This window comes from Chiloscyllium plagiosum, unplaced genomic scaffold (genome assembly GCF_037043375.1).
Source record: "Chiloscyllium plagiosum isolate Xiang-an unplaced genomic scaffold, Cpla_swu_hap1 HiC_scaffold_40, whole genome shotgun sequence".
Taxonomy (NCBI): domain Eukaryota; kingdom Metazoa; phylum Chordata; class Chondrichthyes; order Orectolobiformes; family Hemiscylliidae; genus Chiloscyllium; species Chiloscyllium plagiosum.
Window position 1 is genome coordinate 19,346,551 of NW_028270178.1, and position 72,089 is coordinate 19,418,639.

General features: G+C 41.5%; 1 protein-coding gene across 1 annotated transcript; it reads left to right on the top strand.

The window, feature by feature from the left end:
* The first annotated feature begins 6,574 nt into the window (after positions 1 to 6,574).
* On the top strand, positions 6,575 to 55,609 carry LOC122544088 (NACHT, LRR and PYD domains-containing protein 12-like). Its single transcript, XM_087981518.1, has 9 exons — positions 6,575 to 6,634; positions 10,258 to 10,314; positions 13,225 to 13,290; positions 16,895 to 16,960; positions 19,951 to 20,016; positions 22,673 to 22,738; positions 42,009 to 42,065; positions 46,261 to 47,983; positions 54,349 to 55,609. Coding segments are annotated over exons 6-9 (1,830 nt in total). The 5' UTR covers positions 6,575 to 6,634; positions 10,258 to 10,314; positions 13,225 to 13,290; positions 16,895 to 16,960; positions 19,951 to 20,016; positions 22,673 to 22,737; the 3' UTR covers positions 54,398 to 55,609.
* Positions 55,610 to 72,089: the final 16,480 nt, after the last annotated feature.

The following is a 72,089-nucleotide window of genomic DNA, read 5'->3' on the forward strand; positions in this document are numbered from 1 at the left end:
CATGTTTTCAAAGTTTCTTGTTTCACAAATATATTAGACAGTCTTTGAGGACAAGGTGAAATACAATTGTAGTATGCAAAATGGAGACTGATACTCCTTCACCCACTGTTGGAACTTGGGAACAAAGAACCTCATTGAGCCTGTTGAGAATATGATTAAGCTGTGAAGTTATAATTTTATAAGTTGTGCATTTTTTCAGACACTCAGTAATGTTACAAACATCTATTTCAACAGCTTCTGATGTGAGCACTCAAACATCTTGTGATTGGACTGCAGACAGACGAGATATTTCGAATGGTAAGTGTAAAATATAAATTGCAGATCATCTATTGGAATATGTAAACAAATAGACTTCAATTACATCATTTCTTAAAAAAAACATAATAACAGTCAGGTCATTACTTTCTGTAAAAATATTAGTGATTAGAGTGCTGGCATTGTCATGTAAAATATCATCATTTGCTGAATTTATTGCTCACAATTATTTCAGAAACCTTTCAAAATGTTAACTTTTAAGGTATTGTTTACTCAATCTGTTGAGGAGTGATGACAAATTTTGGAGAAATGCGAGTAATGACTTCAGGGAAGCATTTAGATTGTCATTCAGTTCCTTCGAGATCGTTTTACAATTTCTTACCTGGGAGTAAGAGCAGGAAGTGCAACCTTGTAAAGGAAATCAATATCAAAAATTTGTCACCCCCCGCAAAAACATCAAAGATCCTGATGATTAGTAAAATATTAAAAAAGGACCAGCAAATGGCGCCACAAAGCAGCACGTGGTTGTTAAAGGGAACATATCAGGAAAAGTGTCAGGGACAGAAAATGATAAGCAACTGTATCCTGAAATAAAGCGAGCTGAGGAGCAATAATGGCAGAACAGTTGACATTCATTTCTCACAATATTCACAGTTGACAATGTATTTTTTTAAAATATTAATTGCCTTCCTTCCTCGTTTTATCATTCACGAAGTCAAAGAGAGATCAAAACATTCTACACCAAGAGGAAGTTGTACATGCACATACAATGACAACTTTTGAAAGACAATAAGAGAATAACAAGAGTACAAAAGCTTCAGAGAGATATGAGTGAACAAGCAAAGGGGGATGGTTTAAATTGAAATGTAGCTTGGACCAAAGTTTCTATTCTTTGCTGTGTGGCTCTATGAGCCTCGGGGTTAATCGAAGGTCAGGACTGCATTGCATTGAATTTCTTCCACTCTAATGGGATGTAAAATGGTGTCAAAGAGATTACCTCTCATGATACAATGAATGTAAACTTAAGTAAACCTTCAGTATGGTCTGAACGAGTAATAAAGTCCTGAAATGTAAGGCTGAGAGGAAATTGATACGAAATATCATAAAAAACTTATCTGAGGGATAGAAAGGGAAGGATAGCATGTAAAGAATGCTTCTTTCTGAACAATATTGTTCTATTTTATGGCAATCAATTTTTATTTCCACTTTTTCGAGTCATTAAGGTGGTGGTGAAACGTCTGGACGAAATTCAAAAAATTGGAAACAGTTATGATAGTTGATACTGAATGAGAAAGATTTTTGTCTGCTGGATTTTTGTGAGACATCTCAATGGAACAGTGCCAAATGTCGCAGAGCCAGAATTGTTTTTTGATAATTAGATTAGATTACTTACAATGTGGAAACAGGCCCTTCATCCCAACGAGTCCACACCGACCCTTTGAAGAGCAACCCTCCCAGACCTAATCCCCTACATTTATCCCTTCACCTAACACTATGGGCAATTAAGCATAGCCAATCACCTAACCTGCACATTTGTGGACTGTGGGAGGAAACCGTAGCACCCAAATGAAACCGATGCTGACACGGGGAGAATGTGCAAACTCCACACAGACAGTTGACTGAGGCGGAAATTGGGCCCGGGTCTCCACTGCTGTGAGGCAGCAGTGCGAACCACTGTGCCACCGTGCCGTAACAGATTGAGGAATATTTTAAAGGGTGGTGCAATTATCAGTAAGTGACTGACTTATGAAAGGATTACAAGATTGTAGCATTCTCAAGGTAAAGACAAATTCAACATAGACATACGCTTTCAGTTGAGAGCTTTGACCAGTGGCAGTTTGACCAGATGGGTCACTACATCTCAGGTTAGTGGAATGGTTGGGAAACAGAACCCTGTAAGATAACCTGAGTTGGTGTAAGGATTGAATGATGGTCTCATTAAGTGATTTACAATGCAACTGTGCTAAGTTTGTACGTCATGCATTCAGTTGATGCATAGGTTAGCTGGTCAAAAAAAAATAAATTGTTTGAAAACCTCAGAATTTTTGATAGCGTCTGTGGAGAGAGAACATACGTAACGTTTCGATTGAATAATCCTCCCACAGCACGGAAAGAACACACGACTTTGACATCCGAAGAAATGAACATAAGGTGCGCAGCTTCATGTTAAAATTGTAACAAGTACAGATGCACCATTGTGATCTTCTTTCCGTAAGGTGGAAGTGTGTGATTCTCTAGGATAGGGAGACAATATGTATATTGGATAGACAACAAGCGGGACTGGTTTAGCTTGTAATATAGATTGGAATGAAGTATCTGTTTCTGCACTGCATGACTCAATGAGTTAATGGAAGTTCAGGTCTGTGTAACATTCAATTCTTCCCCTCTAATGCGAATAAGGTAGTGTCAGTGATGTTACATGTCATTAGACAGTGAATATAAGTTTTAGGAAAGCGTCGGTGTGATCTGGACCAGTATCAAAACCTGAAATGTTAGGACCAACTGACCACAGTCGTGCGCTCTCAGGTGAGAGCTTTCACTAGTGGTAGTTTGAGCAGATGGGTCACTACATCACCGGCAGGTATAGTGATTAAGAAACAGAACCCTGCAATGCTAACCTGAGCTCGTGCAAGGATTGAATGGTGGCATCATTAAATGATCTTCAATCGACTCTTCCAACTGTGTGCATCACACATTCAGATAGGTCAGATGGTCGCAAATTCAAAGAGAATATATGATGAAAAAAAAAGAAATTGCTAGAATTGCTCAGCATTTCTGATAGCCTGTGTGGAGAGAAAACACTGGAAACGTATCGAGTTGAGTGATCCTTCCTGAGAACTGCACGAACACATGGCTTTGGCATCTGAAGCAAAAAATAAAAGGTGTGCAGGTTCTTGTGGAAATCACGGATGCACCGTTGTGATCTACTTTCCCTTAATGTGAAAGCATGTGACTCGATAGGACAGGGTGACTGCATATATATTTTACAGACAGCAGAATATTTTTCATGAAAGCAGAAACACAGTCTTTATTCAGTTCGATGTTCACTTCCTTGTACTGCACGATGACATGATAACGAAATACAGTGCCTTCAAATCTATGAAAGAACCATATATTGGGAAAAAGAGGGAAATGCATCAACTTTGAGTGGTTCAAGTACCTACATAAAATTTATTCTGAATTGTAAATTTACAAATATAAACTACTAATTACCTTCTCAACATGCAGAACAGTTGAACTTATTTTTAACTGAATACGACGTTAATTAAATAAAAACAAAGTCAGCACAGAACGACTGGAAAAATACAGTGTGATGAGTGCACTCGAATCGGAAGACAAAAGGAAAATGTAATAAACAGCAGTACTCTTTGCAAATGCTTCAGTAAAGGAATTGAAATCATACATTTGTAACAAAATGTTAATGAGATTATTTGACATGCCATCATTCATTTTCAATACATATATATATGTGTATATATATATATATATATATATATATATATATATATATGTAACTGTGGGAACATAAATAATCTGCAGTTCAACTCTTCTGTATTGATTCGCCACTTTCAAACCAGAGGATGAATTCAAGCAAAATAAGATACAGTACGATAACAATACGTGCTGTTGTACATAAGCACGTTTTCAAAGTTTCTTGTTTCACAAATATAATAGACAGTCCTTTGAGGACAAGCTGAAATACAATTGTAGTATGCAAAATGGAGACTGACACTCCTTCACCCACTGTTGGAACTTGGGAACAAAGAACTTCATTAAGCCTGTTGAGAACATGATTAATCTGTGAAGTTGTAATTTTATAAGTTGTGCGTTTTTTTCAGCCACCCAGTAATGTTACAAACATCTATCTTAACAGCTTCCGATGCCAGCACTCAAACATCTTGGCGTGATTCGACTGCAGACAGACGAGATCGGTCAAATGGTAAGTGTAAAGTATAAATTGCAAACACATAGACTCCAATTACAGCGTTTTCTTTTCAAAGATGACAGGACATTACTTTCTGTGCAAAAAAAAAATGTGATTAGAGTGATTGCATTGAAATGCAAAATTTAAATAGTTGCTTGATATAATGCACACAAGTATTTCGGAAACACTTTGCCTTCTTAATTTTTAACTTGTTGTTGACTCAATTGATTGCGTGGGATGACTAATTTAGGTCAATGTAAGCAATGACTGCAGAGAAGCACATAATTTGTCACTCAATTCCTTTGAGATTGTTTTCCAATTTCTTGCTTGAGAATCACGGCAAAAAGGCATATTTTGTAAGGGAAACCAATTTCAGTAGTTTATTCGACCAATGCAAAAACAGTATCGATCCTGATGATTGGGGGGAAAAAAAGCCGAGCAAACAGCGCCACGAAGCCAAGTCTGCTCGTGAAAGGGATCATTTTAGGAAGCATGTCAAGTTCGTCAAATTACAAGAAATTTCATCGTGACATAAAGCAATGTTATGCGTAATGATGGCACATTAAAGACTCAAAATGTGGTATTTCCGATGACTTTGGAGAAACGACAGACCTTTTAAAATTACTTTCTCCCAGTAAATACAGTTGGAAATATCATTCTGTGTACCTTTACTTCCCTTCCTCCCTCATTTTATCATTCAGAAAGTCAAAGATAGTTCAAATCAATCAACACCAGGACAAAGTTGTAAATGCAGGTAGAGTTCCGCCATTTGAAAGATATTTGGAGAGCTACAAGAGTACGGAACATTCAGAGAGATCGGGGCGAAACGCATGCAAACGGGACTGGTTTAGATTGTAATATAGATTGGATTAAATTGTCAGTTTCTGGGCTGCATGACTCAGTGAGTTAATGGAAGGTCAGGGCTGCGTAACATTCAATTCGTCCCCTCTAATGCAAATAAGATAAAGTCAGTGATGTTAGATGTCATTACACAGTGAATATAAATTTTAGTAAAGCCTCAGTACGGTCTGAACCAGTATCAAAACCTGAAGTGTAAGGACAAATTGACTACAGACGTGAGGTGCGTGATTTAACCAGTGGTAGTTAGAGCAGATGGGTCACTACATCGTCAGCAGGTAGAGTGGTTGAGAAACAGAACTCTGCAATGTTAACCTGAGCTGGTGGAAGGATTGAATGGTGGCGTCATTAAGAGATATGCAATCCACTGTGCTAACTGTGTGCATCACACATTCAACTGATGGTTAGGTCAGGGGGACAGAAAGTCGAAGAGAATATATTATCAACAAAAATAGAAATTGCTCGAAACGCTCGGTATTTCTGATAGCCTGTGTGGAGCGAAAACACTGGGAACTCAACACTGGGATTGAGTGATTATTCCTCAGAACTGCACTGTGTCTTTAATACCTGAAGCAAAGAACAAAAGTAGTGCAGGTTCGTGTTAAATTGTGGAAAGCACTGATGCACAGTTGTGATCGACTTTCCCTTAATGTGGAAACATGTGACTCTCTAGGACAGGGTTACGACATGTATATTTGACAGACAGCAGAATGTTATGAATAAAAACAGAAGGACAGTATTCATTCAGTTCGAAGGTAACTGTTTTATATTGCACGATAATATGATGACGAAATAGAGTGTGTTCAAAACTACCAAACCCCAGAGTTTGGGACAAAGTAGGAAATGAATCAACTTTGTGTGATTCAAAAACCCGCAGAAAACATGTTTTGAAAGGTAAGCGTGCAAATAAATTACTCAGTACCTTCTCAAAATGCACAAAAGTTTAACTAATTGTTGCTGTTATTATACAAAAACAAGAGTCAGCACAGAATGTTGTGTAAATATACTGTGTGTTGGGTATGTCCGAATCCGATGGCAAAGGGAAAATGTTATGTGGCCTTGCTCTTTGCAAGTGCTTGAATAAAGAAATGAAATCTTATTTTTTTAACAAATTGTTCACAAGATTATATGACGTTTAATCATTAATTTGCAACAAATATATCTATATATAACTGCAGGAACATTAATACTCTGCAGTTCAATTCCTGAGTTGATTCTCCACTTTCAAACTGGACAATGAATTCAGGAAAAAAATCAAGTTCAGAACGGCAATTTGACATGTTTTATTGCATAAGCACGTTTTCAAACTTTCTTATTCCACAAGTAGAGTACACAGTACTGTGAGGACAAGATTAAAAACTGTTGTGGCAAATGCAGTGTGAACTGATGCTCCCTCACTCACTGTTGGAACATCGGAACGAAAATACTAAATTGAGCCTGTTGAGATTGTGATTGAGCTGTGAATTTGTAACTTATGAGTTGTGTAGTTCTTCAAACTGAAATAAATTTTGCAAACATCTAATTTAACAGCTTTCGATGTGAGCACTCAAACATCTTGGAGTGTTTCGACTGCAGACAGAAAAGATATTGTGAAAGGTAGGTTTTAAAATGCAAATTGTTCCCGACATTGCAAACAAGTAGACTTCGAATACATTTTTAAAATGGGATGACAGTCAGGACGTTATTTTCTGTCAAAATATAATGCGTTTATAGCGCTGTAATTGTAAGAAAAAATAAATATAATTGCTGAATTTATTGCTTAAAACATCTTGGAAATCATTCAGATGAGAAACTTATAAGGTATTGTTAACTAAATCTATTGAGGTGCCATGACTACTTTTGGATAAATGTGAGCAATGACTGCAGGGGCATTTAGTTTATAATCCAATTCATTTGAGTTCATTCTTCACTTTCTAACAAGAGAATGAAAACAGGAAGAAAAACTGACGTCAGGGAAATCAATGTCAAATTTTTCATCTACATATCCGAATATTACATCGCACCTGATGATTAGGAAAAGATTCAAAGACCAACAACAGCCAGAAATGCACTTACATGAGCTGATAAGCGGGAATATGAAAGGAAACTTGCCAGGGACATCAAAACGATAATAAATATCGTAGTTTTTTGAAGCTGGTTCATGAGAAGTGTTGGCTCATTAAAGATGTGCCAATATAGATGACTACGGGGAAAACACAGAAGAGTTGAAATTGCTTTGCCCAAATATTGAGTTTCTGAAATATCATTTTATAAAATATTAATGTTCCTCCTCCCTCCTTTATACGATTCAAGAAGAGACAGATATGTCAAAATTATCAGCAAAAAAAAGGAGGTTGTAGATGCAGGTACAATCATAACATTTAAAAGACATTTGGAGAGTGACACGAATAGGAAATGTTCAGAGGGATATGCCCTTTTTCCAGCACCACACTCTCGACTCTAGCCTACAAAATCTGCAGTCCTTACTTTCTCCGTGAGGGATGCGGGCCAAACACAAGCGAACAAACCAGACCCAAAGTTTAATTTGCGTGGCAAGTTAGATCACAGAGTCTCTTTCGTGCTACATGAGTCTTAGAGTCCAGATGATAATCATGGTCGTTGTTGTGTCACATTCTATTTCTCCCTCTCTAATGCGATAGAAGAAAGTATCAATGCAGTTACTTATTTATAAACATTCAATATAAATTTTAATGAAGTTTTGTTATGGTTGATCCCATCATCACGGCATAAAATTTAAAGTCCATAGGATACAAGGCAAAGGGACAGGAAATATCAATCATTATCTAACGGGCAGGAAGGGAGTGAAAACAAATAAAGAATTCTTATTTGACTAAATTAGTACATTCTTCTGGTTTCCACGCCAATCAGTTTTTATTCCAATTATTTTTACTTGATCCATACATTTTTAAAATTGCTGAAAGGAATTCAGAAAATTGACAACAGTTCAGAAATTTCACAATCAGTGAGACTGAATGAGTAATTTTTTTTTGGCTGCCAGACTTTTGTGAGGCACATCAATGGAACAGTGCGAAATGTAGCGGAGCGAGAATGGTTTGTGATAATACATTGAGGAAAGGTTTAAAGGGTGATGTCATTAAAACTAGATGACTGCATTTGAAAGTATTACAATAATCAAACAATATCACTTTAATCACAAAATCGTCGCAGATGTACCCTATCATTTGAGACTTATGACTGGTGGTACTTTGACGATGTGGGTCACGAAACCTCAGGCAGATCGAATGGTTGAGAAAGGGAGAGCTGCAATGGTAACCTGAGCTGGTGGAAAGATTGAATGGTGGCCTCATTAAGTGATCCCGAATCCAACTGATCTAACTGTGTACATCACACATTCAATTGAATAATAGGTCAGGTGGTCACAAATTCTGGATTAGTGGTGCTGGAAGTACACAGCAGTTCAGGCAGCATCCGAGGAGCAGGAAAATCGACGTTTCGTCTAAAAGCCCTTCATCATAAATACAGGTTGAGAGCCTGAAGGGTGGATAGGTAAGTGTGAGCCTGGAGGGTGGTGATGGGGAGAAACACACACACCAATCAACCACACCGCCCTGTGGCCCAACATTTCAACTCCCTCTCCCATTCTGCCGTGGACATGGAGGTCCTGGGCCTCCATCACCGCCGCTCCCTCACCACCCGTCGCCTGGAGGAAGAAGGCCTCATCTTCCACCTCAGAACACTTCAACCCCAGGGCAACAAAGTGGATTTCAACAGTTTCCTCATTTCCCCTTCCCCCACCTCACCCCAGTTCCAAGCTTCCAGCTCAGCATTGTCCCCACAACTTGTCGTACCTGCCTATCTTCTTTTCCACCTATCCACTCCACCCTCCCACCCCCGACCTAACACCTTCATCCCCTTCCCCACTCACCTATTGTTTTCTAAGCTACTTTCTCCACACTTCCAACCTCCTCTCACTTATCTCTCCAGAATTCTGGCTTTCTCCTATATTCCTGATGAAGGGCTTTTGCCCAAAACGTCGATTTTCTGCTCCTCGGATGCTGCCTGAACTGCTGTGCTATTCCAGAACCACTAACCCAGAATCTGGTTTCCAGCATCTGCAGTCATTGCTTTTACCCAGGTGGTCACAAATTTAAGGAGAATATATCATCGACAAAAACAGAAACTGCTTGAAAAGCTCAACATTTCCAACGGCATCTGCGGAGAGAAATTTAAGCTCACATTTTAGGTTGAGTGATCCTTCCTCAGCACTGAACGAACACATGAATTTTACAGCTGAAGCAAAGAACATAAGGAGTACAGGGTCATGTTACAACTGTAAAATGCACAAGTGCACCGTTGTGTTCTATTTTCCATAAAGTGGGAAGATGTAACTCTGTAAGACAGAGTAACTGCATGTATATTTTAAAGAGAGCGGAATATTATGCATGAGAATATAAGGACAGTCTTTATTCAGTTCGATGTTCACTGCTCCATAATGGAAGGTGACATGATACGGAAATAGAATGTGGGCAAAACTGTCAAGGCATCATATATTGGGAAAAAGTAAGATATGATTCACTTTTGAGTGATTCAAATACCTACCTAAACAAATTCTGAAAGGTAACTGTACAAATATAAATTATGAAATACCTTCTCAGCCTTCCGAAATAATTATGTCATTTTACTTAAAATGAAGATTTTTAAGCAAGTACATCAGTGAGCAGAGAACATTATTTAAGAATATAGTGTGATGTGTTTGTTCGAATCGGTAGTCAAGGGGACAATATCAAGGTTTTCCTTATAGCTTGCAAATTATTCAGTAAAGAGTTTAAATTATTATTATTTTTAAAAAATTGGTAGCTCGATTATTTTGCATTCGATTATTATTTTTGAATACATTTATGCAGGAACACATACTCTGCAGTTGTGTTGATTCTCCACTTTCAAACTACAAAAGTAATTCAGGAAAAGTCAAGTACAGAACGGGAATCAATTTCATATGTTTGTATTACATAAGCACATTTTCTAAGTATCTTGTTTCACAACCAGATTACACAGTCACGTGAGGACAAGATGAAATTCAATTGTATTATGTACAATACAGACTGATACTCCCTCACCCATGGTTGGAACCTTTGAACAAAATACTTCATTGTGGCTGTTGAAAATGCGATTGATCTGTGAAGTTGTGATTTAATACGTTGTATAGTTATTCAGACACCCAGTCATGTTGCACACATTTATTTTAACAGTTTTCACAGTGAGCACTCAAACGTCTTGGTATGATTCGGCTGCAGACATAAAAGATATTCCAAAAAGTAAGTATTAAAATATAAATTGCTGATCATCTTCACGACATTGCAAATAAGTAGACTTGAATTACAGCATTTTCTTAAACAAAGATGAGAGTCAGGATCTTATTTCCAGTGAAAATATTGTGTAGTTACAATGTTGGCATTGTAATGCAAAATATAATTAGTTGCTAAATTTATTGCACACAAATATTTCAGAAACCGTTCGAAGTATTAACTTTTAACGCATTATTATCTCAATCTATTGAGGTGGGATGACTAATTTTGGATAAACGTGAGAAAAGATTGCAGGGAAGCATGTGGATTGTCAGTCATTTCCTTCGAGGTCTTTTCTCAATTTCTTACTTGAGAAACAGAGCAGGAAGCAAAATATTGTAGGGGAAATCAATTTCAAAAGTTTACTGTAACATTGAAAAACTAGTGTATATTCTCGCAATTGGTAAAAGATAAAAAGACCAGCAAACAGCGCCAAGAAGCAGCGTGTGCCAGTAAAAGGGAACACATTGGGAATCGTTCTAGGGACGTCAAAGTATAAGAAACTTTAGATTTACATAAAGCAAGTTGATGAACAAAGTTGGCTCAATGAAGTCTGAGAGTGTGGTATTTTCGATGAATTTGGAGAAAACACAGATCTGTTCAGTTTACGTTCCCTCAGTATTTATTGTTGAAAATGTGCTTTTGTGCAATATTAATTAGATCCCTCCCTCCTTTTAACATTCAGAAATTCAAAGATAGATCAAAACAATCAAAAATAAGAGGAAGTTGTACATGCAAGTATAATGGCAACATTTGAAAGACAGAAAGGGAGGTACATGAATATGGACGTTTTGGAGGGATACCGGCGATATGCAGACAAACGGAGCTGGTTTAAATTGCAATATAGCTTGAAACAAAGGGTCTGTTTATGTGTTGTGTCTCTCTATGAGCCGCGATGTTCGTGGAAGGTCAGATCTGCGCAACATTCAATTTGTTCCCCACTAATACGATATAAGATAGCATCAGAGAGTCATGGAGATGTACAGCACGGAAACAGACCCTTCAGTCCAACTCGTCCATGCCGACCAGATATCCCGAACCAATTAAGTCTCATCTACCAGCACAAGGTCCATATCCCTCCAAACCCTTCCTATTCATATACCCATCCAGATGCTTTTAAATGTTGCACTTATACTCAATGAGGTTACATATCATTATACAGGGAATATAAATTTGAGTAACGCTTCAATATGGTCTGAACCAGCATAAAGTTCTGAAATGTAAAGTTGAGAGGAAAGTGAAGGGAAAGATAAAAAAAAATCTGAGGGACAGAAAGTGAAGGATAGCAAAGAATGAATGATTATTTCTGTATATTGGCTTTTGGTTTTATGTTAAACAGTTTTTATTTCCACTTCTTAAAATTATCTACATGGTGTTGAAAGTGCTGGACGGAATGAAGAAAATTGAAAACAGTACAGAAATGCCATGTTATTTGATACTGAATGAGAAAGATTTTTATCTGTCGGGCTTTTGTGAGACAGATCAAAGGAACATTATTAACTGTAGCAGAGCGAGAGTGGCTTCAGATAATGCATTGAGGAAAGTTTTAAAGGGTGGTGCAATTATCAATAAGTGACTGGATTTTGAAAGTATTATAAGAACCGAACAGTCTCAGTGTAAAGACAAAGTCACCCCCAACATACTCTATAAGATGAGTGCTTTGACCGGTGACTGTTTCACCAGACGGGTCACTGCAACTCAGGCAAGGTGAGTGGTTGAGAGACATAGCCCTACAAGGTTAACCTGAGCTGGTGGAAGGATTGAATGGGGCCTCTTGAAGTAATCTCCAATGCAACTGTGCTAACTTAACACGTCACAGATTCAATTCTTGGATAGGCCAGGTGATCACCAAGTCAGGAAGGATATATGATCCCCCGAAACAGAAATTGCTTCAGTAGCTAAACATTAATGATAACATCTATGGAGAGAAAACACAGCCAATATTTCGGTTTGAGTGATCTTTCCTTAGCACTGATGCACCGTTGTGATCGACTTCCCGGAATGTGGAAACATGCGACTCTCTAGGACAGGGTTACAACATGTATAAATGAGAGACAGCAGAATGTTATGAATAAAAACAGAAGGACAGTGTTCATTCAGTTCGAAGTTAACTGCTTTATATTGCACGATAATATGATAACGAAATAGAGTGTGTTCAAAACTCTCAAAGCCCTAGAGTTTGGGACAAAGTAGGAAATGAATCAACTTTGTGTGATTCAAAAACCCGCAGAAAACATGTTTTGAAAGGGAAGTGTGCAAATAAATTACTCAGTACCTTCTCAACATGCACAAAAGTTTAACTAATTGTTGCTATTATTATACAAAAACAAGAGTCAGCACAGAATGTTGTGTAAATCTACAGTGTGATGGGTGTGTCCGGATCCGGTGGCAAAGGGAAAATGTTATGTGGCCTTGCTCTTTTCAAGTGTTCCAATAAAGAAATGGAATCAAATTGTAACAAATTGTTCACAAGATTATATGACGTTTAATCATTAATTTGCAACAAATATATCTATATATAACTGCAGGAACATTAATACTCTGCAGTTCAATTCCTGAGTTGATTCTCCACTTTCAAACCGGAGAATGAATTCAGGAAAAAAATCAAGTTCAGAACGGCAATTTGAAATGTTTTATAGCATAAGCACGTTTTCAAACTTTCTTATTCCACAAGTAGAGTACACAGTCCTGTGAGGACAAGATTAAAAACTGTTGTGGCAAATGCAGTGTGAACTGATGCTCCCTCACTCACTGTTGGAACATCGGAACTAAAATACTTAATTGAGCCTGTTGAGATTGTGATTCAGCTGTGAATTTGTAACTTATGAGTTGTGTAGTTCTTCAAACTGAAATAAATTTTGCAAACATCTAATTTAACAGCTTTCGATGTGAGCACTCAAACATCTTGGAGTGTTTCGACTGAAGACAGAAAAGATATTTTGAAAGGTAGGTTTTAAAATGCAAATTGTTCCCGACATGGCAAACAAGTAGACTTCGAATACATTTTTAAAACGGGATGACAGTCAGGACGTTACTTTCTGTCAAATTATAATGCGATTATAGCGCTGTAATTGTAAGAAAAAATAAATATAATTGCTGAATTTCTTGCTTAATACATCTTGGAAATCATTCAGATGAGAAACTTATAAGGTATTGTTAACTAAATCTATTGAGGTGCCATGACTACTTTTGGATAAATGTGAGCAATAACTGCAGGGGCATTTAGTATATAATCCAATTCATTTGAGTTCATTCTTCACTTTCTAACAAGAGAATGAGAACAGGAAGAAAAACTGATTTCAGGGAAATCAATGTCAAACTTTTCATATTACATCGCACCTGATGATTAGGAAAAGATTCAAAGACCAACAACAGCCAGAAATGCACTTACATAAGCTGATAAGCGGGAATATGAAAGGAAACCTGCCAGGGACATCAAAACGATAATAAATATCGTAGTTTTTTGAAGCTGGTTCATGAGAAGTCTTGGCTCATTATAGATGGGCCATTATAGATGGCTACGGGGAAAACACAGAACAGTTGAAATTGCTTTGCCCAAATATTGAGTTTCTGAAATATCATTTTATAAGATATTAATGTTCCTCCTCCCTCCTTTTTACGATTGAAGAAGAGACAGATATGTCAAAATTATCAGCAAAAAAAGGAGGTTGTAGATGCTGGTACAACCATAACATTTAAAAGAGATTTGGAGAGTGATACGAATAGGAAATGTTCAGAGGGATATGCCCTTTTTCCAGCACCACTCTCTCGACTCTAGCCTACAACATCTGCAGTCCTCACTTTCTCCGTGAGGGATGCGGGCCAAACACAAGCGAACAAACCAGTCCCAAAGTTTAATTTGCGAGGCAAGTTAGATCACAGAGTCTCTTTCTTGCTACATGACTCTTTGAGTCCAGATGACAATCATGGTCGTTGCTGTGTAACATTCTATTTCTCCCTCTCTAATGCGATAGAAGAAAGTATCAATGCAGTTACTTATTTTTAAACATTCAATATAAATTTTAATGAAGTTTTGTTATGGTTGAGCCCATCATCACTGCATGAAATTTAAAGTCCATAGGATACAAGGCAAAGGGACAGGAAATATCAAACATTATCTAAGGGGCAGGAAGGAAGTGAAAACGAATAATGAATTCTTATTTGACTAAATTAGTACATTCTTCTGGGTTCCACGCCAATCAGTTTTTATTCCAATTATTTATGCTATATCCATACAGTTTTAAATTGCTGAAAGGAATTCAGAAAATTGACAACAGTTCAGAAATTTCACGATTGGTGATACTGAATGATATTTTTTTTTTTAGCTGTCAGACTTTTGTGAGGCACATCAATGGAACAGTGCTAAATGTAGCGGAGCGAGAATGGTTTGTGATCATTCATTGAGGAAAGTTTTAAAGGGTGATGCCATTAAAACTAGACGACTGCATTTGAAAGTATTACAATAATCAAACAATATCACTTTAATCACAAAATCGTCGCAGATGTACCCTATCATTTGAGACTTATGACTGGTGGTACTTTGACGATGTGGGTCACGAAACCTCAGGCAGATCGAATGGTTGAGAAAGAGAGAGCTGCAATGGTAACCTGAGCTGGTGGAAAGATTGAATGGTGGCCTCATTAAGTGATCCCGAATCCAACTGAGCTAACTGTGTACATCACACATTCAATTGATTAATAGGTCAGGTGGTCACGAATTCTGGATTTGTGGAGCTGGAAGAACACAGCAGTTCAGGCAGCATCCGAGGAGCAGGAAAATCGACGTTTCGGGTAAAAGCCCTTCATCATAAATACAGGTTGAGAGCCTGAAGGGTGGATAGGTAAGTGAGAGCCTGGAGGGTGGTGGTGGGGAGAAACACACACACACCAATCAACCACACCGCGCTGTGGCCCAACATTTCAACTCCCCCTCCCATTCTGCCAAGGACATGGATGTCCTGGGCCTCCATCACCGCCGCTCCCTCACCACCCGACGCCTGGAGGAAGAAGGCCTCATCTTCCACCTCAGAACACTTCAACCCCAGGGCAACAATGTGAATTTCAACAGTTTCCTCATTTCCCCTTCCCTCACCTCACCCCAGTTCCAAAATTTCAGCTCAGCATTGTCCCCATAACTTTTCGTACCTGCCTATCTTCTTTTCCACCTATCCACTCCACCCTACCCCCACCCTCGACTTAACCCCTTCATCCCCATCCCCACTCACCTATTGTACTCTAAGCTACTTTCTCCCCACCCCCACCCTCCTCCCACTTATCTCTCCAGAGTTCTGGCTTTCTCCTGTATTCCTGATGAAGGGCTTTTGCCCGAAACGTCGATTTTACTGCTCCTCGGATGCTGCCTGAACTGCTGTGCTATTCCAGAACCACTAACCCAGAATCTGGTTTCCAGCATCTGCAGTCATTGCTTTTACCCAGGTGGTCACAAAATTAAGGAGAATATATCATCGACAAAAACAGAAACTGCTTGAAAAGCTCGACAATTCCGACGGCATCTGCGGAGAGAAAGTACAGCTCACATTTTAGGTTGAGTGATCCTTCCTCAGCACTGAACGAACACATGAATTTTACAGCTGAAGCAAAGAACATAAGGAGTACAGGGTCATGTTACAATTGTAAAATGCACAAGTGCACCGTTGTGTTCTATTTTCCATAAAGTGGGAAGATGTAACTCTGTAAGACAGAGTAACTGCATGTATATTTCATAGAGAGCGGAATATTATGCATGAGAATATAAGGACAGTCTTTATTCAGTTCGATGTTCACTGCTCCATAATGGAAGGTGACATGATAAGGAAATAGAATGTGGGCAAAACTGTCAAGGCATCATATATTGGGAAAAAGTAAGATATGATTCACTTTTGAGTGATCCAAATACCTACCTAAACGAATTCTGAAAGGTAACTGTACAAATATAAATTATGAAATACCTTCTCAGCCTTCCGAAATAATTATGTCATTTTACTGAAAATGAAGATTTTTAAGCAAGTACATCAGTGAGCAGAGAACATTATTTAAGAATATAGTGTGATGTGTTTGTTCGAATCGGTAGTCAAAGGGACAATGTAAACGTTTTCCTTATTGCTTGCAAATTATTCAGTAAAGAGTTTAAATTATTATTATTTTTTAAAAATTGGTAGCTCGATTATTTTGCATTCGATTATTATTTTTGAATACATTTATGCAGGAACACATACTCTGCAGTTGTGTTGATTCTCCACTTTCAAACTACAAAAGGAATTCAGGAAAAGTCAAGTACAGAACGGGAATCAATTTCACATGTTTGTATTACATAAGCACGTTTTCTAAGTATCTTGTTTCACAACCAGATTACACAGTCACGTGAGGACAAGATGAAATGCAATTGTATTATGTACAATACAGACTGATACTCCTTCACCCATGGTTGGAACCTTTGAACAAAATACTTCATTGTGGTTGTTGAAAATGCGATTGATCTGTGAAGTTGTAATTTTATACGTTGTGTAGTTATTCAGACACCCAGTAATGTTGCACACATTTATTTTAACAGTTTTCACAGTGAGCACTCAAACGTCTTGGTATGATTCGGCTGCAGACATAAAAGATATTCCAAACAGTAAGTATTAAAATATAAATTGCTGATCATCTTCACGACATTGCAAATAAGTAGACTTGAATTACAGCATTTTCTTAAACAAAGATGAGAGTCAGGATCTTATTTCCAGTGAAAATATTGTGTAGTTAGAGTGTTGGCATTGTAATGCAAAATATAATTAGTTGCTAAATTTATTGCACACAAATATTTCAGAAACTGTTCGAAGTATTAACTTTTAACGGATTGTTAACTCAATCTATTGAGGTGGGATGACTAATTTTGGATAAATGTGAGAAAAGATTGCAGGGAAGCATGTGGATTGTCAGTCATTTCCTTCGAGGTCTTTTCTCAATTTCTTACTTGAGAAACAGAGCAGGAAGCAAAATATTGTAAGGGAAATCAATTTCAAAAGTTTACTGTAACATTGAAAAACTAGCGTATATTCTAGCAATTGGTAAAAGATAAAAAGACCAGCAAACAGCGCCAAGAATCAGCGTGTGCCAGTAAAAGGGAACACATTGGGAATCGTTCTAGGGACGTCAAAGTATAAGAAACTTTAGATTTACATAAAGCAAGCTGATGAAAAAAGTTGGCTCAATGAAGTCTGAGAGTGTGGTATTTTCGATGAATTTGGAGAAAACACAGATCTGTTCAGTTTACTTTCCCTCAGTATTTATTGTTGAAAATGTGCTTTTGTGCAATATTAATTAGATCCTTCCCTCCTTTTAACATTCAGAAAGTCAAAGATAGATCAAAACAATCAAAAATAAGAGGGAGTTGTACATGCAACTATAATGGCAACATTTGAAAGACAGAAAGAGAGGTACATGAATACGGAAGTTTTGGAGAGATACGGGCGATATGCAGACAAACGGAGCTGGTTTAAATTGCAATATAGCTTGAAACAAAGGGTCTGTTTATGTGTTGTGTGTCTCTTTGAGCCTCGATGTTCGTGGACGGTCAGATCTGCGCAACATTCAATTTGTTCCCCACTAATACGATATAAGATAGCATCAGAGAGTCATGGAGATGTACAGCACGGAAACAGACCCTTCAGTCCAACTCGTCAATGCCGACCAGATATCCCGAACTAATTAAGTCTCATCTACCAGTACAAGGTCCATATCCCTCCAAACCCTTCCTATTCATATACCCATCCAGATGCTTTTAAATGTTGCACTTATACTCAATGAGGTTACATATCATTTTACAGGGAATATAAATTTGAGTAACGCTTCAATATGGTCTGAACCAGCATAAAGTTCTGAAATGTAAAGTTGAGAGGAAAGTGAAGGGACAGATCAATACAATCTGAGGGACAGAAAGTGAAGGATAGCAAATAATGAATGATTATTTCTGTATATTGGCTTTTGGTTTTATGGTAATCAGTTTTTATTTCATCTTCTTAAAATTATCGACATGGTAGTGAAAGTGCTGGACGGAATGAAGAAAATTGAAAACAGTACAGAAATGCCATGTTATTTGATACTGAATGAGAAAGATTTTTATCTGTCGGGCTTTTGTGAGACAGTTCAAAGGAACATTATGAAATGCAGCAGAGCCAGAGTGGTTTCAGATAATGCGTTGAGGAAAGTTTTAAAGGGTGATGCAATTATTAATAAGTGACTGAATTTTGAAAGTATTATAAGAACCGAACAGTCTCAGTGTAAAGACAAAGTCACGCCCAACATACTCTATTAGTTGAGTGCTTTGACCGGTGGCAGTTTGACCAAACGTGTCACTACATCTCAGGCAAGGGGAGTGGTTGAGAGACATAGCCCTACAAGGTTAACCTGAGCTGATGGAAGGATTGAATGGGTCCTCTTGAAGTAATCTCCAATCCAACTGTGCCTAACTTAGTACGTCACAGATTCAATTCATGGATAGGCCAGGTGGTCACAAAGTCAGGACCCGTTATATGAACCACCGAAACAGAAATTGCTTGAGTAGCTAAACATTAATGATAACATCTATGGAGAGAAAACACAGCCAATATTTCGGTTTGAGTGATCTTTCCTCAGCAGTGAATAAAAACATGTCATTGATATCTGTAGCAAAGAACGAAAGTAGTGCATGTCCATGTTGCAACTGTGGAAAGCACTGATGCACCGTTGTGATCAAATTCCCGTAATGTGGAAACATGCGACTCTCTGGGACAGGGTTACGACATGTATATTTGAGAGACAGCATACTGTTATGGATAAAAACAGAAGGTCAGTATTCATTCAGTTCGAAGGTAACTGCTTTATATTGCACGATAATATGATGACGAAATAGAGTGTGTTCAAAACTATCAAAGCCACAGAGTTTGGGACAAAGTAGGAAATGTATCACCTTTGTGTGATTAAAAAATCCTCAGAAAACATGTTTTGAAAGGTAAGTGTGCAAATAAATTACTCAGTACCTTCTCAGCATGCATAAAAGTTTAACTAATTGTTGCTATTATTATACAAAAACAAGAGTCAGCACAGAATGTTGTGTAAATATACAGTGTGTTGGGTATATCCGAATCCGATGGCAAAGGGAAAATGTTATGTGGCCTTGCTCTTTGCAAGTGCTTCAATAAAGAAATGAAATCATAATTTTTTAACAAATTGTTCACAAGATTATATAACGTTTAATCATTAATTTGCAACAAATATATCTATATATAACTGCAGGAACATTAATAGTCTGCAGATCAATTCCTGAGTTGATTCTCCACTTTCAAACCGGAGAATGAATTCAGGAAAAAAATCAAGTTCAGAACGGCAATTTGACATGTTTTATTGCATAAGCACGTTTTCAAACTTTCTTATTCCACAAGTAGAGTACACAGTACTGTGAGGACAAGATTAAAAACTGTTGTGGCAAATGCAGTGTGAACTGATGCTCCCTCACTCACTGTTCGAACATCGGAACTAAAATACTTAATTGAGCCTGTTGAGATTGATTGAGCTGTGAATTTGTAACTTTATGAGTTGTGTAGTTCTTCAAACTGAAATAAATTTTGCAAACATCTAATTTAACAGCTTTCGATGTGAGCACTCAAACATCTTGGAATGTTTCGACTGCAGACAGAAAAGATATTTTGAAAGGTAGGTTTTAAAATGCACATTGTTCCCGACATTGCAAACAAGTAGACTTCGAATACATTTTTTAAAATGGGATGACAGTCAGGACGTTATTTTCTGTCAAAATATAATGCGTTTATAGCGCTGTAATTGTAAGAAAAAATAAATATAATTGCAGAATTTATTGCTTAAAACATCTTGGAAATCATTCAGATGAGAAACTTATAAGGTATTGTTAACTAAATCTATTGAGGTGCCATGACTACTTTTGGATAAATGTGAGCAATAACTGCAGGGGCATTTAGTTTATAATCCAATTCATTTGAGTTCATTCTTCACTTTCTAACAAGAGAATGAAAACAGGAAGAAAAACTGACGTCAGGGAAATCAATGTCAAATTTTTCATCTACATATCCGAATATTACATCGCACCTGATGATTAGGAAAAGATTCAAAGACCAACAACAGCCAGAAATGCACTTACATGAGCTGATAAGCGGGAATATGAAAGGAAACTTGCCAGGGACATCAAAACGATAATAAATATCGTAGTTTTTTGAAGCTGGTTCATTAAAGATGGGCCATTATAGATGGCTACGGGGAAAACACAGAACAGTTGAAATTGCTTTGCCCAAATACTGAGTTTCTGATGTATCATTTTATAAAATATTAATGTTCCTCCTCCCTCCTTTTTACGATTCAAGAATGGACAGATATGTCAAAATTATCAGCAAAAAAAGGAGATTGTAGATGCAGGTACAATCATAACATTTAAAAGACATTTGAAGAGTGATACGAATAGGAAATGTTCAGAGGGATATGCCCTTTTTCCAGCACCACACTCTCGACTCCAGCCAACATCTGCAGTCCTCACTTTCTCCGAGAGGGATGCCGGCCAAATACAAGCGAACAAACCAGTCCCAAAGTTTAATTTGCGAGGCAAGTTAGATCACAGAGTCTCTTTCGTGCTACATGACTCTTTGAGTCCAGATGATTATCATGGTCGTTGCTGTGTAACATTCTATTTCTCCCTCTCTAATGCAATAGAAGAAAGTATCAATGCAGTTACTTATTTCTAAACATTCAATATAAATTTTAATGAAGTTTTGTTATGGTTGAGCCCATCATCACGGCATGAAATTTAAAGTCCATAGGACACAAGGCAAAGGGACAGAAAATATCAAACATTATCAAAGGGGTAGGAAGGAAGTGAAAAAGAATAATAAATTTTTATTTGACTAAATTAGTACATTCTTCTGGGTTCCACGCCAATCAGTTTTTATTCCAATTATTTTTACTTTATCCATACAGTTTTAAAATTGCTGAAAGGAATTCAGGAAATTGACAACCGTTCAGACATTTCACGATCAGTGATACTGAATGAGAATTTTTTTTTGGCTGCCAGACTTTTGTGAGGCACATCAATGGAACAGTGTGAAATGTAACGGAGCGAGAATGGTTTGTGATAATACATTGAGGAAAGTTTTAAAGGGCGATGCAATTAAAAATAAATGACTACATTTGAAAGTATTACAATAATCAAACAATATCACTTTAATCACAAAATCGTCGCAGATGTGCCCTATCATTTGAGACTTAAGACTGGTAGTGATACTTTGACGATGTGGGTCACGAAACCTCAGGCAGATCGAATTGTTGAGAAAGCGAGAGTTGCAATGGTAACCTGAGCGGGTGGAAAGATTGAATGGTGGCCTCATTAAGTGATCCCGAATCCAACTGAGCTAACTGTGTACATCACACATTCAATTGATTAATAGGTCAGATGGTCACAAATTCTGGAATAGTGGTGCTAGAAGAACACAGCAGTTCAGGCAGCATCCGAGGAGCAGGAAAATCGACGTTTCGGGCAAAAGCCCTTCATCATAAATACAGGCAGAGCGCTTGAAGGGTGGATAGATAAGTGAGTGGAGGGTGGTGGTGGGGAGAAACATCCATACCAATCAACCACATCGCCCTGTGGCCCAACATTTCAACTCCCCCTCCCATTCTGCCGTGGACATGGATGTCCTGGGCCTCCTTCACCGCTGCTCCCTCACCACCCGACGCCTGGAGGAAGAATGCCTCATTTTCCACCTCGGAACACTTCAACCCCGGAGCATCAATGTGGACTTCAACAGTTTCCTCATTTCCCCTTGCCCGACCTCACCCCAGTACCAAACTGTGTTTGTTCGAATTGGAAGACAAGAGGACAGTGTAAAGGTTTTCCTTACTAATTACAAATTCTTCAGTAAGAAGTTGAAATCATAATTATTTTTAACAAATTGGTAGCTCGATTATTTTGCATTCGATATTATTTTTTGAATACATTTATGCAGGAACACAAATCTGCAGTTGTGTTGATTCTCCACTTTCAAACTACAAAAGTAATTCAGGAAAAGTCAAGTACAGAACGGGAATCAATTTCACATGTTTGTATTACATAAGCACGTTTTCTAAATTTCTTGTTTCACAAACAGATTACACAGTCACGTGAGGACAAGATGAAATGCAATTGTATTATGCACAATGCAGACTGATACTCCCTCACCCATGGTTGGAACCTTTGAACAAAGTACTTCATTGTGGTTGTTGAGAATGTGATTGATCTGTGAAGTTGTAATTTTATACGTTGTGTAGATATTCAGACACCCAGTAATGTTGCACACATTTATTTTAACAGTTTTCACAGTGAGCACTCAAACGCCTTGGAATGATTCGGCTGCAGACATAAAAGATATTCCAAACAGTAAGTATTAAATTATAAATTGCAGATCATCTACACGACATTGCAGATAAGTAGACTTGAATTACAGCATTTTGTTAAACAAAGATGAGAGTCAGGATCTTATTTCCAGTGAAAATATTGTGTAGTTAGAGTGTTGGCATTGTAATGCAAAATATAATTAGTTGCTAAATTTATTGCACACAAATATTTCAGAAACCGTTCGAAGTATTAACTTTTAACGCATTGTTAACTCAATCTATTGAGGTGGGATGACTAATTTTGGATAAATGTGAGAAAAGATTGCAGGGAAGCATGTGGATTGTCAGTCATTTCCGTCGAGATCTTTTCTCAATTTCTTACTTGAGAAACAGAGCAGGAAGCAAAATATTGTAAGGGAAAACAATTTCAAAAGTTTACTCTAACAATGAAAAACTAGCGTATATTCTCACAATTGGTAAAAGATAAAAAGACCAGCAAACAGCGCCAAGAATCAGCGTGTGCCAGTAAAAAAGAACACTTTGGGAATCGTTCTAGGGACTTCAAAGTATAAGAAACTTTTGAGTTGCATACAGCAAGCTGATGATCAAAGTTGATTCAATGAATTCTGAGCATGTGGTATTTTCGATGATTTTGGAGAAAACGCAGATCTGTTCAGTTTACTTTCCCTCAGTATTTATTGTTGAAAATGTGGTTTTGTGCGATATTAATTAGACCCCTCCCTCCTTTTAACATTCAGAAAGTCAAAGATAGATCAAAACAATCAAAAATAAGAGGAAGTTGTACATGCAAGTATAATGGCAACATTTGAAAGACAGAAAGAGAGGTACATGAATACGGAAGGTTTGGAGGGATACGGGCGATATGCAGACAGTCGGAGCTGCTTTAAATTGCAATATAGCTTGAAACAAAGGGTCTGTTTAGGTGTTGTGTGTCTCTATGAGCCTCGATGTTCGTGGAAGGTCAGATCTGCGCAGCATTCAATTTGTTCCCCACTCATACGATATAAGATAGTATCAGAGAGTCATGGAGATGTACAGCACGGAAACAAACCCTTCAGTCCACCTCGTCCATGCCGACCAGATATCCCGAACCAATTAATTCTCATCTACCAGCACCAGGTCCATATCCCTCCAAACCCTTCCTATTCATATACCCATCCAGATGTTTTTAAATGTTGCACTTATACTCAATGAGGTTTCATATCATTATACAGTCAATATAAATTTGAGTAACGCTTCAATATGGTCTGAACCAGCATAAAGTTCTGAAATGTAAAGTTGAGAGGAAAGTGAAGGGAAAGATAAAAAAAAAAAATCTGAGGGACAGAAAGTGAAGGATAGCAAAGAATGAATGTTTATTTCTGTATATTGGCTTTTGGTTTTATGGTAAACAGTTTTTATTTCCACTTCTTAAAATTATCTAAATGGTGGTGAAAGTGCTGGACGGAATGAAGAAAATTAAAAACAGTCCAGAAATGCCATGTTATTTGATACTGAATGAGAAAGATTTTTATCTGTCGGGCTTTTGTGAGACAGATCAAAGGAACATTATTAACTGTAGCAGAGCGAGAGTGGCTTCAGATATTGCATTGAGGAAAGTTTTAAAGGGTGGTGCAATTATCAATAAGTGACTGGATTTTGAAAGTATTATAAGAACCGAACAGTCTCAGTGTAAAGACAAAGTCACCCCCAACATACTCTATTAGATGAGTGCTTTGACCGGTGGCTGTTTCACCAGACGGGTCACTGCAACTCAGGCAAGGTGAGTGGTTGAGAGACATAGCCCTACAAGGTTAACCTGAGCTGGTGGAAGGATTGAATGGGGCCTCTTGAAGTAATCTCCAATGCAACTGTGCTAACTTAACACGGCACAGATTCAATTCTTGGATAGGCCAGGTGATCACAAAGTCAGGAAGGATATATGATCCACCGAAACAGAAATTGCTTGAGTAGCTAAACATTAATGATAACATCTATGGAGAAAACACAGCCAATATTTCGGTTTGAGTGATCTTTCCTCAGCAGTGAATAAAAACATGTCATTGACATCTGTAGCAAAGAACGAAAGGAGTGCACGTATATGTTGCAATTGTGAAAAGCGCAGGTGCACCATTGTGTTCAACTGTCCGGAATGTCTAAGGATGTGACTCTATAAGACAGTGTGACAACTGTTTTGTACGAAGCCAGAAGCATTCATTAAGCAGGCAGCCCCAAACCCAAACTTTGTCATTTATTTTGGTAAGTGTACAATGAAAATTACCTGGAGTGACATAACCAAGTTGACTACTAAATATTAAAACAAAAAACGATTTATTTACAAAGTTACACAATGATACACAAAGAACACAATGAAGAAATCTTCAATCAATCTAAAGTGACTTAATTGTGCTGTTCTGAATATGCACAACAGTCCCAATAAGTAAACCCCATTTAAAAAGCCAGTGTAAATGAAACAGGTTGATGTTTCGGTGCACAAAGAGATAGACAGAGTTTCCAACAGCTCCCTGTTGAGCAGGACGAACATAATAGTGTTCTCGGGTTTACTACCGGTGCCACGAGATAGCGAGGTGAGGAAAGGGTGCAACTTAACATGTGGCTGTGCAGCTGGTGTAGTAGGGAGGCCTTCAGATATGTAGATAATTGAGATGCCTTCTGGGTAAGGTGGGACCTGTACAAGAAGGACGGGTCGCATCTGAACTGGAAGGCACCAATGTCCTGGGTGGAAGGTTTGCTCGAGTAGTTCGAGAGGGTTTAAGCTAGTGTGACGGGGGTGTGGGGACTTGAGCTATATACCGGTGGTAAGAGTTGATGGAGATGAAGCAATAGCAAGAGGTCATGCAGCCAGTGCGAAGGAATTTTCAGGGAAAGAACCAAGGGATCGGTTAAAGTGTGTTTGCTTTAATGTAAGGAGTGTCAGGAATAACATTGATGAGCTGAGAGCATGGATCAGTACTTGGTGCTATGATGTTGTGGCCATAACAGAGACGTGGGTTTCTCAGGGGCAGGAAAGGTTGCTGGATGTTCCAGGGTATAGAACATTTAAAAGGAATGGGCGGGGGAGAGAGAGGAGGGGGTGTAGCATTGCTAATCACAGAGGGTAACGCAGCTCCAGAAGTTACCATTGTCGAGGAGGGTCTGTCTACTGAGTCAGTATGGGTGGAAATTAGTAACAGCAAGGGAGCAATCATCTCGTTAGGGTTTACTACAGGCCCCCCAATAGCAGCAGGGAGATTGAAGGAAGCATAGGTCAGCAGATTGTTTGGAAAATGTGTGAATATAGTAGGGTTGTCGTAATGGGTGACTTTAATTTTCCCAATATTGATTGGATCCTCCTTCGAGCAGATGGCTTGGAAGGAACTGTTTTTGTAAGGTGTGTTCAGGAGAGTTTCCTAACTCAGTACGTTGACAGGCCGACGAGGCGAGAGGCCATTCTAGACTTAGTGCTCGGAAACGAGCCGGGCCAGGTGTCAGATCTTGCGGTGGGAGAGCATTTTGGTGATACTGACCACAAATGCCTCACATTCTATATAGCTATGAAGAAGGAGAGAAGCAGGCACAATTGGAGGATATTCAATTGGGGAAAAGGAAACTATGATGCTATCAGACGTGAGTTGGGAAGCACGGCCTAGGAGCAAGTGTTCCATGGAAAGGGCACTATAGATATGTGGAGACTGCTTAAGGAACAGTTGTCGAGAGTGGTGCATAAATGCGTTCCTCTGAGACAGGCAAGAAGGGGTAAGATAAAGGAACCTTGGGTGACGAGAGCAGAGGAGCTTCTCGTCAAAAGAAAGAAGGCAGCTTACGTAAGGTGGAGGAAGCAAGGATCTTGCTCAGCTCGAGAGAATTACAGGCAGACAAGGAAAAAGCTCAAAAATAGTCTGAGGAGAGACAGGAGAGCGCACAAAAAATCCTTGGCAGGAAGGATTCGGGAGAATCCAAAGGCATTTTACACGTATTTGAGGAATAAGAGAATGGTCAAAGAAAGAGTAAGGCCGATCAGGGATAGCATAAGGAAATTGTGTATTGCGTCTGAGGAGGTCGGGGAAGCCTTAAATGAGTTTTCTGCTTCTGTCTTTACAAAAGAAATGGATCATGGAGGGAATGAAACCATCGAGGAGCAGGTAAGCATGCTGGAACGGATAGAGATTGAGGAAGCTGATGTGCTCAAAATTTTGCCAAACATTAAGATTGACAAGTCGCCAGGGCCAGACCAGATTTGGCCTCAGCTGTTTTGGGAAGTGTGAAATGTGATTGCTTCACCGCTTGCGAAGATCTTTGCATTCTCACTCTTCACCAGAGTCGTACCTGAGAACTGGAGGGAGGCAAATGAATTCCTTTCTTCAAGAAAGGCAACAGAGAAATCCCCGGCAATTACATACCAGTAAGTCTCTCATCTGTCGTCTGCAAGGTGTTAGAAAGGATTCGGAGGGATAGAATTTATGACCATCTGAAAGAGCAAGACTTGATCAAATGCAGTCAGCACGGCTTTGTGAGGGACAGGTCATGTCTCACGAATCTTATTGAGTTCTTTGAGGATGTTACTAGACATGTTGATGAGGGTCGAGCGGTGGATGTGGTGTATATGGACTTCAGCAAGGCATCTGATAAGGTTCTCCATGGCAGGCTCGTTCAGAAGGTCAGGAGGAATAGGACACAGGAAACTTCAGCTGTCTGGATACAGAATTGGGTGGTCGACAGAAGGCAGCGAGTGGTAGTGGAAGGAAAGTATTCTGCCTGAAAGTCAGTGGTGAGTGGTGTTCCACAGGGCTCTGTTCTTGGGCCTCTACTGTTTGTAATTTTTGTTAATTACTTTGATGAGGAGATTGAAGGGTGGGTTAGCAAGTTTTCAGACGACACAAAGGTTAGAAGTGTCGTTGACAGTATAGAGGACTGTTGTAGGCTGCAGTGTGACATTGACAGGATGCAGAGATGGGCTGAGAGGTGGCAGATGGAGTTCAACCTGGATAAATGCGAGGTGGTGCATTTTGGAAGGTCGAAATTGGAAGTTGAGTACAGGATTACGGATGGGATTCTTGGCAGTGTGGAGCAACAGAGGGATCTTAGTGTGCAGGTACATAGATCCCTTGAAATTACCACCCAAGTGGACAGGGTTGTTAAGAAAGCATATGGTGTTTTGGCTTTCATTAACAGGGGGATTGAGTTTAAGAGCCGTGACATCTTGTTGCAGCTCTATAAAACTTTGGTTAGACCGCACTTGGAATACTGTGTCCAGTTCTGGTCACCCTAATATAAGAAAGACGTGGATGCTTTGGAGAGGTTTCAGAGGAGGTTTACCAGGATGGTGCATGGAATGGAGAACTTATCTCACGAAGTGAGGTTGACTGAGCTCGGACTTTTTTTTCATTCGAAAAAAGGAAGAGAGGGGACCCAATTGAGGTGTACAAAATAATGAGAAACATAGATAGATTTGATAGCCAGAAACTTTTTCCCAGGGCAGAATTTGTTAACACAAGGAGTCATAGTTTTAAGCTGTTTGGCGGAAAGTATAGAGGGGATGTCAGAGGTAGGTTCTTTATGCAGAGAGTTGTGAGAGCATGGAATCCATTGCCAGCAGCAGTTGTGAAAGCGAGGTCATTGGGGATATTTAAGAGATTGCTGGACATGTATATGATCGCAGAAATTTGAGGGTTTGTACATTAGTTTTACCTTACATGAGGATCAATTGTCGGCACAACATCGTGGGCTGAAGGGCCTGTTCTGTGCTGTACTGTTCTATGTTCTATGTTCTAACTTCTCACCTGTTCAAGACTGTACTAAAATTGCTCAGCTCAGCAAGAGAGCTGACCACTCCCCGTTCTTTATACATGTCACTTACAAAACCTGGCCACTTTGGCCTGAAGTCTCATCTGTTTACATGTCAACAAAAGGCTTCACAAAATCCGTGCCAACTCTGTACTACACCAGACGTATCGGAGCTTTTCACTCTGAAAAAAATCAAGGACAGTGTCTCTTTGAGCCAAGGAACAGTTTTTTTTTAAAAAAACTAGCTTTGTGAAACCTCCCCCCTTAAAAAAATAAGCCATTAATACCAAAAAATGGCTTCATTTTAAGCATCTCAAAACCCAGTTAGTAGCCTAAATATACATATACACTATGTTAGCTATAAACATGTAAACATGCACAACCCCATGCAAATTCAGGCCAAGGAACACACGCCACCAAAAGCCTCTGTCTCTCATTCGAGTCTCGCTAATGCTTTGGCAATCACAATTGCCACACGCACATTTGTCAAATTGAACAGCTGCAAAAAGTTCCATCTGAACAATCTGGCATTTTTGTTCTTATTTTTTGTGATCAGTGTATACGATTGTCTGAGATGTATTCCTGGTAATGTAATCACTGAAATGTAAAGCCAACACCAAGCCTAAAGTCTCTTTCTCCACCGTTGAATATTTCTGTTGATGAACGTTCAACTTCCAGGAACAATACCCAATGGAGATTTCTATTCCCTCATCATTCTCCTGCAGAAGCATCACACTGACATTGGCATCGATACCTACCTTGAAAGGCTTCGTGTAATCCAGTGAGGCAAATTTTGGGCCGTGGTTAACACAGGTTTTAGGCTATGAAATGTTTTTTGACAGTCCACTGTCCACTGAAACTTATTGGCCTTTTTTAAATAATTCGGTGAGAGGAGCAACCACACTGCTAAATTTTGGCACAAACTTTTGATAAAATCCATTCAATCCCATTACTGCTTTTTTTGTGTTGACGGTGTGGGAAATTCCCCAATTACTTTCATTTTTGCATCTCGTACGACCATTTGTCCATGTCCATTAACATGGCCAAGGAAGGGGATTTGTGCTTTGGCAAATTCACTTTTAGGTAGGTTTACCACCAAGCATGCCTTCCAAAGTTGATCGAACAATTCAAATAAATGCTGTAAATGTCCCTTCCATGAATCGCCAGGGCTGAAAAATGTGCTGCTGGAAAAGCGCAGCAGGTCAGGCAGCATACAAGAAGCAGGAGAATCGACATTTTGGGCATAAGCCCTTCTTCAGGAATCTTTCCTGAAGAAGGGCTTATGCCCGAAAACTCGATTCTCCTGTTCCTTGGATGCTGCCTGACCTGCTGCGCTTTTCCAGCAACACATTTTTCAGCTCTGATCTCCAGCATCTGCAGTCCTCACTTTCTCCTAATGAATCACCAGGGTACCAATATACACCAGACAGTTGGGTAATCCGGCAACGAACTCATTAGTCAGTCTCTGAAATTTGGCTGGAGAATTTTCCATACCAACTGGCATGACATTGAACTTATATCGTTCAGTTTGCATTACAAAAGCCGAAATTGTCTTTGCTCTCTCTCTCTGACAAAGGTACTTGCAAATAGCTTCTGACTAAGGCCAACATGTAAATGGAAGTTGCTTATCCCACTTTTTCAACACAGTCCTCCAACCGTGGAATTGGAAATGCATCAATCTTCGTTACGGCATTGACTTTGTGATAGTCCACATATAACCATTGGGTAACATCTAACTTTGGCACCATGACTATGGGTGAGCACCAGTCACTGTAACTCATTTTGATTATGCCATCTTGGAGCAGACGTACTATCTCTTTCTGACCTGTGCCAACTTTAGAAGGTTATGCCTACAAGGATGTAGCTTATTCGGAACAGCATCTCCTATATATACATCAAGCATAATTAAGTTAATACTGCAGTTTATTTCTGCATACTTCTTCATGTGATAGTGATAAGTCTTTCAGGTAATTTTGATTTTCTTGTGGAAGGTAAATCGATAATTTATCCCAATTTTTGACAACTTCCTCATTGTCCAATTTGATTTGAGGAGTGTCCAATTCAGAATCCACTGAACTTGGATCTTCCTTCTCTGCTGTAATCATTAACACCTTCGCCTCTTGTTTTCCTTCCCTATCAAAATACTTTTTGAGCATATTCACATGGCACACTCGATGAGATTTCTTGCTCTCTGGAGTCCTTGTCAAGTAGTTCACCTCACTCAATTTCCTCTCAATTTGATAAGGTCCACTAAACCTTGCTTTTAAAGGCTCACCTGTTACTGGAAGTCACCTTATCCCCAAATAGAAAATTGCGAATTTATTATTTCTTATCCACTTCTTGTTTCATTGTGTGCTGTGATCCGTTTAAATGCTGTCTCGTCAACTCTCCAGCTCTGTTTAATCACTCTGTAAAATTTGTCAAATACTTCAAATGGGTGGTCTCTGAATTCTGACTTGCTAATTTTCTCCTTAATGAGTTTTAATGGTCCTCTTACTTCATGCCAAAAAAAAAATTAAATGGACTGAACTTGGTCGATTCATTTGGTGAATCGCTGATCACAAAAAGGACAACTGCAATTCCCTTATCCCAAACATCTGGATACTCTAAACCATAAGCCCTCAACATGGTCTCTAATGTTTGATGCTATCTCTCTAGTGCACTCTGTAATTACGGATGGCACGCAGTATATTTGAATTATTTTATTCCCAAGTTATCCATAACCTCCTTGAATACTTTGGATATGAAATTTGGTCTTTGATCTGACTGAATCTCTATCGGTAGTCCATATCTTTTAAAAGAAACAAAGTAATTTTCTACAACCCTTTTAGCCGTGATGTTGCATAATGGGATTGCCTCTGGAAATTTAGTTGATGCATCCATTGTTGTGAATAAATAATCATTCCCACGTTTTGTTTGAGGTAGGGGACCTACACAATCAATGAAGACTCTTGTGAAAGGTTCCTCAAATGCTGGAATAGTTACTAAACGTGCAGGTCTCATTACTGCCTGTTGTTCTCTGATGAGCTGACATGTATGACACATCTGGCAAATTTCAACGAAATCTTTGTGTTTCTCAGGCCAGTAAAAATGTCTTTGCATTTTAGCTTGTGTTTTCCTCACCCCTAAATGACATCCAAGTGATAGTTCATGTGCCATTCGCAGCATTTCCTTTCTGTATCCTCATGGCGAAACAACTTGATGAATATCTGCCCATATTTCATCTGCTTCCTCATTAAGACCTTATTTGTTAAGTAATAGCACACAGGAATGCCTTCACTTTCTTTCTCAGCAAATGCCTTTTGCTACAACTGTTTTAACGTGTCATATTTCTGCTGTAATTCAATCAGCTGAGTAGAGCTAAAAATACTTGCATGTTTACTTAGTAGCTCCTTCTCTGTTCCAATTATTGGATCGAAGTAAGTTTTGGATAACACTATGTCAGCTTCCTTAGCTGTGTCTTTTGATCTCTCCTGCTTCAGCTTGTACCTCTGTGCTCTTGTGACCACACAATCAGTTAAGATTCCTGGATAAAGGTCCTTCATTTCTTCAGTTGCCTGCGTCTCCATTGGCTTTTCAATGAGAGTAGGCAGCACACCTTCCGGTGAATCAGTTAGATCCTTTGCAAGGCCAAACTGTATTCCAAGAGCAAGAGTTTGTCCAATACTCCGACCACAAATTCTCCATTCTTCTCTGGACTCTCTAGCCTCAATTTACATAATTGAGTACTTTTTGTCTCACCATGAATTCATGTCACTAGAACCTTCTCTGGCAATAGACCATCAAGAACGCAAATCTCCTTATCCTTTAACATTAGAGACTGAGAGGATTCTGTGTCCCTTAGTATTTTAACATCATTACCCTTACATATTACTCCGAACTTATGTGAATAAACTTTACCCTTGCATGTATCTATTTTAAGTGGATCTGGCACTTCCTCCTTAATCAACCTCTGATCATCTTGTACACTCTGAGGGAGTTGTCTCACTTCCTTTGTGCGTTTTGTTACTCCTCCAACAAAACCTCCAGGATTACCTGGAATTCCTACATCTGGCTTTCTCCTAGCCCACCAATACTGTGATTTTGTGTGGGCCACATTATTACAATGAAAACACCGGAGCTTTTTAACTTCTTTGGCCCCCTGAAGGATATTTTTAACCCATGGGAAGTTATCTTTATGATCTCCACTGCGATATACCTTTCCCTTTCCACGTGAGGATTTCTCTTTGACCCAGTGTCTATCCCTCATGGACTGAAATTGATTCAGGAAGTCAAACTGTGTTTTATTTACCAGCTCGTAATCATCAGTCACTTCAGCGGCTAACCTTGCTGTTTTAGCTGTCTGCTCTCCCACGAGTTTGGACTACCTCAGACGGTGAGTTTTTGAATTTATCTGAAATGATTACCTCTCTAAGGGCAGCATTAATTTGCTCAATTTAAAAACATCTTCTCCATCTATCGAAATTATCCTGTTTGATCTTTTCAAACTCAATATAGGTTTGACCTTGGTCCCTTCTTCAATTCCTGAAACGTTGTCTATATGCTTCCAGTACAAGTTCATATGCACTTAAAATGGCTTTTTTCACCTCTTCATACTCCCCTGATACCTCCTCTGATAGTGATGCGAATACCTCATTAGCCCTACCTACAAGTTTCTTTTGGATCAACAAAACCCACATTGCCGCTGGCCACTGCATTTGTTTAGCCGCCTTTTCAAATGAGATGAATAAGACTTCCGCATCCTTCTCATCAAATGTAGACAATATTTGAACAAACTTAAGCAGATTCGCACTGGATTTCTGACTTCCAGGCGGTTGCTCATCCTTACTCTCTTCCTCACTAAGCCGACACTTAGCCTTTATATCCAGCCTTTTGCTTTTTTACGTGTCAGTTTTTGATGTTCAAAACCTCTCCTTTTTTTTATTTCTCTGCACTCTCTTTTTCTTTCTCTTCTGCTTCGATCAATAACTCAAACTGTTTCATTTCAGCTGCCCTTTCCTTATCTCTCACCTTTATCTCAAGCTGCTTCATTTGCAATTGAATTCTTGCCATTCCTATAGATTCTGATGGTTTCTACAGCAAGTTTAAATGCTGAACTACTCCTGTAATATCTCTCCTTTACTCACAGAAGCAGGCATTTTCAATTCCAGCTTCTCTGCTAATTCTTGCAACTTGGTCTTATTCAGTTTTTGCAAAACTTCCAAAGTCACCACATCCACATCCACGTCCAGAAATATTTTGGTAACTGAAACAGCCATTCCTACCCCAAGCTTTGTTGATCCAACCAAACAAACACCCGAAATAAAGACACTAGCACCTACCACCCGCTGTTTAAACTCTTGGACGAGCCCCCAAACTGTTATGGAATGAGGAAGTGAGGACTGCAGCTGCTGGAGATCAGAGCTGAAAATGTGTTGCTGTAAAAGCACAGCAGGTCGGGCAGCATCCATGAAACAGGAGAATCGATGTTTCGGGCATAAGACCTTCTTCAGGAATGAGGAGAGTGTGCCAAGCAGGCTAAGATAAAAAGTAGGGAAGAGGGATTGGGGGAGGGGAGTTGGAAATGCGATAGGTGGAAGGAGGTTAAGGTGAGGGTGATAGGCCGGAGTGGGGGTGGGGCGGTGAGGTCAGGAAGAAGATTGCAGGTTAGGAATGTGGTGCTGAGTTTGAGAGTTGGGACTGAGATAGGGTGGGGGGGGGGGAATGAGGAAACTGGAGAAATTTGAGTTCATCCCTTGTCGTTGGAGGGTTCCTAGGCGGAAGATGAGGCACTCTTCCTCTAGCAGTCGTGTTGCTATGGTCTGGCGATGGAAGACTCCAAGGACCTGCAACACGGACATTTTCTATAAACCAACCGACTCCCACAGCTACCTAGACTACACCTCCTCCCACCCTGCTCCCTGTAAAAACATCATCCCATATTCCCAATTCCTTCGTCTCGGCCGCATCTGCTCCCAGGAGGACCAGTTCCAATACCGAACAACCCAGATGGCCTCCTTCTTCAAAGGCAGCAATTTCGCCCCAGACGTGATAAATGATTGCTCTCCACCGCATCTCCTCCACTTCCCGCTCCTCCACCCTTGAGTCCCGCCCCTCCAATCGCCACCAGGACAGAACCACACTGGTCCTCACCTATCAACCCACCATCCTCCATATATATCATATCACCCGTCGTCATTTCCACCACCTCCAAACGGACCCCACCACCAGGGATATATTTCCTTCCCCTCCCCTATCAGCGTTCCGAAAAGACTTCTCCCTCCGTGACTCCCTTGTCAGGTCCACACCCCCCACCAACTCAACCTCCACTCCCAGCACCTTCCCCTGCAACCACAAGAAATGCAAAACTTGCGCCCACACCTCCCCCCTTACTCCCCTCCAAGGCCCCAAGGGATCCTTCCATATCCACCACAAATTCACCTGCACCTCCACACACATCATTTACTGCATCCGCTGCACCCGATGTGGCCTCCTCTATATTGGGGAGACAGGCCGCCTACTTGCTGAACTTTTCAGAGAACACCTCTCGGACACCCGGACCAACCAACCCAACCACCCGATGGCTCAACACTTCAACTCCCCCTCCCACTCCACCAAGGACATGCAGGTCATTGGATTCCTCCATCGGCAGACCATAGCAAGACGACGGCTGGAGGAAGAGCGCCTCATCTTCCGCTGAGGAACCCTCCAACCACAAGGGACGAACTCAGATTGCTCCAGTTTCCTAATGTCCCCTCCCCCATCTTGTCTCAGTCCCAACCCTCGAACTCAGCACCACCTTACTTACCTGCAATCTTCTTCCTGACCTCTCAGCCCCCACACCCACTCTCACCCTCACCTTAACCTCCTTCCACCTATCACATTTCCAACGCCCCTCACCCAAGTTCCTCTTCCATACCTTTTATCTTAGCCTGCATGGCACACTCTCCTCATTCCGGAAGAAGGGCTCATGCCCGAAACGTCGATTCTCTGTTATGGACTGAGCCAAACCAATCGAAACATTCGTAAGCAGGTAGCCCCAGACCAGTTACTTTGGTGAGTATGCAGGGAAAATTACCCAAAGTATGATAGCTAGATTAAAATGAGGACTCCAGATCCTGGAGCTCAGAGTCGAGAATGTAGAGCTGGCAAAACGCAGAGGTCAGGCAGCATCCGAGAGCAGGAGAATCGATGTTTCAGGCATAAGCGCTTCATCAGGAATGAGGCTGAGAGGTAAATGGGAGGAGGTGGGGTTGGAAGGAAGGTAGCTGGGAAAGCAATAGGTGAATGAAGGTGAGGGAGAAGGTGACAGGTCAGTGGGGGAAGTGATGGACGGGTCCAGAGGGCGATGCTGAGTTGCAGCCTTAGGACTTGGAAAATTTAGGAGGGATGGGAATAAGGAAGCTGTTGAAATCCATATTTATCCTGCGTGGTTGCACGGTCCCAAAGCAGAATATGGGGAATTCCACCTCCAGGCATTGATAAGTAATGGTTTGGTAGTGGAGGAGGCCCAGGACCTTGCACGTCCTTGATGGAGTGGGAGGGGGAGTTGAAGTGTTCAGCCATGGGTGGGTGGGATTGTTGGGTACGGGTGTCCCAGAGATGTTCTCTGAAATGGTCCTATCTCCCCGCCGTAGAGGAGACTACACCGGCTGCAACTGATGCAGTAGAGGTACAGGTAACTTTCTGACCGATGTGGAAGCATTCCTTTTGGCCTTGGACGGAGGTGAGGGGAATGGTGAGTGCACAGGGTTTGCACTTCCTGCAGTGGTAGGGTAAGGTGCCAGGAGTGGGGTCTGGGCTGGTGGGATTGGGTACCTGATGAGGGAATCGCGGAGGGAATGGTCATTTTGGAACGCTGATAGGGGTGGAGGGAATGATATCTCTGCTGGTGGGGTCCATTTGGTGGTTTTGGAAGTGGCGGCAGATGATGCATTGTATGCGGAGCTTGGTGGGGTGGAAGGTGATGACCGGTGTGGGTTCTGTCCTTATTGCATTGGGAGTGGTTGGATTCATGGGCAGTGGTGCGCAAAGTAGAGGAGTTGTGCTGGAGATCATCATCAAACACCTTGAATGGAAGTTCCAATCATGGAAGAACGAGGCCATCTGGGACTTTCTGAATTTGAATTGTTCATTCTGTGAACAGAGAGGCGGAGGCAGAGGAATTAGGAATAAGGGATGGCGTATTTCTAGGAGGTGTAGTCTAGGTAGCTGTTGGAGTCGGTCTGCTTGAACTATATGTCTGTGGTCAATCCATTACCAGAGACAGTGATGGAGAGGTCCAGGAAGCTGAGGGACGTTTCTGACATAGTCCAGGTGAATGTGATTGGGGTGGAAGGTATTGGTAAAGTTGATGAACTGTTCAACCTCATTGAGGGAGCACGAGGCAGCGCTGATGCAGTCATCGATATAACAGAGGAACAGGTGGGCGTGGTGCCGGTGCAACTACGGAAGATCGACTGCTCCACATATTCCACCAACAGGTAGACATAACTGGGTCCCATGTGGGTGCACATGGCTACCCCTTCGATTTGGTGGGAGTGGGAGGATTAGAAGGAGCAGGTGGACCAGGTCAGCCAGGCGGATGAGGGTGTCAGTGGAAGGGTACTGGTTGCGATGGCGTGAGTGATAGAAACAGAGGGATATGAGACCATCGCCATGGAAGATCGATTTGTACAGGAACTGGATGCCCGTGGTGAAGATGAAGTGTTGGGGCCAGGGAAAGTAAAACCTTGGAGGAGGTGAAGGGCATGGGTGATGTCACGAACCTAGGTTGGGAGCTCCTAGACCAAGAGGGGGGCAGGATGGTGTCGAGGTAGGAAGAGATGAGATGGGTGGAACAGGTGCAGACTGAGGCAATGAGTTTCCTAATTTTCCCTCCCCCCTCCCACATTATTGTAGTCACAAGCCTCCAACTCGGCACCTCCGTCTGGACCCGTTCCATCAGTCCCCCCACTGACCAATCACCTTCTCCCTCACCTTCATCCACTTATTGTTTTCCCAGCTATCTTCCGCCCAAACACACCCCCTCCTATTTATGTCTCAGCCCCGACCCACAAGCCTCATTCCTAATGAAGGGCTTATGCCCGAAACGTTGATTCTCCTGCTCCTCGAATACTGTCTGACCTGCTGTGCTTTTCCAGTTCTACAGTCCCGGCTAAGATTGCTTGGATGACTGACTTTGATTATTTTAAAACATACAACAAATTACTCACAAAGTCACACAATGGAGCAGAAAGAACAGAATAAAGAACCCCTACATAACTCAACCTATCCACCTAGAATTAATTATGCTGTTCCGAATATACACAACACTCCCAACAAGCAAACTCCCTTTAAAGAAAACTGTATAAATGCAACACGTGCTTCCAGGTTGAAGTTGAAGGGCAGAAAAAGACACAGAGAGAAAGAGGTTCCAAACAGCTCCCTGTTAAACTTCTCACTCGTTCAAGACTGAACTAAAAACTGCTCAGCTCAGCTACAGAGCTGACCTCTCCCCTTTTTTTTATACTGGTCACTTAGAAAGCATGACCACTTTGGCCTGAAGTCTCATCTGTTTACATATGAGCAAAAGGCCTCTCAAAATTCATTTCATCGCTGTACAACATCAGACTGATCGGAGCCTGTCCTGTTTTATTGTCCCCTGAAATAATTCAAGGACAGAATCTCCTTCACCAAGGAACAGGTTATGGAAAAAAAAGAATAGCTTTGTGCCGCTATATGTATAGTATATACAAAGCAGAATATTATGCTTGAAAACAGAAGGACGGTCTTTAATCAGTTCGGTGTTCACTGCTCTATAATGGAAGGCGTTATAATAACGAAATAGAATATGTTCAAAATTATCAAGGCACCGTAGATTGGGATAAAGTAGGGAAAGACTCAACTTTGAGTGATTCAAATATTCTCATAGAAAGTTTTCTGATAGGTAAGAGCATAAATAAAAATTACTAAACACCTTCTCAACATACAGAAAAGTTAAACTTTTTTGTACTGAATATAGTATTTATTAAATAAAAATAAGAGTCAGTGCAGAACATTGCATAAGAATACAGTGTGATGAGTGCGCTCGAATGAGTAGCCTTACTCTTTGCAGATGCTTCAGTAAAGAATTGAAATTATAAATTTGGAAAAAATGATTAATTAGATAATTTGACAAGCACTCACTCATTAATTTTTATTATCTATAATAAATACAAAGTATATTAAAATAAGTTATATATGTAATATACATCATATATATGATATATGATGTATAATATGTATATTACATGCAATATTTTGGATGTACATTATATATGTGTATATATGTATATGTGCATGTCTCTGTGTGATATGCAATCCAATTCCTCTGAGTCGATTCTCCACTCTTCAATCACAGAATGAATTCAGGAAAAATAAATATCAGAATGGCAATCAATTTCACATGTCTGCATTACATGAGCACCTTTACAAACTTTATTCAAGAGGACAAGATGAAATACTCCTGTGGCAGTTGCAGACTGATACTCCCTCATTCATTGTTGGAACGTTGAAACAAAGACTTTTATTGAGCCCGTTGATAATGTGATTGAGCTGTGAAGTTGTAATTTTATGAGCAGTATAGTTCTTTAGAATGAAAGCAGTTCTACTAATTTAATCAATTTAACAGCTTCTGATGTGAGCACTCAAACATCTTGGAGTGATTCTACTGTAGACAGAAAAGATATTTCGAAAGATAAGGGTTAAAATATAAATTCCTGAACATCTTCCCGACATTACTGACAAAGACCTCAAATGCAGCATTTATTAAAACAGAGACGACCGTCAGGACATTACTTTCAATAAAAGTATATTGCGTTTAGACTGTTGTAATTGTAAGGCAAAGTAAAAATAATTGCTGAATTTGCTGCATACAAATACCTTGGAAACCATTCAAATTAGAAACTTATAGGGTATTGTTAACCAAATCTATTGAGGTGTCATGACTACTTTTGGATAAATGTGAGCAATCACTGCAGGGGCACTTATAATTTATTATTCAATTCATTTGAGTTCACTCTTCACGTTCTAACCAGAGAATGAGAATAAGAAATAAAACTGTCGTCAGCGAAATCAATTTAAAATGTTTTGTCTATAAATGCAAATATTGCATCGCTCCTGATGATGGAGAAAAGATTCAAAGACAAACAGCCAGAAAGATGCTTATATGAGCTGCTAAAACCGAGTATTAAAGGAAACTTGCCAGGGACAACAAAACGACATGAATTCTTATTTGACTAAAATACGACCTTCCTTTGAGTTAGATGCGAATCATCTAAATACTGAATGAGAAAGATGTTTTGTTTGCCGGACGTTTGTGAGACAGTTCAATGGAAAAGTGTCAAATGTAACAGAGCAAGAATAGCTTGCGATAATACATTGAGGAACCTTTTTTTAAGGAGGGTGCAATTAGAAATAGGTGACTGGCTTTTGAAAATATTACGTGAATTTGCGCAATCTCAGGGTAAAGAAAAAGTCACCATAGATGTACTCTATCAGTTGAGAGCTTTAACCAGTGGTAGTTTGACCAGACGAATCATTAAACCTCAGACAAGGCGAGTGATTCGACCATAATAGACAATAGACAATAGGTGCAGGAGTAGGCCATTCGGCCCTTCGATCCAGCGCCACCATTCACTATGATCATGGCTGATCACCAACAATCAGTGTCCTGTTCCTGCCTTATCCCCATGACTCTTGATTCCACTATCTTTAAGAACTCTATCCATCTCTTTCTTGAAAGCATCGAGAGACCTGGCCTCCGCTGCCTTCTGGGGCAGAGCATTCCATATATCCACCACTCTCTGGGTGAAGACGTTTCTCCTCAAATCTGTTCTAAATGGCCTACCCCTTATTTTTAAGCTGTGTCCTCTGGTTCTGGACTCACCCATCAGCGTAAACAAGCTTCCTACGCCCAGAGTGTCCAATCCCTTAATAATCTTATACGTCTCAATCAGATCCCCTCTCAACCTTCTGAACTCAAGTGTATACAGGCCCAGTCGTTCTAATCTTTCAACATATGATAGTGAAAGTCCAACCATTTCGGAAATTGACCTGGTAAACCTACACTGCACTCCCTCAATAGCCAGAATGTATTTCCTCAAATCTGGAGAGCAAAACTGCATACAATACTCCAGGTGCGGCCTCACCAGGGCCCTGTACAGCTGCAGAAGGACCTCTTTGCTCCTATACTCAATCCCTCTTGTTATGAAGACCAGAATGCCAATAGCTTTCTTCACTGCCTGCTGTACCTGCATGCTTGCTGCTGTTGAGAAACAGAGCCCTGCAATGTTAATTTGCATTACAATTGCAATGAGCTGGTGGAAGGATTAAATGGTGGCCTCATTAAGTGTTCCACAATCCAACTGAGCTAACTGTGTAAACATGCAGTCAATTGTTGGATGGGGCAAGTGGTCACCAAGTCGGAGAGAATATCTGACCAACAAAAATAGAAATTGCTTGAAATACTCCTCATTTCTGATAGCATCTGCGGAGAGAAAACACAGCTAACATTTCTGGTTGAGTGATCCTTCCTCAGCACTGAACGAACACATGACATTGATATCTGAAGCAAAGAACAAAAGGAATGCAGCTTCATGTTACCATTGTGAAAAGCACAGATGCACTGTTGTGTTTTATGTTCGTAATTTGGAAGGATGTAACTCTGTAAGACAGAGTGACTCAATATATATTTTATAGACAGTGGAAGATTATGCATGAAAAGAGAAGGATAGTCTTTATTCAGTTCAATGTTCACTGTTCAATAATGGGCCGCGTTATGACAACGAAATAAAGTGTGTGCAAAACTATCAAGGGAACATATATTGCGACAAAGTACGAAGTGATTCACAATTGAGTAATTCAAATACCTACATAGAAAATATTCTGAAATGTAATTATACAAATATACATTATTAAATACCTTCTCAACGTTCTGAAAAATTATACGCTTTTCAAAGAAATACAAGAGTCAACACAGAATGTTGTTTCAGAAAACAGCGGGTTAAGTGCGCTCGAATTGGAAGACAAAAGGAAATGTAATTGTTGGCCTTGATTGTAATTGCTTCAGTAAGAAAAATTGAAATCATAACTTGGTAACAAATTGTAAACTAGATTATTTGACATTCGATTATTAATTTTCAATAAATAGATACATAACTGCAGGGACATAAATAGTTTGCAGTTCAATACCTTTGAGTTCATTTCTCCACTTTAAAACCGAGAATGAATTCAAGAAAAATGAAATCCTGATCCACAACTAATTTCACAAGTTTGCATTGCATAAGTGCGATTTCAATTTGTTTTGCATTTCACAAATAGAATCCACAGTTCTGTGAGGAAAAGATGAAATACACTTATTTCCGGCACAATGCAGACTGGTCTTTCACTCACTGTTGGAACCTCGAAACAAAATACTTAATTGAACTTGCTGAGAATGTGACTGAGCTCTGAATTTGTAGTTTTGTGAGCTGTGTAGTTGTTCAAACTGACAGTAATTTTACAAACATCTCTTTTAATATCTTCCAAAGTGAGCATTCAAACATCTTTGAGTAACTCGACTGCAGACATAGAATATATCCGGCAAGGTAAGTGTAAAAGTTTAAATTGCTGTACATCTTCTCGAAATTGCAAACAAATAGACTTCAATTACCACATTTAAAAAAAACACTGATGACAAGATGCTGTACAGATGACAATATTCTGTAAAATATTACTTAATTAGAGTGCTGGAATTGTAATGCAAATTAATAGTAATTGCTGAATTTATTGCATACACATACTTCAGAAATCATTTAAAGTCGAAACTTTTAAGGTATTGTTAACTCGATCTTTTGAGGTGGGATGACTATTTTTGGATAAGTGTGAACAACGCCTGCTGGGAAGTATATAGCTTGTCATTCAATTCCTTCGAGATCGTTTTTCAATTTCTTACCTGAGAATCAGAGCAGGAAGTAAGTAAGATGTTGTAAGGGAAATCAATTTTAAATGTTGGAGTCTAACTATGCAAAAACAGCGTAGATCCAGATGATTGGGAAAAGATTCAAAGACCAGCCAACAGCGCCACGAAGCAGCATAAACTCGCAAAAGGGAACATATTAGAAATGTACCAGGGGCATAAAATTATTTTTTTAAAAAATTATAATTACATAAAGCAAGGTCAGGAACAATGATGGCTTGTTAAAGACAGAAAGTGTAGTATTTTCGATGACTTTGGGGAAAGGGCAAACCTGTTGAAATTATTTTCCCTCAGTACTGAAAGTTGAAAATGTCATTTTGTGAAATATCAATTACTTTCCTCCCTCCTTTTGCATTCGGCAAGTCAAAGATAAGTCAAAATAATCAACAGCAAAATGAAGTTGTACATGCCGGTACAATTACAACTTTTGAAAGACATTTGGAGAGGTGCATGAGTAGGAAAGGTTTACAGGATATGGGCGAAATCGAGCAAATTACGCTGGTTTAATTTGTAATATAGCTTAGTTCAAATGTTCTATTTCTGTGCTGTATGACTGTATCATTTTAGATGTTACTCGAAGATCAAATCTGTGAACTTATGAATTTCTTCACGTCATTACTCGGCGAAGTAAATATGATTAATGCCTCATTATGGTCTGAACCAACATTAAGTCCTGAAATGTAAAGTTCAGAGGAGACAAGGAAAAGTGACAGGAAAGATCAAATAAATTTTCTGAGTGACAGGAAGGAAAGGATAGCGAGTAAGGAATGTTTATATATCTACAATGCCTTTTTAATGATGTCATCACTGACTGGTCCCCTATCCAACTGAGCTAACTGCTTATATCACGCATTCAATTAATGGAAAGGTCAGGTGGTCACACAGTCAGGGAGAATACATGAACAACAAAAACAGAAAGTGCTTGAAAAGCTCAGGAGATGTGGCCGCAATTGTGAAGGGTAATCAGGCTTAATGTTTCCGGTTGAGTGACCAGTTATCAGAACTGAACGAAGAGATGACGTTGATATCTTAAGCAAAGTACAAAAGGAATATAGGGTCATGTTAAAATTGGAAAAAAAACACTGAGAAATCATTGTTTTATATTCTATGATTGGAAGTAATGTGGAAAGATGGGAATGTATTAGACAGCATAACTCGATGTATATTTTGTGCAAAGGAGAATATTATGTATGTAAGCAGTTAAGACAGTCTGTAATTGGCCAGATGCTGACTTTTTAGTACTGGATAATGAAATGATAACTAGATACAGTGTGTGCAATACTATCAGGACATCAAATATTGTGGACAAAGTAAGAAATCGATCATCTTTGAGTGTTTCGAAAGCATGCATGGAAAATATTCTGCAAGATAAATGTACAATATCAAATTATTAAAAATCAATTCAACATTCAGAAAAAAATAAACACTTTCACTTAATTTGGAGTTTTATTTAAACAAAAAGAGCACAGAACATTGTTCAAAAATACAATGTCATGAATGTGTTCGAATCGTACGGCAAAAGGAAGAAATAATCGCTGAACTTATTGCTTCCAAATGCTTCAGTAAAGAATTGAAACCATAAACTTTTAACAAATTTTTAATCAGATCTTTTGACATTCGATCAATAATTTTCAAGAAATATGTGCATAATTTCAGGGATATTAAGAGCCTGAAACTCAATTCATTTTAATTTTTTTTTTCTCCACTGCAAACCAGAGAATGAATTCAAGAAAACGAAAGTTCAAAATGGCAATAAATTACATTTCGCAACTAAAATATACAATGTTGAGAGGACAAAAAGAAATACAATAGAGGCAGGCACAATGTAGACTTGTACTCCCTGACTCAGTTGAGAATTGGAACCTAGGAACAAATTCCGAGAGTGAGCCTGTGAGAATTTGATTCAGCGGAAGTTCTAATTTTATGATTTTGTGATGCTCTTTAGTGAAAGTAATTTAACAAACATATATGTTAACAGTTTCCAAAGTAATCACTCAAACTCCTAGGAGTGCTTCAAATGCAGACGTAAAAGATACTCAACCTAGAAACTTTCAATATATTGTTGACTCAATGTTTGAGATGGGATGACTAATTTTGGATAAATGTGAGCAATGGCAGCAATTTGTAATTCAGTTTCTTTGAGATCGAATTTCACTTTCTAACGTCAGATAAAGAACAGAAGTACAATGTTGTAAGGGAAATCAAGTTCAATTGTTTAGACTACCCATACAAAAGCAGCGGAGATCCAGATGATTTGAAAATAAAACATAGAAAGACGAGCAAACAACCACGAAGAAGTTTATATGAGCGAGTAAAAAGAATATGTTAGAAAACTTGCCAGGGACATCAAGTGATAAAATAAAACTTTATATCAATGTAAAGGAAGCTCAGGAGCAATAATGACTCGTCAAATAGAGAAAGTGGGGGTACATGTATACTCCTAACCATCTCGTTGACTTAGATGAGGAATCTAAATCTAATATCTCAAAACAGCAGATGACACAAAGCTGGGCGTGAGGGTGAGCTGTGAGGAGGATGCGTAGATATTGCAGTGTGATTCGAATAAGCTGAGTGACGAGGCAAATTGATGGCAGCTGCAATATAATGTGGATAAATATAAAGATATCCACTTTCATAGCAAATTTGGAAAGCAGTTTATGTTTTTTTATATCTATATAAAGGATTCGAACACTGGAACAAGGACTTTTTGCTGCAATTACACAGGGCAAGCATGAGGCCAAACTTGGAATACTGTGTGCAGTGTTGTCTCTCTATCTGAGGAAGAATGTCCTTGTTGTAGAGGGGGTGCAGTAATAGTTAACTAATTTGTTTCTAAAGATGGCTGGAACTTGTGAAACTAGAGAGACCACCTCATGATTTGGGACGGCATAATGTTACGGGGATCAAGAGTTATTCTCGTGAGGAAACGGCGCCTCAAAATACTGGCTGAAATTCACCAGGGTCATCAAGCATCTGCAAAATGAAGGTGTTGGTGACGAGTTATGCCTGGTGACCAGGCCTGGATGCAAGCATAGCAACATTTGTGAGGCAGTGTCCAGAGTGTCAATAAGGACAAAACCTACTGCCAGCAGCTCCCCATATCTGTGGGAATGGCCGGGTAAACCTAGCCCTCGGCTGCATGTCAACTATGCAGGCTTGTTATGGGTTCAATCCCCTTAGTCATTGAGGATGCTCACAGGGCAGTTGAATGTGCAAAAAGGTCCATTCAATAACACTGGGAGGAGTAAAAAAAAAGCATGTATCTTTTTCAACACACGGAGTCCTGGAAGTGTTGGTCACAGATAATGGACCAATGTTTGTCATCAGGGAATTTGGTTATTTCTTAAAGACAAATTAGTTGTGATATTCTTAATATCATATATATTAATCTCATTAGAAGGTTAAATTCCCTTCATTGTATTTGAATGGCAAATAATAGTTTCCACATAATTATTTGCATTGCTGCAAAATACATTCTAAGTTTTTCTTTTCATATCAGGAAAATTGGCAAGGAATACCAATGTGAAGTAAAAGAAACATTTCAATGGTATTCAACTGATTGTTTGGAAATAGACATTTATGAGAAAAAGTGTTGCCATGGAAATTGCCTTAACCTATCTGCGTCCTTTTGCCCCCACTTAACACTCTTTTTCAGAAAGTAGACATTTTATTTTCCCTGTGTATTGCTAATTCATGCATATTATCCTGATGAGTGCAAATGAAAAATATTAAACTTCATCTAGCAAAGTCATGTTATTTATGATCAAATGACTAATTCAATTTTATGTTTCATTGATATAATGAATTATTTCTTCATATTGAAGGGATAGAGCTTCGGCACAAAGATCATCTACAAAAACTGACGGAGAGACTCAAATTCACACTCGTGACAGGAAATCAGTTTGCAAGTGATTGCCCATTGGATGAAAATTACATAGACTTAACGATTGCCGATTCTCCATTTACGGTTGAAATGATTGAAAATGAATGGAAAGATCGAAGACAAGAACATGGAAGCACATTCATTAAATATATCAAGGAACAACCTGTCCTTCAGCTCAACATGTTACTGGGGACCAATGACACTGAAACAGACAGGTTTGGAACAACTGTGGTAGTTGGGGAGGCAGGCATTGGGAAAAGTACCATGGTTCAGAAATTAATCCAAGACTGGTCGCAAGGTAAAATATACCAATCATTTAAATTTGTTTTTCAATTCCAATTTCCCCGCTTAAATTTAATATACTGGAGGACCAATCTGACAGCTGTAGTCCAGGAAATCTATCCTTATTTAGATGATGCACTGGAACATGTGTGGAAAGAACCTGAAAAGATATTGTTTGTGTTTGAAGATTTAGATCAATTTCAGAAAAGTATCCATTTCAATGATGCTGAAAGGAATGCCGAATCCCAACATCAGTGTCTCGATCCTAACTGTTATTGCCTGATCACGGATGTTGTTCGTTGTCTCATTCAGGGAGAGTTACTGAAGGGTTGCTCTATCCTCATCACAAGCCAAACCGGAAAATTTGATTCTTTTGGAATTACAGATGTAAATCGAAAAGTACAAATCCTGGGGTTCACGCCTGATGCAACACTACAATACTTCCACAATTATTTCAGAAATGAACAGACAATGTCAGATATAATTAAATACATTAAAGCGAATGACACTTTGTATAGAATGTGCTATAACCCCATGTTTTGTCTGACCCTCTGCTCATTATACGAGTCATTTCGAGCACAAGGAGTTCAAGAGATGCCTTTGTTCCATCCGACCAGCACACAGGCAGTCTCCACTTACATCGTTAATCTATTAGGCAGAAGTGGTTACACTTTTGATAGCTGTTCAGAAGATCTGTTGAAACTGGGAGCTCTGGCTTATTATGGATGCTGCAAAAATCTTGTGGTGTTTAACAGAAACCAACTTGGTTCCCACAACGTGAACTTTGCCAACGTTATCACTGTATTAATGATGGAAGTTCAAGGCACAGATCATGAGACAACTGTTTATGCATTTAATCATTTTATTATTCAGCACTTTCTTGCAGCTCTACAGAGAATTCGAACTACAACAAGGAATAAATTATTAGAATTGCTCAATGCTGAGCACACAACTACTGATGGGAGGTTGACACTGTTGTCACGTTTTCTTGTTGGACTTTCCAGACACAATTCAACCACAAAACCTGACTGGAAAATGACTAAAGTTGATCCTGCAGTCACCACATGTGTGTCTTGTTGGCTCACAAATTATTCCAAAAGATGTGATCCAAATCTGGAAGGCAAAAAATCCGAAGAGACCTTTTTAAACTTGTTGTACTGCTTTCATGAATTTGGAGATGCGGAGCTGACCAGGGACGCATTATCATCAAGAAATAAAATCCAATTCACGAAGTATCATCTTAACGTTACTGACTGTGTGATTCTGTCATCCACATTAATGGCCATTGACAAGTTAGAAGAACTGGACCTGAGTTGTTGTGACCTACCGGATGAAGGTGTACAATTTCTGTTGACTGGGCTGCATAAAGTTAAAACTGTCAGGTAATTCATACGTGGTATTATTAACAGAGAAATGCAAATCAATAAAACTAGTGACAGGGATTTTGAAATGGGGAGCGACAGAGTTAGTGCATCTGGAATTTGATGTTTCATCAGAAACGATAAGCCAGAGATATAACAGATTCTCAATACAAAGTGGAGATCAGTGGATATTTTTTGAACCAACCTGCCCAGATTTGTTGCTGCACACTCTCTGGAGCAGATTGATTTAAAACCCATTGTTTTCCCCCTCAGAGGCAGGGACACAACACCAGCACCACAAGAACTATATTGTAATGAACTAAATAATTTCAGGTATGTGCTTCCCTGGAATGCAGGTAAATTAAATAACAAAAAGAAGGTGATGGAAAAATAATATCAGGGAACGGTAGGGAAGCATAACGAAATATTGTTTTATTCGGATACAGTCTTTCTGTCCACACCTCTTTGGTTTGCACATGATTTTTCCAAATTGTTCGCTATTCATGAGACCCACTTCGGTCCTAGCTATTGTTGATGAACAAAGAGACCTTGGAGTGCACATGCATATCTCCTTGAAAGTGGAGTCGCAGGTAGATAGGATAGTGATGAAGTCGTTTGGTATGCTTTCTTTTATTGGTCAGAGTATTGAGTACAGGAGTTAGGAGGTCAACTTGCGGCTGAACAGGACATTGGCTAGGCCACTATTGGAATATTGCATGCAATTCTGGTCTCCTTCCTATTGGAAAGATGTTGTGAAACATGAAAGGGTTCAGAAAAGGTTTACAAGAGTGTTGCCAGGGTTGGACGAATTGAGCTATAGCGAGAGGGCTATTTTCCCTGGAGCATCGGAGGTTGAGGAGTAACCTTATAGAAGTTTACAAAATTATGAGGGGTATGGATATGATAAATAGACAAAGTCTTTTCCCTGGGGTCGTGGAATCCAGAACTAGAGAGCATAGGTTTAGGATGAGAGGGGAAAGATATAAAAGAGACCCAAGGGGCAACTTTTTCACACAGGTGTTGGTACGTGTATGGAATGAGCTGCCAGAGGAAGTGGTGGAGGCTGATACAATTACAACATTTAAAAGGCATCTGTATGGGTGTATGAATAGGAAGGGTATGGAGGGATATGGACTTGGTGTTGACAGGTGGGACCAGATTGAGTTGGGATATCTGGTCGGCATGGTGGGGTTGGACTGAAGGGTCTGTTTCCATGCTGTACATCTCTATGACTCTATCCATTATCAATCCCCATGTTTTCAGTGCTTTTATTTACTTAACTCAGTTTCCTGATCAATCTATTCAGAAAATTTTTGACACTTCTCTGGAGCCGGTGGGACTTGAAACCAGGTAGCACATTGCAGGAGGGTAAGGTAATGAACCCAACTACAACTGATTGACTTAATTGGCCCTGACTGAGTTATTCGTTTGTAACCACATTGATGTCAGTCTTCAGGCATTACCTTTGCAGTTCAACCCCTGTAGAATGTTAGAAGATCAGATGTGTTTCGTATCTGGCACTCTAGTAATTTCCTGTCCACATTAGTAGATGTATATTAATTACAGATATTAGTAATTGAATTGAAATTCTCAACACTACAGCAGTGAGATATATGACCTTATGCAACTCAGGAATAACAGAGCTTTTGCATTGTAAGGCCCAGAATAAGAACATCATGCTGCATTGCTGCCATTGATTTTTTAAAAATGGTAGCCAGACTTGTGGTATGTAATTGATGGAGTTCATATTTGGAACATTTATTCTAAGATTTGGAGCAAAAGCAGAATGTTTAGCCTCTCAAGACAGCATTGCTGAAGAACAAAAAAACAGTACAGCATAGTATCAGGCCTTTTGGCCCACCAAGACTGCATCAAACCATGAATCCAAAGAGTTTCTTTATGTTAAAGGAAAATGAATAACTGGAGAAAGAATAAAACCCCTCGAGGACCTAAGTGTACATGTATGTGTCGAACCACAGGATTTGGGCGAAGTCATCAATGATTATTTCTCAGTATGTTTACCATAGAGAAAGGCATGAAGATTTGGGAACTTGAGGCAGCTAGTGGTGATACCTTGGGGAGAGTCCAGATGACATTAGTGGAGGTGTTGGGTGTATTACAATATATGAAGGTGGATAAGTCTCCTGGCGCTGAACCAGATAGATACCAAAGCCCTGTAAGAGGATACAGAAGAAATTGTAGAGGCCCTGGCTGACAGTTTTGCATCATTGCCAGTTACGGGTGAAGTCCCAGAAGACTAGCAGATAGCGAATGTTGTTCCATTATACAATAAGGGCTGCAAAGAAAAACTGTGGAACTGTAGACCAGTAAGCCTAATATTTCTGGTAAGTACATTACTTGGGAGGATTCTGAGGGATAAGATATACATACATTTGGAAAGACAGTGTTTAATTCGCAGTAGTCAGCATAGCTTTATGTGTGGGATTGCATACCTGACAAATTTATGAGATTCCTTATTGAAGTGACCAGGAAGGTTGGCGTGGGCAGGGTGTCATTTGTAGTCGATATGGATTTCAGCAAGGCCTTTGATAAGGTTTAACGTGGTAGGTATCTCTGGAAGGTTAGATCATATGGCATCTAGGGGGAACAGAAAAATTGGATGGGAATGTACAAGGCATGATTAGTAAGTTTTCTGAAGACACTAAGATATGTGGTATCATGGCAAGTCAGGAATATTGTCAGCAGGATCTTGACCAGCTGGGAAACGGCAAATGGATTTTAGATTAGATCACTTACAGTGTGGAAACAGGCCCTTTGGCCCAACAATTCCACACCGACAAGCCAAAGTGCAACCCACCCAGACCCATTCCCCTACATTTACCCCTTCACCTAACACTACGGATAATTTAGCATGGTCAATTCACCTGACCTGCACATCTTTGGACGGTGGAAGGAAACCGGAGCACCCAGAGGAAACCGAAGCATCCAGAGGAAACCCAGGCAGACAATGCGACTGACTGTGTGGAGTTTGCACATTCTCCCCGTGTCTGCGTGGGTTTCCTCCGGGTGCTCCGGTTTCCTCCCACAGTCCAAAGATGAGCAGGTCAGGTGAATTGGCCATGCTAAATTGCCCGTAGTGTTAGGTGAGGGATAAATGTAGGGGTATGGGTGGATTGCGCTTCGGTGGGGCGGTGTGGACTTGTTGGGTGGAAGGGCCTGTTTTCACACTGTAAGTAATCTAATCTAATGTGCAAACTCCACACGGTCAGTCGCCTGAGGCGGGAATTGAACCCGGGTCTCTGGCGCTGTGGGGCAGCAGTGCTAACCACTTTAGTACTGATAAGTATGAGATGTTGCATTTTAGCAAGTCAAACCAAGGTAGGAGTTTCATAGAGAATGGTAGGGCCTTACGGAGTGTAGTGGAATGGCGGAATTTGGAGTTCAAGTGAGTATTCTCTGAAAATGAAGTCAGAGAGAAACAGGACGGTGAAGAAGGCTTTCGGCGTACTGGTCTTCATCAGTCACTGCAATAAGTATAGAGGTTAGGAAGTCATTTTTCAGTTGTACAGGACGTTGGTGTGGCCACATTTGGAGTATTGTTCAGTTTTTGTCATCTTGCTATAGGAAGGATGTTACTGAACTGGAAAGAATGTGGAAAAATTTTACAAGGATGTTGTCAATACTCAACAGTCTGAGCTATAGAGAGAGGGTGGACAAGCGAGGACATTTTACTTTAGAGTGTAGGGGCCTGAGGGGGGGATTTTAAACAGCTCTGTAAGATCATGAGGGTCTTGGATAAGATGAATGCAGTCTTTTTCCCAGGGTTGGGGAATTGAGAACTAGATGGCAAGAGTTTAAGGTAAGAGCAGAAGGAATAAACAGAAACCTGAGGGACAACGTTTTACAAAAAAAAAAGAGGGTGGCATACATATGAAATGACCTGTCAGTGGAAGTGGTTGAGGTGGGTAAATTAACAATATTTTAGGGCATTTGGACAAATACATTGATAGGAAAGGATTAGAAGGATATTGGCCAAGTGCAGGGAAATGGGGTTCGTGTGGATGAACATTTTGTTTGGCATGGACCAGTTTGGGCCCTGGGCAGAGGCTGCTTCTTGCTCTCCAGCACATGTTACACCAATTGATGCAGATGATCATGTTAGGAATCCAAACATACACTGCATTTCCAGCAGCTACATTGATAGTTCATCTGAAGGATTGCACAAATGAATCAACAGCACAAATGGGCAACACGATGGCTCAGTGGTCAGCACTGCTGCCTCACAGCACCAGGGTCGCGGGTTGGATTCCCTCACCCTCAGGCGACTGACTGTGTAAATTTTGGATATTCTCCACGTGTCTGCGTGGGATTCTTCCAGGCTCTTGTTTCCTCCCATAGCCCAAAGCTGTGCAGCTTAGGAGGATTGTCCACATTAAATCATACATAGTGTCCAGGGATGTGTCAGTTAATTTGCCTTGATACGTGCAGGATTACAAAGATAGGGTACGGGTTGGGGACAGGGTGGAATGTTCTTTGGAGGTGCCAAATGGCCTACTTCCACATTGTTGGGATTACATTGTTCTATAATGATTCTATGAACTGGTGAGTTGCAGATGGATGATGAAGAGTGTGTCCATTGTGTGGGGTCAAGGGGAAAGAGGTGTCTTATAAACAAGTGATTGGGCTGCCAATTGGGCAATAGGGGTGGGAAAGGTCAGGATGTGGGGCAGCAATGTGCCACATCAGTGGACGGGAGCATAGGGCTTGCTGGGGTGGATACAGGGTCACATAAGAGGAAGTATGTCAGATCTGGAGTTGGGGTGGGGATGTTGGTTACTCTGGAATGGTCGTGGGCTTGGGGTGCTGCTGATATATGATGGGATAACATGGTAGAATTGTGGGCGGGTGTTTGTCATTCAGTGACTGGTGAGTTGTTCAGGAGAAAGGAATGTGGCCTTTCTCGCCCTACATAGGTGATCTCAGATTCAGAGTGGTGTAGGGTTTGATGGCAGACAGAGTCATCCTGTCTAGTTGTTGGGTCCAAGGGTGTTTAAGTCAGATTGTGTGGGTGGTGTGGGGATGTTTAGATGGGTGGGGGCTTTATATCTATGGCCATGGTGTAGAGCTGGTTTGTGTTAATCATGAGTCAGTGTTTCAGTTTAATAGTTACCATAGTTTTAGAATAGGCTTTTCATCCTCTCTTGGCTATCCGTGAAGCTAAGTGAACTGGAACCCTTCCAAGTCACTGGTGATAAGAAACTTTCTTCAAAGGCTACCTGACAGACAGAAGTTGTGTGCTACAAATTCCCATTTCTTGTCAATTCCATCAGTTAACTTCATCAATAAGTCCATATGGTTCAGATAATACCTCCAATCAGTCTTGAGGCGATGATTGGTTCTTCCATCAAAATATTTGGGCTTTCAGTTCATAGATTAATTTGAACTGAAATCATTTACATTTAAAATGCCGTATCTTTCCGCAAAACTGTTTCTACATTTGGCTGTTCCCAACAGACCCAGTCAGTGCAATCGACTGTCCTCACTAAGTTTCCACAACTTCACGCAATCTTGAAAATTCAGATTTCTGTTTTTAATTATAACTATGCCTTTGTAATGAGTACCAGAACTCACAGTTTTATTTCTGTCAGTTTGCACTGTCAGTTAGTCTGTGTCCTCTGAAGAACAGTAAGGTGATGAGAATATATCGCACTTATAGGAGGCGATATGAACTTAATGTCGCCCAGACATTAATAACAAGTTTAGAGTGAGTAATATTGCTTCCAATAACAAACTTCACAAGCATAGTATAACGCCAATCTCAAGTTCCAATTTATTTTAAACAAATATAATACAGAAATTGGAAAATGTCAGTATAATGAAACCAATTTTCTGCTGGCAGTTGAAATTTGATAATTATTAGTAAATCTTGCACACTTGAGAATAATATCTATGTTGGTGTTCTTGCTCTCTCTGATATTTGATCACTGTAGGTTAAAGTCTAACAGTCTCACAGATGATTGTTTGGGATTGTTGGTCTCAGCTCTCCAGTCAAACAATTCACTGACCGAGCTTGACCTGAGCAATAAGTTTCAATGTGATGCTGATCACTCTAACAGACTGACTGAGAAACGTTATCTTTCACTGCATCTTCTCATCCATAGCAAGGCTTGGCTGATGAAAATCCAGTGAGTTGTCAGCTCAGATATTTAATCATATAAATGTTATTTCAAAGGTGAAAAGGGAATCAAATTCTTCATGTTATTTATAATGGATAGGTTTCTGGAACACGTCTAATTTCATGGAAAAACTGATGCTTCATAAGATATTGAAGCAAATTTAAGTTTGTCTGTTTTTAAGAAGATCATTAGTTGAAGCAAATACACAAATGGATTATTAATTATTCGCATGTCTTTCATGTCTTTCAGATTGCCAAACAATGATTTACCTGCAAAACAATGTATCGTTCTGAATTGAGTCCACACATTGCATCATTTGACAATGTTTCCACAGGGACTGATTGCCTGTCATGATTCTTTTTAAATTGATCAACAGTTTTAAATAATAGACTTTAAGATTTACAGTAAAGAAGAAGGCCATTCAATCCATCATGTCTGAGCCAGCTCCCGAAAGAGCTACGCAGTTAGCCCCATTCTCGCATTCCTCAAGAAGGGCTTATGCCCGAAATGTCGATTCTCCTGTTCCCTGGATGCTGCCTGACCTGCTGCGCTTTTCCAGCAACACATTTTCAGCTCTGATCTCCAGCATCTGCACACCTCACTTTCGCCCCATTCTCGCACACTATCTCCATAGCCCTCTTAATTCATCACTTTCAAATATATATCCAGCTTTGTTTTGGAAACTCCTCTGCCTCCAGCAATCTCTCAGGCAGCACATTCTGAATTGTAACAACTCTCTGAGTAAGGGGTTTTCTCCTCATTTCACTGTCAACACTCTTGCTGACAATCTTGAAGTTGTGACTGATTATGCATTAATTGTAATAAAGTACCATATTTCACCCTGTCAAAATTGTTCATAATTTTGAACATCTCAATAAGGTCATGTCTTAATCGTGTGCACTTCAAACTGAATACAGCCAGTTTCACTTATACCTACTGATATCAAAAATCTCTTATTTCTGGGATCATTGGTAAATATCCTGCACACCCTTTCCAGTGTTTTAACATCTTTCCTTCAATAAGATGTCTAGAACTGAACACACGAATCAGGAACATTTCAAACATGTTGTGTGGCATTAAAACAGCCAACAATCTAAGTGAAGGTGAGAGTGAGAATTAAAACACCTATTCTTCAATGTATCTCACCCTACTCCCCAATCTGACAGGTACCTCTCAGACTATGTAACACCTTATTGTCACTTGACGCATTTAGTTATGACATCTTCGTTCGTTGGTAATTATCATTGAATTATGCTCAAGTTCCACTGTGTTCAATCGCAAAAAAAGGTGATTTTTGTTTTCTGGATGGAATTCAGCTGATAGTCTTGTTTGAATTTGAGAGTGCACCTTAATTATTATTCCCTTATTAAGGTCAACGATTGGAAGGGTGGCAGTGACGCCTATTTGGGTAGTTGTGTCATCCTCAGTTAAATTTCATTCACTAATGCATTGGAAAACATTGGAATATTTCAGCAATTTGTCTGAGTGTGTTCATGATGAGTCTATGATGGTGCCTGAGTAAATGAGATTATGGGAGAAAGTGATGAGTTGGACTATGTAGCTGGGCAAAGGCATAGGGTGGGTGAGGTTATCAATTAAGTTGGTATGATGGGGAACACAGAGAGGTGGATAAATAGTGAGGGTGATAGCTGTGCTCTGCATGATCTGTGAAGTCTGGAATATGGTTTGTGATTGTGTGTCCATGTGGGGCAGGTGCCAGTTAGATTGAGTTGCAGGTGGATAACCTGTCAAAGGAGTGGGGCAGGGTATTAGGTTTGTCATGTTGCTGATGAAATTGGGTGCTCTGGATTTCCATTAAGGTAACAAGAATGAAGGTGATCAGGAAATAAGTTCTCAAATTACTTGATTAGACAGGCTTCAGGTGGGTCGGAAGACAAAACAGAGAATGGACTGGATAACATCTCTAAACAGGTTTGTTGACGCAAAATGCTGATATCTTGGTGCTGGGAGCTGTTGTGGTACAGTGGTCATGTCCGTCCTGCCAATGCAGGTTCAAATCCCACATGATCCAGAAGTTGTGACAACCTCTCTGAACAGGTTGTAGAGAGAAAAAAAAACTACATCAAAAGAATGTGCATGAAATCCCTTAAGTGTCAATTGTTTCACCTTGCATTGTTTTGTACACAAAGTAACACTAATTAATTACCGTAGCTGAGATAGTTTACTGAAGTAAACAAGATCTGCCCAAGGGACTGGAAATGATTGTTTTTAAAATTCCTTTGGGGGATGTGAGTGTCGCAGGCTGGGCTCCTGTTTATTGCCCCTACCTTTAGTTGTCCTTGAGAAGGTGGTGATGAGCTGCCTTCTTGAACCACTATGGTCCACCAGCTGTGAGTTGAACCATAATATTAAAGTGGATGTGCCAGTGTTGGACTGGGGTGGACAAAGTCAGAAGTCATATGACATCGGGTTTATTTGAAATTACAAGTTTTTGAACCACTGCTCCTTCATCAGACCAAACAAACCTGTTGGACTATAACTTGGTGTCATGTGATTTCTGACTTTGTCCGTAATATTGAAGCAATGTTACAGCTTCACTCATCACTTATCACTGAAAAGAGAATACAGTGAGTTAGATTAGAAGCTAGAACGCAGGACAAGCAGACTATTATTCTCAACATTGCTACTAGTGCCATTTGCTAGTGAGGCTAGGAACAGAGAGTGAGTGCAAATGAACATGTGGCTAAAGGACTGGTGTAGGATGGAGAACTTCAGATATGTGGATCATTGGGATACGTTCTGGGGAAGGTGGAACCTGTTCAAGAAGGACAGGTTGCATCTGAACTGGAGGGATTCCAGTGTCATTAGCAGGGTGTTCAGGAGAGTTTCAATAAGTTTGGCTCGGAGATAGGAACCTTAGCTATAGATCAGATGATGGAGTAGGTAGTGAACAGCCAGATACAGCATGCAGAGTCTCCGAAGAAGCTTAGGCACTTGAGGTGGCAACGGTGAAGTCAGTGTGATGCGGTGAACTCTGTCTATTTTAATACAAGATCTATCAGGAATAAGTGTAACGAAATGAGAGCAAGGCTCAGTAATTGGAACCAAGATATAGTGGCCATTACGGAGACTTGGATATCACAGGGCAGGAACTGCTGTTGGATGTTCCAGGATTTAGATGTTTCAAAAAGATCACAATTCCCCGACCTTTAATAACCCATGGAGAGGAAAGGGACAGATGGTATGGGGAAGTATTTAATTGGGGGAGGGGGAATGACAATGCTAATAGGCAGGAATTGGGACACTTAGATTGGGAACAAATAGGGAAGTGCACACAGAAATGTGGAGGTTATTTAGGAAGCACTTGCTGATTGTGCTGGATAGGTTTATCCCAAGGAGGCAAAAAAGGGACGGGATTTGATGAGGTTCCACATAGGAAGCTCATTCAGAAAGTAAGGAGGCTTGAAATACAGGGAATCTGGATACTGAATTGACTGATTCACAGAACACATAACGTTGTGGTAAATTGAAAGTATTCAACCTGGTGTTTGGTGATCAGTGGTGTTACACAGGGATCTGTTACAGGACATCTGCTCTTTATGATTTTAATAAAGACTTGTATGAAGAAGTAGAAGGGTGGGTTAGTAAATTTGCTGATAACACGAAGCTCGGTGAAGTTGTGGGTCATGTGGAGGTTTGTTGTAGGTTGAAACAAGTCATAGAGAGAATGTAGAATGGGCTGATAAGTAGCAAATGGAGTTCAATCTGGAAACGTGTGAAATAAGTGCAGAATCCAGGATTGGCAAGATTCTTGGAAGTGTGGAGCAAGAGAGGAATCTTGGAGTCCACCATGTCTATAGATCCCTCGAAGGCGTATGGTATGTTGTCTTTCATTAGCAGGGGGATTGAGTTTAGGATCCACGAGGTTATGCTGCAGCTCGATAGTACCCTGATTAGATTACACTTGGAATATTGTGCTTTATTCCCTCCGCCTCATTATAGGAAAAACAAAGAAGCTTTAGAATAGGTACAGAGGAGTTTTACCAGGATGCTTCCTGGATGGAGGGAATGGCTTATGAACAAAGGTTGAGGGAGCTATCGTGTTTCTAATGGGAGCGAAGAAGCATGGGAGGTGACTTGATAAAGTTGTAAAAGATATTGAGAGGCATAGATAGAGTGGATTTCCAAACACTTTTTCCCAGGGTGGAAATGGTTATTAAGAGGGGTTGTAATTTTAAGATGATTGCAGGAAGATTTTGGGGAGATGTCAGAGGTAGGATCTTTACACAGAGAGTGGTGGGTGCATGGAATGCAATGCCAGCGGTGGTAGTAGATTCGGAGGCTTTAGGGACATTTAAGTGACTCTTGGATACATTCATGAAAGATAGTACAATGAAGGATATATAGGTTACTCTGATCATAGAGTAGGGTAAAAGGCCGGCACATCATCGAGGGCTGAAGGGCCTGTATTATGCTATACTGTTCTAAGTTCACCTTCTATGTTCTACCATGGAGTGTAAATAAATGGGAAAATCAAATTCATTATTTTCAAAATAATTTCTATTTGAAACTATACAACATTCCCTTTGTTGTATGAGACATCACTTAAATGTGCCACTGTTTGTAACTAGTCTTCTAAATTAATAACGAAAAGATTCCCCATGCACCAAACTACCCTATTATCAATCCGATGTATTGGATTCTTAGAATGTTTGAAAATTGACCTTTGTATGGCGTAGGCAAAGAGAGCAATGGTAATCCAGGCATCGTGGATAGTACTGCTGGTCATTGGTCGAAATGCTTTACGTTGGGGATTGACACAGAAGAGATTGATGGTTACCAAAACAAGAAAAATAAAAAGGCTGAGATGTCAAAAGTTTATTGTATTTGATTTTTATGAGATCCTGGTTAAATTATTCTCTGTAATGTCGTCAAATGTTGGTGGTAGTTAGAGACAGACTGTGCACAACGTGGTTTCAAACACTGAAAGTACCATTGAGAAACATGTGCATCAACATCTGTCATATCAGATGGACAGAATGGAATCTGCAGTACTAATGGAAAGGAGAACATGCTATACTCACACCCAGCAGAATCCCAGCTTACACCATAATCAGCATCAGTACATATTGAATACACTGTATTAATATAAAGTTCCCTTCTGTCGTCAGAAGTATCAGAAAATTAACAGTCACTAATGAGAGTTCAATTTGGATATGTGGGGAAATTGACAGGAATATCTTTGTATCAGCTATTTAGACAATCAGTAGGTCAAACATAGAAGCAAAGGCAGGTCATTCAGTGCATCAAATTGCACCACTGTTCAATGAAATAATGGCAGTTTGGTAATCCTCTACTCCACTTCGTTGATATTTTTCAGACATTTCCATTGATTCGCTGGATTTATACATTCCCTACCAAGTGGAAGCAGGCCATTAGGTGAAACAAGTCCACACTGACCCTTCAAAGAGTATCCTACACAGACCCAATCTCCTACCCTTTTACTTTACATTTACCCCTGACAAATGCACCTAAGCTACACATCCCTGAGCACGAGCAGCAATTTAGATTGGCCAATTCATCTAACCTGAACTTCTTTGGATTTTAGTAGGAAACCAGAGCACCCAGATGAATCACACGCAGACACGGGAAAATGTGCAAACTCCACACAGACAGTTGCCCAAAGGTGGAATCGAAGCTGGGTGCCTGGTGCTGTGAGACAGCGGTGTTGACTAATGAGCCACTATGCCACCCCAATTTATGGAGTTTGAGGGAAGTGTGAACTGTGCTCATACATGCACACCTTTTATATTAATTTAGAGAAAAATGCTTTAAAAAGATAACTTAAAGAGAGTCTAACTTTTCCATCTGCACTGCTAAAGCATACCACCACCATAGCTCTATTCCGGTCTCCCAGACCAGGCCATACTAGCTTTCTGTGGAATTTAGAAAGGTAAGGTGTGATCTGATCAAGATGTTCAAGACAATCGTCGGAAAAGACAGATTAGATTAATACAAGCGTTTTCCACTGGTTGGGGATTACAGAACTATGGGGCAGAGCATTCAGGAGAGATGGGCTCACCTGTGACGATGCTGCTCCTTTATCAAGGTTATGTTATCCTTGGATTTTTTAAAAGGGAGGTCATGCAATATTCAGACTTAGAAATGTCTAAGTTGAAGGGTTTTAGAGCCAGTTTCATTATAGCTAACAGGTCCTGCCTCGGGTTTTTTGTAAATATTTGAAGAAGCACTTGTACAATGAAAGGGGAGTTGTCATTTCTTCCACCTCAGCTCCTCCTGGTTTGGTTTGGTTTTATCACAGTTGAAAACGTTGTAGGATTCCAAAGATGCAGGTCCAAGCTGATCCTCCTCTCTCTCTGACTTCTCTCCTCTAAGATCCTGGGTTTGCATTTACCTTTTGTACAAAGGGGTGCTTATGGGAATTTTTGCAAGCATTGGGAACAGCATCATTAATTTGGGATAATCTGTTGGGTTTTCGGATAAGTAAAGATATTTGTTATTCTGTTCTCTTTTGTTTGTGTTTCATTCGGTAATCTTGTATATAAATTCTATTTTGTTTAGAACTAAGTGGGTTGACCAGCTGCATCTCTCCGAGAGTCACAGAGTCACAGAGATGTGTAGCATGGAAACAGACCCGCCTGCCAGCACCAGGCCCATATCCCTCCAAACCCTTCCTATTCATATACCGATCCAGATATCTTTCAAATGTTCCAATCATACTGGCCTCCACCACTTCCTCTGGCAGCTCATTCCACACTCTGCATGAAAAAAGTTGCCCCTTAGGTCTTTTATATCTTTCCCCTCTCACCCTAAACGTTTGCCCTCTATTTCTGGATTCCCCCACCCCAGGGAAGAGAATTTGTCCATTTATCCTATCCATGCCCTTCATGACTTTATAAATCTCTATAAGGTCACCACTCAGCCTCCAATGCTCGAAAGAAAACAGCCCTAGCCTATTCATCTCTCTCTATAGCTCAAATCCTCCAACACTGGCAACACCCTTGTAAATCTTTTCTGGACCCTTTCACGTTTCACAACATCTTTCCAACAGCAAGGAGACTAGCATTGCGTGCAATATTCCAAAAGTGGCCTAACCAATATCCCGTAGAGCCTTCTTTAACAGTGGCACCACGTTAGCCAACCTCCAGTTTTCCGGCACCTCACCTGTGAGTATCGATGACACAAATATCTCATCAATAGGCCCAGCAATCACTTCTCTGGTTTCCCACAGAGTTCTAGGGTACACTTGATCAGGTCCTGGGGATTTATCCACTTTTATGCATTTCGAGACATCCAGCACTTCCTCCTCTTTAATATGGATAATTTTCAAGATGTCACCATCTATTTCCCTATATTCAAAGTTTGTGAGAAGATTTGTAGCTCGGGTGCTTGTTGCTGTGGTTCTGTTCGCCGAACTGGAAGTTTTTGTTGCAAACGTTTCGTCCCCTGTCTAGGTGACATCCTCAGTGCTTGGGAGCCTCCTGGGAAGCGCTTCTGTGGTGTTTCCTCCGGCATTTATAGTGGCCTGTCCCTGCCACTTCCGGTTGTCAGTTTCAGCTGTCCGCTGTAGTGGCTGGTATATTGGGTCCAGGTCTATGTGTTTGTTGATGGAGTTTGTGGATGAGTGCCATGCTTCTAGGAATTCCCTGGCTGTTCTTTGTTTCGCTTGCCCTATAATGGTAGTGTTGTCCCAGTCGAATTTGTGTTGCTTGTCGTCTGCATGTATGGCTACTAGGGATAGCTGGTCATGTCGTTTCGTGGCTAGTGTACATATCTCCCCCATCTCCTACAGTTCCACATTAATACCGCCTTTGTGATCTTTGAGGATCCCTATTCTCTCCCTCGTTTTCCTTTTGTCTTTAATATATTTTTAAAAATGTTTTTTGATACTCATTAACTCTATTTGCCAAAGCTATCTTGTGTCCCCTTTTTGCCTCCTGATTTCCCTCTTAAGTATACTTCTACTGCCTTTGTACTATTCTAAGGATTCATTTGACTGATTTTGTTTACATCTGACATATGCTTCCTTATTTTTCTTTTTCAAACCCTCAATTTTTTTAGTCATCCAGCATTCCCTGCATCTACCAGTCTTTCCTTTCACCCTAACAGGAATGTACTGTCTCTGGATTCTCGTTATCTCATTTCTGAAGGCTTCCCATTTTCCAGCCACCCTTTACCTGCGAACATCTGCCCCCAATCAGCTTTCGAAAGGTCTTGACTAATACCATCAAAATTCGCCTTCCTCCAATTTAGAACTTCAACTTTTAGATCTGGTCTATCCTTTACCATCACTACTTTATTGAAATGTTTAAGGGGGTCTGGCCTGGTCCATGAACTCATCAATGTCCTGTGCAGCTGGACCATGACATCTCAACTCCTAATATTGTACAAAATGTTCTTAATGTCAGGTAATGAAAATAAATTATTCATGAAGTTTTATCTTTAATAACGTTAGTGCATTTAATGAAGGTTTTAATCTCTTGTACTATTTTACTTTATAGTTGTTCTTTGTTTCTGTGAATAAAACGAGGAAAAGTTTAAATATTTCAGAATAACATATTTATTTCTGCTGCATAACTTAATAATCCCTCACAATTACAGTCCAACACAGATTATCAAACTCACACGCAGACACACACCATTTCTCTCTGTCACACACACACACACTCTGCAGACATGTATTTATGCTGCCCCTTCACTCATTTTCCAGTATACAACTGACGCAGACTGTTGAAAGCTAAAGAAAGGAGATGGAATAATCTAAAAGTAAACTCATTCTCATCAGTGAGCATATTAACTTCAGTAGTTTCATGTACAATTTACTCTTGCAAGTTGTTTCAGTTAAGCTGCAAGTTATTAAACTGCAAATTAGTCGTTCCTCTTGCTATCTATGACTTTTGACAGTCTGATGATAAATATATACACAATGATCAATATCCAAAAGTTAAGGATTCAGGGTTAATGCTACCTATAGGCACATAACAATTTGCTTGAGGCTCAATGGCAAATGGAAGCAGAAATTGGCACTTGGATATTTCCGATGGAATTTTGTAAGAGGCCAATATTTGATTAAAAGATCTCGATTTAAAAGTGTGTATTATGTTCAGGTCGAGTTCATAGTCAAGCAGTTACAATAGGAAGCGCTTGGGATGATTGAGCTGAAGGTCATCGTTTTAATCCCAGTATTGACTTTTACGTTATTTAATAACTTATCTTTATACAGGGTGTATATTATAAATGGCTAAATCTGATTGCTCCTGATAATGTGAGACATCAATCATAGAAAAGATTGGAATACATGAAATAAGAATCACATTGCAGAAGTAGCATTTAACAGACAAAACAAAAATCCTAACAAAAACTCAGGTTTTAGAATGCAATATTTGCACCGGGACTTCGAAGGAAGTAATTACTTTACTTTTTTTTATTTCCTGGTAACCTTAAATTTCATGAAATGGAAAGAACCCAGTGCTGTCGAGTCAGCATATTTTACTGCAGTGGCAACTGTTAATGATTAATTGTTGCAAACATCCAGCAAGTAACCAAGCTCTAAAACTGATACAGGAAATGGGACACAACAAAATTTTTAACATTATCACAATGCAAACAGAAAGACAGTTTGCATTGTGATAATGTTAAATTACATTGTGATAATGTTAAATTACATTTCTCAGAGTGGAGGTGGCCTTCAGTTTCCAGTGAATAAAGTTGGTTACTGATAATCATGTTCACAGAAATCCTAATCACGATCACATTCGTTACATATTAACAAAACAGTATGCATTAGGGAAAGCCACATTCTGCCCATGTTCTCTAAAACAACGTTACTGAACAATGGCAGACAAACTGCATGCCATGTGCACGTTCATACAGTCTGACAGAATTGTGCAGGGAACATAGCATTCCAGATTTTCAGCCTAATTTACTGGCAATAAGGTTCCACATTCCGTGATGATAAAAATTTGAATTCAATAAATCCACATGAATTTCGTTAACAAATGAGGATAATAATGAGCATTTTAGAACTCTGTAAAACTGTCTCCATAATATCCCTTAGTGAAGGACATCTGCCTTCACAATATATGGTATGGCCAATCAACATATTCAGAAACAAAGTAATGTGGCTGAATCTGTTGGGTCAACTCTCTACAGCATCTATTGAAAATAATTAAACTCAATGAATCAACTGCTGTCAACAGAGCTCCTGGATCTACCCTGGAAATCCCTCATTAGGAGCCTTTGTCAATGTTGGCAGAGCTTTCCCACAGACTCGGCACAGAATGGCCTGCCATATCCATTAACAATGAATCCTATCTGACATGTATGTTAGCAGACACCACCATTCCTGAGTATCATTCCACCCAGTGCCAGGACTGACCCTCCTGAGGAGTTGCTACTCCACTCTGGAATCGGGAGTGACCTGCCCAGCGATTCCTACTTGTGGATTCGGAGACCCGTGAAATCTGATGGAAGGAAACCTTTTGCTAATGACAGTCTACCACCCCCAACAATCTGCCCCCACCTGACCCCATCATTTTCCATGTTATGCACTAGCTGGAGGCAGCATGAAGGGCTATTGGAAGGGACTTCAATGCCCATCAGCAAAAGTAATTAGGGTGGCAGCATGATGGATGGACTGTCCAAATTCCAGGCTACACAAGCTGCCAGTGGAATTTATTGAGAAGAGAAAATAAGAGGATTAAATCGACTATGAAAGTTGCTGTCACTGTTATATCCAGGAAAGTGTTGGTTGATCTGGAACACCATACTGTCCTTGTGACAACGACAGCAAGTCTTCACATTGACCATTCGATCTGGAAAAAAATTGTGTCACTTCCACCCTGATAATTAGGGCAAGCCTTCAACAGATCATGAAAGTCGAGACTGGGCATCATGAGGGGCTCAGAACAACAGTAGCAGCAGACCTGCAATCAATCCCATGCTATAACTTTTAAATCTTAGATGGTGCCTTTAGTTCAAGATTCTCCAACCAGTGGAAATAGTTTAGCTTGATGTACCCTGTTCATCAGGTGATGGAGCGGCACTAAAAAGCTTGTGATTTCAAATAAACCTGTTTGCAAATAACCTGGTGTCGGGTGGTTTCTGACATCGCCAGTCCAACAGTCCAACACCAGCACCTCCACCTCATGGCCAGTGGGAGAGGAAGAAGCCGGTACAATTACAACATTTAGAAAACATAAAGACAGGTATTTGGATAGGAGATGTTTAATGTGATGTGAGACAAACTCAGACAAATGGAAATGGTTCAGTTCAGGAAACTTGTTTGCTGTAAATGAGCTGGGCCGCAGATCTTGTTTCCTACCGAATGAGTCTAATTGTGTTAGATGATGATCAGTCACTATCCTATTTAATGATAGAGCAGGCTCGAATGGCTGAATGATGTCCTCTTGGTACTCATCATGGTTATTGTTTCCCTCTTTATTGTTGTTTGGTCACATTTCATTAATTATTGACACTTTCACAATGCCCAGCTTCTTATTTATGTCATTTTTTATAAAGTGATGCTTATTTGATGGTTAGCCTGAAACTTTAAGATCCTTCTGTTTCACTGAGGTATATCTGTGTTACAAACCATTAACCATGTGCTATTGCTCCTCACTGTCTTTTGTGGTAAAACCCTTTCCCAAAGCACACTATCTGACCTTAAATTTGTTCATTTGTAAGAGCACTCGATAAATTTTAACGTAATTGTTACCAAACACCATTTCTCACTCTGGAAATGAATGCTAAATTTGAACCATGTTACTGTCGCCACAGCATCGAGTCAGGCCCAGACTGCAGCAGTAGAGTCAGACCCAGACTGCAGCAGTGGGGTCAGGCCCAGACTGCAGCAGTGGGGTCAGATCCAGGCAGTAGCAGTTGAATCAGGCCCAGGCTGCAGCAGTGGAGTCAGGCTCAGGCAGCAGCTGTGGGGTAAAAACAATGACTGCAGATGCTGGAAACCAGATTCTGGTTCAGTGGTGCTGGAAGAGCACAGCAATTCAGGCAGCATCCGAAGAGCAGTAAAATCGACGTTTCGGGCAAAAGCCCTTCATCAGGAATACAGGCAGAGAGCCTGAAGCGTGTAGAGATAAGCTAGAGGAGGGTGGGGGTGGGGATAGAGTAGCATAGAGTACAATAGGTCAGTGGGGGAGGAGATGAAGGTGATAGGTCAGGGAGGAGAGGGTGGAGTGGATAGGTGGAAAAGGAGATAGGCAGGTAGAACAAGTCCGGACAAGTCAAGGGGATCGTGTTGCTGGAGGTTAGAAACTAGGATGAGGTGGGGGAAGGGGAAATGAGGAAGCTGTTGAAATCCACATTGATGCCCTGGGGTTGAAGTGTTCCGAGGCGGAAGATGAGGCGTTCTTCTTCCATGCGTCTGGTGGTGAGGGAGTGGCGGTGGAGGAGGCCCAGCACCTTCATATCCTCGGCAGAGTGGGAGGGGGAGTTGAAATGTTGAGCCACGGGGCGGTTTGGTTGATTGGTGCGGGTGTCTCGGAGATGTTCCCTAAAGCGCTATGCTAGGAGGCGCCCAGTCTCCCCAATATAGAGGAGACCGCATCGGGAGCAACGGATGCAATAAATGATATTAGTGGATGTGCAGGTAAAACTTTGATGGATGTGGAAGGCTCCTTTAGGGCCTTGGATGGAGGTGAGGGAGGAGGTGTGGGCACAGGTTTTACAGTTTCTGCGGTGGCAGGGGCAAGTGCCAGGATGGGAGGGTGGGTCGTAGGGGGGGGGCGTGGACCTGACCAGGTAGTCACGGAGGGAACGGTCTTTGCGGAAGGCGGAGAGGGGTGGGGAGAGAAATATATCCCTGGTGGTGGGGTCTGTTTGGAGGTGGCGGAAATGTCGGCGGATGATTTGGTTTATGCAAAGGTTGGTAGGGTGGAAGGTGAACACCAGGGGCGTTCTGTCCTTGTTGCGGTTGGAGGGGTTGGGTCTGAGGGCGGAGGTGCGGGATGTGGATGAGATGCGTTGGAGGGCATCTTTAACCACATGGGAAGGGAAATTGCGGTCTCTAAAGAAGGAGGCCATCTGCTGTGTTCTACGGTGGAACTGCTCCTCCTGGGAGCAGATACGGCGGAGGCGGAGGAATTGGGAATACGGGATGGCATTTTTGCAGGAGGTAGGGTGGGAAGAGGTGTAATCCAGGTAGCTGTGGGAGTCGGTGGGTTTGTAGAAAATGTCAGTGTCAAGTCGGTCGTCACTGATGGAGATGGAGAGGTCCAGGAAGGGGAGGGAGGTGTCAGAGATGGTCCAGGTAAATTTAAGGTCAGGGTGGAATGTGTTGGTGAAGTTGATGAATTGCTCAACCTCCTCGTGGGAGCACGAGGTGGCACCAATGCAGTCATCAATGTATCGGAGGAAGAGATGGGGAGTGGTGCCGGTGTAATTACGGAAGATCAACTGCTCTACGTAGCCAACAAAGAGACAGGCATAGCTGGGGCCCATACGTGTGCCCATGGCTACCCCTTTGGTCTGGAGGAAGTGGGAGGATTCAAAGGAGAAATTGTTAAGGGTGAGGACCAGTTCGGCCAAACGAATGAGAGTGTCCGTGGAGGGGTACTGTTGGGAACGTCTGGAGAGGAACAAACGGAGGGCTTGGAGGCCCTGGTCATGGCGGATGGAGGTGTAGAGGGATTGGATATCCATGGTGAAGATGAGGCGTTGGGGGCCGGGGAAACGGAAGTCTTGGAGGAGGTGGAGGGCATGGGTGGTGTCTCGAATGTATGTGGGGAGTTCCTGCACTAGGGGGGATAGGACAGTGTCGAGGTAGGTAGAGATGTGTTGAGTGGGGCAGGAGCATGCTGCGACAATGGATCGGCCAGGGTGGTCAGGCTTGGGGATCTTGGGAAGGAGGTAGAACCGGGCAGTGCGGGGTTCCCGGACTATGAGGTTGGAAGCTGTGGGTGGGAGATCTCCTGAGGTGATGAGGTTCTGTATGGTCTGGGAGATGATGGTTTGGTGATGGGGGGTGGGGTCATGGTCAAGGGGGCGATAGGAAGAGGATCAGGTCCACGCAGCAGCAGTAGAGTAAGATCCAGCTACAGCAGTGGTGCCAAGCCCAGAATGCAACAGTGAAGTAAGGACCAGACTGCAGCAGTGGAGTCAGGCCCAGGCTGCAGCAGTGGAGAGAGGCCCAGACTGCAGCAGTGGAGTAAGGGCCCAGACTTCAGCAGTGGAGTCAGGCCCAGGCTGCAGCAGTGGAGTCAGGCCTAGGCTGCAGCAGTAGAGTCAGGTCCAGGCTGCAGCAGTGGAGTCAGGTCTGGGCTGCAGCAGTAGAGTCAGGCCCAGGCTGCAGCAGTGGCGTCAGACGGATGCAGCAGCAGTGAAATCAGGACTAGGCTACAGGATTGGATTAAGGCCCAGGCTGCAGCATTGGAGTCAATCCCAGGCAGCAGCAGTGGTGTCAGGCCCAGGTAGCAGCAGTGGAGTCAGGCCGAGGCAGAAGCAGTAAAGATAGGTCCAGGCTGCAGCAGTGGAGTCAGGTCTAGGCTGCAGCAGTAGAGTCAGTTCCAGGCTGCAGCAGTGGAGTCAGGTGGAGACAGCAGCAGTGCATTCAGGACAAGGCTACTTCTGTGGAATAAGGCCCAGGCTGCAGCATTGGAGTCAATCCCAGGCAGCAGCAGTGGTGTCAGGCCCAGGTAGCAGCAGTGGAGTCAGGCCGAGGCAGAAGCAGCAACGTTAAGTCCAGGCTGCAGCATTGCAGTAAGGGCCAGCTGCAACAGTGGAGTCAGGTACAGGCTGATGCAGTAACATTAGGTCCAGGCGGAAGCAGTGGAACAAGCCCAAGGCTGCAGCAGTGGAGTCAGGTCCAGCAAAAGCAGTAGAGTCAGGCACAGGCAAAGCAGTAAACTTACATCCAAGCTGCAGCAGTGGCCACGGCCTAGGCTGCAGCAGTGAAGTTAGGCCCAGGCTGCAGCAGTGGAGTTAGGCCCAGGCTGCAGCAGTGGAGACAGGCCCAGGCTGCAGCAGTGGAGTCAGGTCCAGGCAGCAGCAGTGATGGAAGGCCCAGGCTGCAGCATTGCAAACATATCCATGCAGCAGTAATGGAGTCAGCCCACGGCTGCAGCTGTAGTGGAGTCAGCTCAGAGTTTAGCAGTGGAGTAAGTGCCAGCTGCAGCAGTGGATCAGGGCCAGCTGCAACAGTGGAGTCAGACACAGGCAGATGCGGTAAAGTTAAGTCCAGGCGCAAGCAGGTGGGTGAGACCCAAGCTGCAGCAGTGATACCAGCCCAAGGCAGCAGCACTGGTGTCAGGTCTAGCTGCAATAGTGGAGTCAGGTACAGACTTTAGCAATGGAGTCAGGTCCAGGCTGCAGCACTGCAGTCAGGCCAAGGCTTCAACCATGGAATAAGGTCCCTGAAGCAGCACTGGAATCATGCCTATGCAGCAGCAGAGGTGTCAGGTCCAGGCTTTAAGAGTGGAGTCAGGCCCAGGCTGCAGCAGTGGGGTCCGGCCTAGGCTGCAGGAGTGGAGTCATGCCCAGGCTGCAGGAGTGGAGTCAGGCTCAGGCTGCAGGAATGAAGTCAGGCCCAGGCTGCAGGAGTGGTGTCAGGCTCAGGCAGCAGCAGTGGGGTCAGGGCCAGGCTGCAGCAGAGGATTCAGGACGTGACTGCAGCAGTGGAGTCAGGCCCGGGCTGCAGCAGTAGAGTCAGGTCCAGGCTGCAGCAGTAGAGTCAGGCCCAGGCTGCTGCAGTGGAGTCAGTTCCAGGCTGCAGCAGTGGAGTCAGGTCTAGGCTACAGCAGTAGAGTCAGGCCCAGGCTGCAGCAGTGGAGTCAGTTCCAGGCTGCAGCAGTGGAATCAGTTCCAGGCTGCAGCAGTGGAATCAGGCAGAGGCACCAGCAGTGAAGTCAGGACAAGGCTACAGCTGTGGTATAAGGCCCAGGCTACAGCATTGGAGTCAATACCGGGCAGCAGCAGTGGTGTCAGGCCCAGGTAGCAGCAGAGGAGTCAGGCCGAGGCAGAAGCAATAAAGTTAGGTCCAGGCTGCAGCAGTGGTGTCAGGTCTAGGCTACAGCAGTAGAGTCAGGCCCAGGCTGCAGCAGTAGAGTCAGGCCCAGGCTGCAGCAGTAGAGTCAGTTCCAGGCAGCAGCAGTGGAGTCAGGTAGAGGCAGCAGCAGTGGAGTCAGGTAGAGGCAGCAGCAGTGAAGTCAGGACAAGGCTACTGCAGTGGAATAAGGCCCAGGCTGCAGCATTGGAGTCAATCCCAGGCAGCAGCAATGGTGTCAGGCCCAGGTAGCAGCAGTGGAGTCAGGCCGAGGCAGAAGCAGCAACGTTAGGTCCAGGCTGCAGCATCGCAGTAAGGGCCAGCTGCAACAGTGGAGTCAGGTACAGGCTGATGCAGTAACATTAGGTCCAGGCGGAAGCAGTGAAACAAGCCCAAGGCTGCAGCAGTGGAGTCAGGTCCAGCAGAAGCAGTAGAGTCAGGCACAGGCAAAGCAGTAAACTTACATCCAAGCTGCAGCAGTGGCCACGGCCTAGGCTGCAGCAGTGAAGTTAGGCCCAGGCTGCAGCAGAGGAGTCAGGACCACACTGCAGCAGTGGAGTCAGGCCCAGGCTGCAGCAGTGGTGTCAGGACCAGCTACAGCAGTGGGGTCAGGTCCAGGTTGCAACAGTGCAGCCAGGGCCAGGCTGCAGCAGTGGAGTCAGGACCAGACTGCAGCAGTGGAGTCAGGACCAGACTGCAGCAGTGGTGTCAGGTCCAGGCTGCAGCAGCGGAGTCAGGACCATGGTACAGCAGTGCAGTCAGGCCCAGGCTGCAGCAGTGGTGTCAGGCCCAGGCTGCAGCAGTGGATTCAGGCCCAGGCTGCAACAGTGGAGTCAGACGCAGGCTGCAGCAGTGGAGTCAAGCCCAGGCTGCAGCAGAGGAGTCAGGTCAAGGCTGCAGCAGTGGAGTCAGGCCCAGGCTGCAGCAATGGTGTCAGGCGCAGGCAGCAGCAGTGGGGTCAGGGCCAGGCTGCAGCAGAGGAGTCAGGACCACACTGCAGCAGTGGAGTCAGGCCCAGGCTGCAGCAGTGGAGTCAGGTCCAGGTTGCAACAGTGCAGCCAGGGCCAGGCTGCAGCAGTGGAGTCAGGACCAGACTGCAGCAGTGGAGTCAGGTCCAGGCTGCAGCAGTGGAGTCAGGACCATGCGACAGCAGTGCAGTCAGGCCCAGGCTGCAGCAGTTGAGTCAGGCCCCGGCTGCAGCAGTGGTGTCAGGCCCAGGCTGCAGCAGTGGATTCAGGCCCAGGATACAGCAGTGGAGTCAGACGCAGGCTGCAGCAGTAGAGTCAAGCCGAGGCTGCAGCAGTGGAGTCAGTTCAAGGCTACAGCAGTGGAGTCAGGTCCAGGCTGCAGCAGTTGAGTCAGGCCCAGGCTGCAGCAGTGGAGTCAGTTCCAGGCTGCAGCAGTAGAGTCAGGCGGAAGCAGCAGCAGTGAAGTCAGGACAAGGCTACAGCTGTGGAATAAGGCCCAGGCTACAGCATTGGAGTCAATCCCAGGCAGCAGCAGTGGTGTCAGGCCCAGGTAGCGGCAGTGGAGTCAGGCTGAGGCAGAAGCAGTAAAGTTAGGTCCAGGCTGCAGCAGTGGTGTCAGGTCTAGGCTACAGCAGTAGAGTCAGGCCCAGGTTGCAGCAGTAGAGTCCTTTCCAGGCTGCAGCAGTGGAGTCAGGTGGAGACAGCAGCAGTGAAGTCAGGTCCAGGCAGCAGCAGTGGTGGAAGGCCCAGGCTGCAGCATTGGAGTCAGGCTCAAGCAAAGCATTGGAATCATATCCATGCAGCAGTAGTGGAGTCAGCCCACGGCTGCAGCTGTAGTTGAGTCAGCTCCAGAGTTTAGCAGTGGAGTAAGTGCCAGCTGCAGCAGTGAAGTCAGGCACAGGCAGATGAGGTAAAGTTAAGTCCAGGCGCAAGCAGGTGGGTGAGACCCAGGCTGCAGCAGTGATTCCAGCCCAAGGCAGCAGCACTGGTGTCAGGTCCAGCTGCAATAGTGGAGTCAGGTACAGACTTTAGCAATGGAGTCAGGC

Bases quoted from the DNA above. Each gene is read 5' to 3' on its own strand.
- LOC122544088 (XM_087981518.1), top strand. The intron at 42,066-46,260 runs GTAAGTGTAAAA...TTCATATTGAAG, and splicing joins CATAGAATATATCCGGCAAG to GGATAGAGCTTCGGCACAAA. The intron at 47,984-54,348 runs GTAATTCATACG...CATGTCTTTCAG, and splicing joins CATAAAGTTAAAACTGTCAG to ATTGCCAAACAATGATTTAC.